This window comes from Leiobunum rupestre, chromosome 2 (assembly GCF_980474605.1).
Source record: "Leiobunum rupestre chromosome 2, qqLeiRupe1.1.hap1, whole genome shotgun sequence".
Taxonomy (NCBI): Eukaryota; Metazoa; Arthropoda; class Arachnida; order Opiliones; family Sclerosomatidae; genus Leiobunum; species Leiobunum rupestre.
Genome location: NC_143385.1, coordinates 89,577,531 through 89,649,619, shown reverse-complemented (window position 1 = coordinate 89,649,619; position 72,089 = coordinate 89,577,531). Strand labels below are relative to the sequence as shown.

The window sequence follows — 72,089 nt, the reverse complement described above, 5'->3', positions numbered from 1 at the left end:
AATAAATTACTTTCTAATGGAAGTAAATAAATTACTTTCTAATGGAAGTAAATAAATTACTTTCTAATGGAAGTAAATAAATTACTTTCTAATGGAAGTAAATAAATTACTTTCTAATGGAAGTAAATAAATTACTTTCTAATGGAAGTAAATAAATTACTTTCTAATGGAAGTAAATAAATTACTTTCTAATGGAAGTAAATAAATTACTTTCTAATGGAAGTAAATAAATTACTTTCTAATGGAAGTAAATAAATTACTTTCTAATGGAAGTAAATAAATTACTTTCTAATGGAAGTAAATAAATTACTTTCTAATGGAAGTAAATAAATTACTTTCTAATGGAAGTAAATAAATTACTTTCTAATGGAAGTAAATAAATTACTTTCTAATGGAAGTAAATAAATTACTTTCTAATGGAAGTAAATAAATTACTTTCTAATGGAAGTAAATAAATTACTTTCTAATGGAAGTAAATAAATTACTTTCTAATGGAAGTAAATAAATTACTTTCTAATGGAAGTAAATAAATTACTTTCTAATGGAAGTAAATAAATTACTTTCTAATGGAAGTAAATAAATTACTTTCTAATGGAAGTAAATAAATTACTTTCTAATGGAAGTAAATAAATTACTTTCTAATGGAAGTAAATAAATTACTTTCTAATGGAAGTAAATAAATTACTTTCTAATGGAAGTAAATAAATTACTTTCTAATGGAAGTAAATAAATTACTTTCTAATGGAAGTAAATAAATTACTTTCTAATGGAAGTAAATAAATTACTTTCTAATGGAAGTAAATAAATTACTTTCTAATGGAAGTAAATAAATTACTTTCTAATGGAAGTAAATAAATTACTTTCTAATGGAAGTAAATAAATTACTTTCTAATGGAAGTAAATAAATTACTTTCTAATGGAAGTAAATAAATTACTTTCTAATGGAAGTAAATAAATTACTTTCTAATGGAAGTAAATAAATTACTTTCTAATGGAAGTAAATAAATTACTTTCTAATGGAAGTAAATAAATTACTTTCTAATGGAAGTAAATAAATTACTTTCTAATGGAAGTAAATAAATTACTTTCTAATGGAAGTAAATAAATTACTTTCTAATGGAAGTAAATAAATTACTTTCTAATGGAAGTAAATAAATTACTTTCTAATGGAAGTAAATAAATTACTTTCTAATGGAAGTAAATAAATTACTTTCTAATGGAAGTAAATAAATTACTTTCTAATGGAAGTAAATAAATTACTTTCTAATGGAAGTAAATAAATTACTTTCTAATGGAAGTAAATAAATTACTTTCTAATGGAAGTAAATAAATTACTTTCTAATGGAAGTAAATAAATTACTTTCTAATGGAAGTAAATAAATTACTTTCTAATGGAAGTAAATAAATTACTTTCTAATGGAAGTAAATAAATTACTTTCTAATGGAAGTAAATAAATTACTTTCTAATGGAAGTAAATAAATTACTTTCTAATGGAAGTAAATAAATTACTTTCTAATGGAAGTAAATAAATTACTTTCTAATGGAAGTAAATAAATTACTTTCTAATGGAAGTAAATAAATTACTTTCTAATGGAAGTAAATAAATTACTTTCTAATGGAAGTAAATAAATTACTTTCTAATGGAAGTAAATAAATTACTTTCTAATGGAAGTAAATAAATTACTTTCTAATGGAAGTAAATAAATTACTTTCTAATGGAAGTAAATAAATTACTTTCTAATGGAAGTAAATAAATTACTTTCTAATGGAAGTAAATAAATTACTTTCTAATGGAAGTAAATAAATTACTTTCTAATGGAAGTAAATAAATTACTTTCTAATGGAAGTAAATAAATTACTTTCTAATGGAAGTAAATAAATTACTTTCTAATGGAAGTAAATAAATTACTTTCTAATGGAAGTAAATAAATTACTTTCTAATGGAAGTAAATAAATTACTTTCTAATGGAAGTAAATAAATTACTTTCTAATGGAAGTAAATAAATTACTTTCTAATGGAAGTAAATAAATTACTTTCTAATGGAAGTAAATAAATTACTTTCTAATGGAAGTAAATAAATTACTTCCTTATTAAAAAAAATAGTATTGTATGAAATAAGTGACTTTCTAATTGTAGTAAAATACGTAATTTTTAATTAAAGAAAATAACCTATTTCGAAATTACTAAAATTAATCAAAATCTGGAGCTCACTAGTCAATTTGGCTAATGAAAAATTTACCTACATATTCATAAAAAAAGCGAATATGGCGTATCATAAATTCATCATTCATCAATCCAATTTCATTAAAAAATCACATAATGTAGACCTAACTCAAGTGATAATAAACTCCTATTTTAATTCTGTCGAGTAAAGAAAAATGTTTCCTGTCCTTGTTTTTATACCCCCACTAGTCGGTGACTATTAAAATAAATTGAAGTAGGAGGTTCACTAGTCAGGGTGACTACTAAAAAAATTTCCATATGTCCAACCCTGGTTCAGTTATCTCTTGTGGTTTTTCCTATATTTTCCTTTAATTCGCTACAGAATTTCCTAATTGTTCTATAAAATTTTCGAGGCATTTTCCTGGTGACCCTGCATTTATACAAAATCAAAAATGAAACTAAAACTGAAACTTCGTTCTGGTCACGTGAGACTTATAATAATACTCTTATTAATTTTTATTTAATTGGTAATATCATAAGTAACATAAAACCCCTAAGTATGACACTTGTAGCCATGCTCATGAATTTTTATTACTACATCCTTTCTTCACCAACGATAAATCAGAAAAACGACTAGCAACTCTGTAACCCGGAAGTTTAATGCTCTTTGGGATTTGATTTTTTTATTGGGCATCGAAAAGAAGTCAGAGTTCAAATTTAGCCAATCATATAGCGCTTCAAAATATTTTGAGGTACGAAATGTAAAAAATAAAATGGCTGTTATGGCAGTCGGCTTATTAGGCCTAACTCTATCGGAAAATTATACCTAAATACTAAATATTATTAGGGTAATTTTCGAAGTTTGTACTGAAAAAAAATTTATTGCGTAATTAGCAAAATTGTAAAAGTTATTCCAGAAGCTTGAAAAAGGTTAATTCTTACATTTTAATTCATCAATTAATTTTTATTTTGATCACAGCGGACAAAACCAGGCATTCATCCAGGTACAAAATACAAGTATATTCAAATTATAAAAGTAAAAATTTGGGAGAAATTGTAATAAAATATTCGTAAACTAAATAAGAACTTTTTACATTAAATACGTAACAAGCTGAAGGTTTTTTAACGTCTACAGTATTTGGTGCATAATATTGATAAATATCAATCAGATGGATCTTCTCAATATACTACACTAGTGAGCCACAAATTTCGAGTTGTTGGTGAAATTACGAGGGGTAGGTCACTTCCATTTTCGGTGCGTCTTTATCATAGTAAAATGATTAAATCAGGGTAATCAAGATTAAAAAATCTAATCACGATTTAAACGAGATTTAATCATTGTAAACATGATCTAATCTTTTTAATCAGGATTTAATAATTTAAACGAGATTTAATCATTCTAAACCTGATCTAATCTTTTTAATCAGGATTTAATAATTTAAACGAGATTTAATCATTCGAATCATGATCTAATCTTTTTAATCAGGATTTAATAATTTAAACTGGATTTAATCATTATAATCATGATCTAATCTTTTTAATCAGGATTTAATAATTTAAACGGGATTTAATCATTCTAATCATGATCTAATCTTTTTATTTAGATTTTATCATTTTAATCACGATTTAAGAAATATAATCGGTCGAATCGATAATTTATCATTAAAATCAAAACTAGAGTACGATTTAATCATACTAATCACGATATAATTTTTAATCAGATTTAATCATTTAATCATGATTAAATCAGATTTAAACATTCTTATCATGATTAAACGTGATTTAATCAACTTAATCGTGATTAAATTGAATTTAATCAAAATAATCACGATTAAATCGAATTTAATCTTTTGAGGGGTGCGTCGTTAATCAAGGAAGTGACCTCGTGAATTTCTAATATAATACCATTTGCCCGATATGAAGATTTAATATTGTTGAGGGAAATACATACAATTTCTTTAATTTCTTCCGTTGTTAAAGTTTCCGTGGCGAAAACGAAATTAGTGCGGCTTAAGCCTAAAAATGACTGTTTTCAAAACCGCGGGAATCACGTTCCCGGAAGTTGGGTTACATTAGTTCATTCCGCCGCTTCCGAGTGGCGCTATTTCGAAAAAAATTTGACGTCACTGTGAAGAAAGGATGTAGTAGATTATTTTCCTAATGTCATACTTAGGGGTGTTAAGTTACTTATGGTAATATCTAAATCCTAAATCTGTATTAAGGATATTTATATTTTTGCCAATAAAAAACGTTTCCATAATATTTAATTGTAACGGGATTTCAGATTTCAAAATGAATGAACGAAATTGTGTGCGATGGATTATAAGAAATATGTTCAGAAAAGGCAGACTTGGAAATTTCTTTTTTAATTACATCAGTCTTTTAATCGTGTAGATAGACGTCTAGTTTTTCCAATATAAACCTCCCCAGGAAGCGAACAGACCTCGTTTATGTTTTATACGCGACTCCAAATTTTATTTATCTTGAAATTGTATTACCAATTTTAGTTGATATTCCACATTTGTTTTAAATAACATATTTCAATGGCGTGCGCTTCTGGTGTATTAAAACATTGATAGCTCTGTATACATAGGGACGACGATTTTTGGCTCATGGAACAGGCCCCCAAGAGGTCCTATAATTCCTATAAAATTCCATGTTTTCAAAAATGTCCGATAGCGAAATCCCCATAAAGGTCTATGAAATCCTATAATTATTATATTTTGCCCATTTCAAATCCCGCCAATCAGTTAAATTGCTAGATTTAGCTATAGGATCAAGTCATTCTAGTCTCTCCTTTTGTTCTTGTTAATACAGTTAGCTTCTAGTATATTTTTGTGATAAAATGGTTAAGTGTTTCCTATTTTTTAAGAGAAAATCAAATATTCACTTCATTAATTATAGATTTTGTTTTTAAATGCATAAAGTTAGTAAATGAAATAGCATATATAGTTCTATGAAGTCCAATAATTTTGAAAAAATAATCCTATAAAATCCCATATTTTTAGAAATATAATCCTATTTTTCCTATAAAAATTTAAGATTTCATGTCACGGGGTTTCTAATTGTCTTTGTTTGTCTAGTGTACGATTAAACGTTTTTGTTTTTCTTTATTTAAATAAAGATCGCATAATTTGTGTTCTTGGATGTTCCTTCTGAGTAGAGTTTGGCGTTTGTATAAAAATTAACCACTTATTTTATTTTTGTCCTTAGACTTCAATTATCCAAAAATATAATTTTTTTTGCATGTTAATTCGTTGTTCATCCATGGATAATATCCATAAATAAACGGTTAACTAAAATATTTACGATTAATCAAAATTTTGTCAGTTAATTCATCTGTCACGCAGAGCTCTACTTCTGAGAAACAGGAAATCTGATCAATTTCTACAAATTATTTGAATGACTCTAAATTGGCGGGAATCTAACGATTTTTGTATATTAATTAACACTGATGGTTTTCGTCACGAGCTTCAATGAACAATTCGTCAAATTGTGAGGCCGTTGTTACATATAGGTGAAATTTTAGCATTAGTTTAAATTGGAATTTGAAGTAGTTTTAATTGGAATTTGAAGTAGTTTTAATTTGAATTTGAAGTAGTTTTAATTTGAATTTTATTTGCTGTTACTTTTAATTAATTGGAATTGGAATTAGTTTTTAACTTTAAGTGTTAATTCTATTTACTGTTACTTTTCATTTTCCTTTAGTAAGTGGTTACCATTATATTTTATCTTCTTTCTTTTTCAGCCACAATATCTAAGATGGAATACTACGAAATCAAGAGGGCTGCTCTGGGACGGAGCGCAAAATTAGGCGATCTTTACAATGTGTACGAAGGCCGATTTTTGAATCATTCCATATTATTGCAACCCGAAATGGTTGAGCAGCACAAAACAATAACAAATATGAATTACGAGTTCAAATCATCGTTCACTTTGGACGAGACGCTCTCGAAGAGGCTAAAAGGCCTGGACATTCCAGCTGACCAAACGTTGGGATTACAATTTGGGGTGCACGACGACAACCTCAAGGGATACGATGATTTAATCAAATGGGAAAAGCAAACTAACAGAGCAATCAGAGGAACATTCGTCTATTCAATTTTCATCAAACAAGAAAACGTTGATATAAAGTCGAAATGCTTTAGCGACGCGTTCATAAAGGAAGCTCAAGGTGGATATTTAACTAAAAGCACCCACGTTGTCACGGGAGTAACTTGGGGCGGCCGCATTATCATTTCCTTTGACTGTAAAATTCCGTTTGAACATGAGCGAGAAAGAACCACGACTCAACTCAAGAGATTCTTAGAGGAGTTTGAAAACCACGTAGCGAATCTAGGTCCTTTGAGAGCTAAATTAGAAGAATATGCGAACATGGATATTTCTATCAAAATTAACGGGGACGTTGAATTTGATTCGCAAATTGAGTGCAACTCTCTTGGGGATTTAATAGATTTTAAATTTCCAGAGTTGGTGAAATACGTATCGACTTCACCTCCGCGTGCCATCTACTACAACATGTTCTCAATTATTAAGATTCCTTCCATCCGTTTAAGCAGATTATTAACCAAAACTATATACCCTTTACTCTCAAGTAAATTACTAAGTATAGAAAATTATTTTTCTGAATTGAGTAAAGCGGACTGTGCCATAAAAGATTTTCTGAGAGATATCGAAAAGAATAGAGATACTAGATTCATTAATAATTTCTCTCACATTGAGAAAATTGTTTCTTACGAAAAGGACTTTCCGGGTAAACTCTTGGAGCAAAAAGATCGTTTAAAAAACATGATTTCCAATGACAGATCACAAAACAATATGGACAGTTTTAAAGCCTTGGAAAAGATCAAAGATAGATTACCCGTAAAACAAGTTAAAGCGATCCTGGATGAATTTAGCGGGCAAAGAATTGGTCTTCGATGTTATTCAGAACTCAGAGATCACAACTGCCCTTTGATACGCGATGAAAAAGAATTGGACGAAATGAAACGTCACTTCGAAGATGTTTTTGTACTTCATTACGTTCCCGAAAATGAAAATTTATTTAAAACACATGAATGGGAGAAAAATTACAATTGGTTTTTTGAAATACTCGATCAAAAAGCATCCAATGACACCATGGGTGTTTTTACAATGGAACATAAAGAGAATATGTGGATCTCTTCATGGTTTTCCCGTCAACCCAAAGTACGTATCGCTCATTATCACAAGGAAAAAGAGGGAGATAGTGACTGCTTGTCTAAAAGAGATGAGCCTGAATTGTCCGAAAACATGACCGTAACATGCACGACTAAACCTGAAAGCATTTCGGATATTATCCAGAAAGACGCTGCGTTACTTCAAGTTGCTTGCCCATCTTCGTTGTTTGGCAAATGCCAACTGACTGGAACCCACGTCTTCCACTGCGATAATTGTTATAAAGAACTGTACTACTGTTTCGACCAAAACATTTATTGCGAAAGTTGCGGGAAAGCACCAGCGACCAGCTTCGCTTTTAAATGCAGCCACCCGACACACGGAGAAGATTTCTTTCGGTTCGAAAGGGGAGACGACTTGTTGGGCATGCTCGAAAAACTGAAAAAACGCGAAGATTTGAACATTTTAATTCTGGGAGAAACGGGCGTTGGCAAATCCACGTTCATCAACGCTTTCGCCAACTACTTGAACTACGACACTCTGGAGGAAGCCGAAAAGTCGGAACTGATCGGACTCATTCCGACCTCAATCACGCTCTCCGACGAAAATTTCGATGTTATCGAAGTTAAATTTGGCGAAGAAGACCAAAACGAAGGCAACGAAGATTTCGCATCCAAAACCCAAAGCTGCAAGGCCTATTGTTTTCCCATGGCCAATAAGATGATCCGCCTTATTGACACGCCTGGGTTACGGGATACCAAAGATATCGACGAAGACGCCACAACGTTCGATAATATTATCAGCTTTATTTCTAACTTCACCAACATCCACGGAATTCTTCTGCTAATGAAGCCGAACAACTCTCGCTTAAATATATTTTGCATTCAAGAACTTTTAAAACACTTGCACAAAAGTGCCACCGAAAATATCACATTCGTCTTCACGAACTCCAAGAGCACCTTCTACAAGCCAGGAGACACTTTCTCGCCTTTGAAGAAACTGCTGGGGCAACTTAAAGACGTTTGTATCCCGCTGAACCAGGAGACCGTTTACTGCTTGGACAACGAGGCCTTCCGCTTCCTGGTCGCGCTTCGAAACGATGTCCAATTTCTGGAAGGTGACCGCGCAGAGTATTCTTTCAGTTGGGAAAAGTCGGCTTCCGAGTGCGACCGTTTGCTGAAGCGCATTGACAAGTTGAAACCTCATTGCGTTAAGGACACTCTGTCGATTAACGAGGCGAGAAGACTGATCGTTTCGTTGGTGCAGCCGCTAGGAGACATCGTTATGGTCATACAAGAAAACCTGTTCTACTTGAATTGTCAAATTGAATCTATTCGGTCCAGCAAGAACAATCGCCAACGGCTACAGAATACTCTTTACGTTAAAATGGTCGACCAACAATTCATTCCATTAACAAACCCCAGAACCGTTTGCCAGTCTGAAAAGTGCGTCATTATGGAAGGAGAAAATGAAATCTATCAGATATGCCACGATCCGTGTTACCTCAGTGATATCACCCCAGACATCGTAAATAATAAGGCGCTTCAAAACTGCGTAGTTTTCAAAGGTGATCTCTGTATCACTTGCGGCTGTTCTTGGAAGGATCACATCCACCAACGATACGTAATAAAAAAGTCGTACGTCAAGAAACTGGACCAATCGAAGGCCAGCGAAATGCGAGACTGGAAAGTCCGCCAAGAGAAAGCCGAAGAAGTGAAACTGGAGTTAGAAGTGCAGAAATCGAAATATCAGGATGAATTGGATTTTGTGATCAAAGCCAGCGCCATGTTCACGCACTTTATCACGTCCAATTCCATCACTCATCAGTCGGATTCCATCATGGACTACCTCGACTTTTTGATCAGCAAGGAAAAGACCAATTCGGCAGCGCCTTTCGAGTTGGATTTGGAAAAAGTTAAAACCGCTTATTCTAATCAGCTGCGATTAAACCAACAGAATTCGGAAGAATGCAACGCTCAAGCTGTAGAAGTACACGTCAGTATGCTGTACTCTCTCCCCCTTTTTGGCGAAAGGTTCAAGGTCATCTCGGAGCAGCACGAGAGGGCCGTTGCTCTGGAGATCGCGTCGCATTCGGAACGTGTCTACGTCCCAAAGAGTGGACCGAGAAGGTTCCATTTCCCCAAATGACCTTGCCATTTCATTTCGTTACTTTTACATTTTCTAATGAATAATTCTTAAAATAATGTTATTTTCGTTTTCCCCTAAGAACTTTAATGTTGTATTGTTCTATAGGTTTAACAATGTCCATATTTCATTAAATGTATCTTTTATGTACCGAATAAATTGTATTTCGTATTTGTAAACTTCGTATTCTATTTTAGAAACCCCCTGGTATAGCAATAAACACCACATGAGACAGTTAACTAAAGTACTGGTCAGACTATGCAATTTTATCAGTGCCAAATTAGTAGTTAATATTCAATTATAAAATTACGTGGTTTACACTTCACTAAACAACCTTTTATATTCAATTTTTGTGGGTCGCAATAGCATGACACTTGCTCACACGAGGGCTCACGATTTGGGTTTTTCCAATGGGATTATGCTGATTTTATATTGTTTTCTACTATAATATTAAATTTATAAATTAGTTGTAGTTTGTCAAAATGATTTATGTGTGTTATTTTGATAAAAGCAATACTATACAGGGTGTTCACTAAAAAACTAAAAATAATAATTAACCGAAAAACATTTTTTTTATTTCGAATTTCTATGGAACATTCCTCGTGTAGCGGGACATTTACTAGTTTGTAATTGAATGACCTAGAACCATGTCTTCAAGGTCATTTAAAACTTTCGAGAAGCATTGGGTTTACGGATTTGGTTCCAATTACAAAGTTGTTGCTCGTCATATTGTTAGTTCAAATAACTCTGATTTGACCAATCAGAATCAGCGTAGAGCGCTAACCGATGGACCGTGACTTCTCTTAACAAATGGACTATACTCGGTTTTGTCCTTTTTTGACCGCTAATACTGGACAAACTGTAGGAGCTAGGGAAAAATGACCATGGGCCATTTTTCTCCTTTGTTCAAGCCTAACAACATGTTCCAATTTGAAAAATATCGGTCGAAAGCCAAATCCCATAGAAGTTAGATAATTTAACTCAAAACCAGGGTTGGCAGGTTTTGAAAAAGTTTTTTATTTAAATAAAAATCATAACAATATTGTTTTTGGTTATCCAATTTTGCTGTTAACAGAAACGAAAAACTGATGATTTTAAAAATAAACCACGCGGTTTATTTTAATCTTGGCACAGAACATTGGAAATTTTTCTACTATTGTTTTTATTTAAAACGCATTTACAGAAGTCATAAAATTAAAAAAAATTTCAATTTGGAAATTAACTTATTATGAAGATGACATAAAAAATTTTTAAGAGCACATTTCTCAATAGGCGGTTAAGTAACATCTTTAAGCAAATCGCCAAGAAATAATATTTCTGAGAACAAGGTCCTGGAAGTTACGGATTTTAAAATGCTGGTTGAAATAATGGAAACTTTTCACTCTTTAACCGGACGTTGTGTTTTTGTTAAGTTTTTTTATGACCCTACACTAATTATTACGTTTACCCTCAGCACGTAATGAAAAGGAGGAACCTCTAACCAGTGGGTAGTGAACATGCACACCCGCGTAGAAGAAGTAGGTCTGACTTTTCACCCAGTGACACAAACTGATTGAACGAGGCGAAAATGGTAAGGACTCCACCATCCCACTAAGGTTTGATCGTATGTCCCAATTTCAGATATTTCTCAAAAATAACAACTTCTTTAAAACGTTAACCATTTAATGCAAAATTTGCAAGTACCGTTTGCCTAGAGAACATTAAAAATTTTTTGAAATACGTGGTTTTAAGTTCGGAGATTTTGCCCAAGTTTAAAAAATTCGAATTACAAAAATCATTACTTAAAAAGGAGTTTTATTAATTCACCACGAAGGCATTAGTCGCTTGTATTATATTAATAAAAACACGCTCACAAATTAAGTCGTGGAATAAGCGTATAGTTGAAGTGGCCCTGGTTTGCCCAGCAATTCCAAGATTGATCCCACAGACGACGCCTTCGGTTCTTCGACTTCCCAACAACGGAATGGACAGGGATAGTTCGATCAGATACTGGCGCGTTGGTGTTATCAGCGAGTGGAACCTATTTTGCCAGAAAGGGGTGGAAATTTACACTCCGTAAATTTGTTTACCTTACTTTCAACAGCGAAAACTCGGTCGTTGAATAACCAGAAATGATTGTCCCTGGGTTTTCTACGAGAGCTGTTGAATTAAGAGAAACCACTTCGGTCACGGAATGCTTCTGGGTGACTACTTGCCAGTACACCATTCCACCGGTAAGAGCCAACAGCGCTAAACATGCGGCTACAATCGCAACAACTAACGCTTTCGTTAATGGACAGGATTTTCCCGATGAAAACGAGAGTTGCTGGCGACTATGATCCTCGCGGTATTTGAGACTCGTCCTGAGCATGTGGTTGTGAATCAGATGAGAGAGGTCGTAGTCGAGGGAATCCGAGAAACGAACCGATTTCTTGGTCTCTACGAAACGGAAAATCAAGTCATGGTATCAAAAATATTGAAAGGCTAATCAATTCTTGCATATTTTAAAGACTATGTTTCTACTGCTTTCAATTCTTCTTGAAGACTTTTACACGCGCTTTGTTTACACCTTGTTAAGAAGATGCAGACGAACTTTCGCTACCAAGTACACTTAGACCAAAGCGACATATCACCCAAAAGTTTATCAGTCAGGGTTGGACATAAAGGCACTAGTCACGGCCTTTGACTACTAAAATAAATGCTCTGACTACCAAAATTAATTGAAATCTGGGGGCTCACTAGTCAATTTGACTGGTGAAAAATTTACGTAAATATCCATAAGTAAATGGCGAATATGGCGTATCAAAAATTCATCAATCCCATTTTATTTAAAAAAAATTGTAATCGGCCAAATTAAGTCATGTAACTCAAGTGATAATTAACTCCTATTTTTAATTCTGACGGGTAAAACAAAATGTTGGCTGTCTTTGTTTTTATACCCCCCCTAGTCAGTGACTAAAATAAATTAAGCTCACTAGTCGGGCAGACTGCTATTACCCCGTAATTCTTACACTAATAAATAGGTAGCATTTTAGCAATACTTATATTAAGACTTACTGTCAAGGTTATCACTGTCGTTCGTGGAAGTATAACCGAGTAGCAGCTGATGTCCTCCGAAACAGAGGGTACTTTCAGGTCACCGTCAACTATATTGATCGTTTTCACGTTGTCGCTTGTCGTTATTACGGGCGTTGAATAGTTCATTGATGATACCTCCGTTATATATCCGATGTCTTGTTTACCATTCTACGACATTGCGAAGTTATAAGTGAAAATAAATAAAATAACACTCGAGAAACTTACCTCAACGTTTAATGTATGTTGCATCGTGGACACCAAGACAGTCATCGCTGAGACGTATTTTATTGATATTATTTCAAAATATTATTTATAGAAATGATATCCAACTATCGAATTATCCGAATGGTTAACGGTAAAAATTTGTGCATATATATAGAGGTAAAGAAAAAACTATAATTTATAAAACCTTTCAGAAAAAAATCCATAAAAACGGCAGATAATAAGAACCATCAACTCCAAAAAATAATTTCAGTTCATTAGTTGAAAATATATCATGATAATACACCTGTTATCTAGAAGTTACTTGAAATCTGATCCCCGCTGCTTTTTCAAAAGTGGTTGTCTAGACGATCTCGACCTTAAAAATGTGGTCTTTCGGCTCCCGAACTTGGTCTTCCCCTGGTCTCGACAAGTCTCTGAGGGGAAACGGAAGATAGGATAAGATTGGTCCTTGTGATTATCTCAGACTATTCCATCGATATAAAGTAATATCGTTGATCGGAGTTTAGTTCTATCCCAAAGATCCTATATAGCTTCGCAAAGGGAGATATCAAACACTACGCTAGAGCAATGGTAAAATCGAATGGTTGGTTTCCCTTCGCTATGCCAGTGGGTCAGAATTTATAGCCCGGTGTACCTAGTAACAGAGACCATACCACCGGAAGTATATCATCATAGTGTGTGATGATCTAGAGTTATTTAGCGACTTGCACAGAAATATAAATTATACAATAAGTGATGATATTTTTGGGATTAACTAGAGTTAATAAATAATAAATAAAATAAGCCTAGGCATATTCATTTAGTTGTGAAGAAAAGTAGGAACGTGGGAAAGGTCGTAAATAACCGCTCCTGGCCGGCTGGGTTTTTACTCGAGAATTACCCCTCCCCGTTTCAACAATAGAACTTTGGACAGAGGTCAGCCACGTTTAGCAGCCAGAAACTCTGCTCGTCACAGTCGTGAAACTTAAGTTTAGCATAGCTAAAACCAGTCAACCGTACAATGTAGATACGCTCTCCGTGGAAGTCTGCCGATCAAGTCGTCCGCACACTCCGCTGGACCAACTGGACCTCGCCGTCATTGGACGCCGGAGCCGATGCTCAATGAGCCAACGTAGATAAGTACAATCGTTTCGGGGATCATTGAGCCATTCGTTGGCACCGAACTTCGTCGTTCGTCACACTTAATTGAGGAGTTCGTCTCCGTACCAACCGCGCAAAGTGCTAAATAGTGGGGTACCCCCGTGTTGTAATTTAACCACCAGAAATCGTGCGTTTTATTAATCGTCACTACCGAGCCATTTATTAAGTTACTTATTTTGTTTACGAAATTGTATTAGTGTTTACTAGTTTTAATTAATATTGTAATCTAAAGTGTTTAATTAGTATTTAAGTTAGCTGCATAATAATGATAGGGAAATTGGCCACCTAGCTTAGTAGGGTTTAATCTTAATTGTGTGTAAATAATTAACGTGTGTTAAATATTAAATATCTTATCTTAGTTCTGAATCTCTTGCGTTCTAATTTCCCTTAATAACTATTCATTTCACTAGAACTAACTATTAACGTTATTGACTACGCTGGTTAGAGGGTAGTATTGGCCTTCTTACCAGTAAAACGTTACAAGTGCCCTACGCCAGCGTCCGCCTAGCCCGGACAGGTGACAAATCCAGCATGGGTAGTAGTACCCTACTACTGATGGTCGCACCTTTGACGCAAGCCACTCAACCCAGCAGAAGGTGCAGCAAAGGGTGGACCAATTCCCACTTCGCACACAGCATTGGGATTAAGAGTGGATGCTGTAGCAACTCCAGCCGACACCCCACCTACGTAGGTAAATAGTCAAACCCTTTGGAGAGAGCTCCTAAAGGGGAACGACGAGCACACAGCAGCCCAAGTAACCCGGCACAGCTGGCACCGGAGATCCCGGTGTGACTCCAAAAGGCCGGGAAACAGGACCACCGTGCCCTCATACGGAGGCCCGCCGCCCCACAGCAGGCTACCCAATCCGCCGAGGCGGCCAGTTGGCACGGACCCTCTCCGTTAGCCTGAGCCGAAGCTCAGTATCCAGCCCAAACCTGACCGAAGTCGGAGGTGGAGATAGGACCATTTGATCAGAGCTAACATCTCCCAGTGCGCCACCGCCCTTATGGGTTACAAGAGCCGGACCCCGACTCCCCGGTAAAGCCACCAGTTATTGCACACTCTAACCCATTTAGGGCCCCTTCGCTATGCCAGCGCCTCAGTGGCAGGGAGAAGAAATATTTATTTCACGAAAATTATAACGTGTTTCTCGTTAGTTTTACTCCATTCCACTAGATAGCCATGGCAACGAAAAATGTTTTTGACAACATAAAATTGAAGTTTTCCCTTTAAAAATAACATGGTATTCTGACAAATTTAAAAATTTTGAAAATGGTAAAATAGTAAATGAAAATCTCCACGAGTTATGGCTTTAAACATTTAATTTTTTAAAGTTACTAAATTGAACTCGAAAATGTGCAGAGCCAAACAGAAGTTATTGCTGCTCTCAGATATTTACAGAAACACAGCTTCAGCGCAGATGTGTTGAAAACAGTTGGACCTACCAATAAATACATGAAAAACATTCAGCAATGGTTGACATCCACAATGTTAGCAACAGACACCATGGTATTGAACCGAAAAACCCAAATAAAATCATTTTTTTCAGCGTCAATGACGAGCGGTTTTCTCTGACTTGAAAATGTTTCCTGACATATTTAAATACAGTCAAGTGCGTTGATGAACAGCAAATCCTAGCAAATGAGACATACCAGGCTATCAAATTTACAACTCGATCTACCATCGCTTGCATAAAATATTTATGGGAGAATGGATTAAGGGACGTCATTTCAAGATTTTTCAGGAGGGGGCAGAACTTGATTGTCCGGAGGGTTGGGAAAACAGGTTTTTTCAAAGGGCAAAAACGAGTCAAATTTAATATTTTTTGGATTTTTAATTGATATAGCTATTGCATAATTGCAATAATAACATACAACCATAAAAAATGAATTCATGAAATTAAACAGGACGTTTGTAGTGTAGTTATATGCAAATTTATTCGTGAACTTTTTTAGTTCGTAAAAATTCAGGCGGGAGGGGGGAAATGCCCCTTCCAAATTACGTCCCTGCATGGATTTCAGTTTATTTTAGCCATGGGCTAATTATATGCTAGATGTTAGAGCAGTTGTTTTTAGTATTGCGAACAGTAGTACAAATGTAGCAGCCGATAATTAGATTTTTCCCAATCCAAGCCTACAGAGATGACTTTGTTGATTCGAGAATTGATATACGACCTCTTGAAACAAATCCAATGTAGAGATTTTTGAAGATTGTCAAAACAAAAAAGATGCTCTTTCAGTTTACCCAGATAACCAACGCTCTTCCTTGAAATTAGAAAGGTTGGAACATGGCAGGATATTTTCTAAAGGAATTAGAAAAAAGAAAGTGTTTGTACACCTACATTGATACCATTTCACATTCATATGGTAGTTCGCCTCTTCTCGAATTGATCCAAGAATTAGGCCGAGCGTGGCCTGCGTTATTGTTGGTCGTCTCGACCATTGTTCTTTTGTAGAACACACTTTTCCTCACATAAAACGTATTCAAGAAATGTACTCTGAAATTGAGTCACTTGTTTAACCCAAACTTGAAATGTGTCCTGTATTTGCTTGCTTTAATGAAAATCATGTAAAAATAATTGACAAACTAATCTGTAAAAATTAAAAAATAATACCGGCTGATCTATATAACATAACTCGTATTTATTCAGCAAAGTTGAAAAAGTTCAAGAACTTGCTCACAAAACGGTTTCTAGGAAAATACACCAATTTAATTAAGTGCTCATACATTTAAGTAACTATTACAGAGTTTCAACAAACCCATTTCTATAGGAGTTTACGCGAAGGTCCGCAACGTTCAGGAGATTGGTAGACGTTCGCGTAAACGCCTAGAAATGGGTTGGCTGAAACTCAATTATCCACAGCAATACATGTACCTGATTATATACGGGTATTTAAGATATTGCACAATCGCATAGCGTTTATAGCCACATCTTGCGGTAACACTTAATTTTAGTTTTGCTTCTTTTAAAGCAAGTGTCGGCTCTAGGTGCAGTAGCTCTTTTTTCAACAGATGTCGATAGCATCGAAATCGAAACCGGATGCTGAAGCTACATTTTGACCCAAAAGGCGGGACATAAAAGTATGCTTCGCGTTGATTGGCTCGTTTGTAAATTTGTCAATTACTTTACAGTAATTGTTTACAATATATTTTATATGGGATATATAATTTAGGTTAACGTTCACTAAGTAGAGTAAAAGTGGTCTAAATATAATGGCTCTCTGACGACGTTATTGTTTCGCTATTTTGAATTTTAGCTTCCGTTCCCATTAATAGATGGCTCCACGCTCTCCAAGAAAGTAATTTTTTTCGAAGATTCGGATAGATTCATGGCCATCTCTAATAACAGGGGCCTTTTAATAATATAGGTGGCAATGATAGAGCCGACAGTTACTTTAAATATAAATATCATTTAGCAAATTCTTCGCTAGATAGCATCCTCCACGACACCTTTATATCAAATATAATAGCTAATTTAATATCAATACAAGTTGGGAAGCTTGCCAAACTATACCTCTCCTCGGAAGAATTTGCCCTTGGGTTTTTTAACTACTGGACACGGTACTCAATGATATTTCGCCATCAAAAGCGTCCTAAAAAAAATGTTATCCCGATGCTATCCCAACCGGTAGATTATTTTTTATTTTAATTATAAATATTACAAATTTTATTGCATTCAACAAATTTCCGATATCAATAGAACAAAAAACCAATTTTAGACCCAAAACGTTATTAAATTGGAATAGTTTCGAATCTGATTTAACTCGAATCGGAATAGTTTCGAAACTGATTTAACTCGAATCGGAATAGTTTCGAAACTGATTTAACTCGAATCGGAATAGTTTCGAAACTGATTTAACTTGAATCGGAATAGTTTCGAAACTGATTTAACTCGAATCGGAATAGTTTCGAAACTGATTTAACTCGAATCGGAATAGTTTCGAAACTGATTTAACTCGAATCGGAATAGTTTCGAAACTGATTTCACTCGGATCTGTTGGAAGGGAGACATTCCAGGCATTATAGGAAAATCCTCAAAATTTGGTTTTTTGTAATTTCGAAAAATAGCTCCCCCCCACCCCCTTTGTTCCCCTTTCGCGACCTGTCTTAATGTACTTTTTCTGGAGATTTCAATAGTGCAAAAATTATTCCCCGCAAATCATTATTTAAAAATATAGGGTTACTTAATCCGTCCCCCCCTCCCTGGGATCCAAAGACTCTATACATTGTCGCCTGACGGCGCCGCGCACTCACTTTCGCTAGAGCGCTGGGGGTGCGCAGCGCCACCCCAACCAAATACTCTCTATCACGATGGGCATCTGTAAAGCGACCTAGAGGATAGTACCTAGCCTTACACACCAAGTATTGTCGGGCGTTATACTTTTCACTTGGGTGGACCGGCGCCCACCCAGCCTTGTTCTTTATATCATCATGGGTGCATGTGGCGGACCTATTGTTTAAAATAGCCATCAGTTTCGAGATAAGTCATTTTCGAGTGTATTCCAGTACCGCACATTGAGCTTTCGAGAGAAGTCAGTTTCGACGCTAATCAGTTTCATGGTTATTCATATTCGAGACTATTCAGATTCGATGCTAGGACACTTTTTACAATCTTTCGGTCTTATTCACATTCGAGACTAATCATTTTCGAGACTATTCAGCGGCCTCATAAAAACTGCGTGCGCTCATGACGACCACCCAACGAAGCCGATAAAAATAAATGCAAATTAAAAATCGTATTCATGAATTATTCCTCACATTATCAACAAACAAGAAAAATAACCAATACAAAAATATATTATAGTAACCCAACTAAGTAACAAGTTAATTACAATCTAAAAACCCACAGTAATAAACATTGTATTCACAGAAATATGCAATAAAAATATATAATAATAACCCAATCAAACAACTATGTAATACTTAGAAATCCAGAAAATGTCAATCCATATACCCACAGTAATGAAAATTGTACTAGAAATAACCAAAAACACCTTACCGTTAACAATTCCCGGCTTATAACGCACACAAAAAAACCTTAACTGAATAGTGAAGGCTAAACAACAGCGCATATCTCAAAATATAAAACCAGCGTTAGCACATTAATGAAAATGTATCACACATTGAAAACGACGTAATAAAAATAAAGTAAGCAAAACGAAACAAGTTGGCAAGCCAAAATATACCTCTCCTCGGAAGAATGACCCTAGTGGTATTAATTTCTCGACACGACCCCCAAAGATATCTCCGCAATTCAGAGTTATTTACGAAAAACGTATTCTCGGTTCAAACCCTGCCCGGTATAAAATTTTAATTTTAATTTAAATAATTGAGACGAAACAATCGAGTTTAATTTATTCAGAATATTATAAATTAAGTAGTTACAACAGCGAGTTAGACTTACTAAAACAATGCACAATTGAATTTAACCCTTTTTACAGTACATGTTTATCAGTTGAATATAATACTAAGCAAATTTCAATGAAAAAAATATCTACAGATGGTATTTGTATTTTTCTCGCTTACGAAATACTTGCCGCATCTTTAACGCTCATTTTATTTCAACTTCCAGTTGACGTTGTGACACATACCGCACGAAAAAGACCAATGCCGTCCAATTTCCAATATCATATAATGACTCGCACACCCAAGAAATCATTGACTGCGTTAGAAATCGTAGATATCCAAATATCCACACCAAATATATTTACAAGAAGCAAAAACCTTACCATCAACAAAGCACAGTGAGCCACTTGACTAACCGCCAGCTCTTAAAGCAATTAACGTCAAATTATCTCCTTTGAATTAACACAACTATATATAGGTCGTTAAGAATACCCGTAAATAAATAACAAAAAAACTAACAAAGTGGACCACCCACAGGGTCTACCCTTTAACCCTCTAATCTCGGCTGACTGCGCTAAAACAAGATTTAACCTTTAAAAAAAACCAGATTAGGCCTTCATAAATTCATTAATAAAAAAAGACTTTATTACCTATTATGCTTACGATGCCTGTCTTAATTTCAGTGAATCTAAGCAGCTATCGGTGGTTCTGTGGTAGAGCGCTCGACTGCCAAGCCGAATGGTCTGGGTTCGAAACCTGGGTGGCGCATTCGTTTTTAATCAATAGAGAAACGCTAAATTAGAATTTCTTCGATGCAATAATTTCAATTTCAATTCTATTTCAATTAAACCAAAATTTCGTACTCTATTAAATACGCTTCCGATAAAGCTGAAGGTCTAATTTTCAATAAGGCGTAACAAGTGTCGGTGGTTCTGTGGTAGAACGTCCGCCTGTCAATCAGGAGGTCTCGGGTTCAAATCCCGCCCGATGCGATCGCAAATTGATTCTAAGACGAATACCGTGTACAACTGGGGGAAACCCTGCCATTGGACGTTGAGAGGTAGCATTACACTCAGCACTCGGTCCGTCCCAAAGTCATTAAGAAGAAGTTGGAGAGAAAACGCCCATATAAACACAACAGACTCAACATGCACAACCATCAGAACACAAACACAACAAATTCAACACTCACAACCTACGCATAAACATTACAAAAACGTAATACACCAAACCGTCACGACGGTGAGCGAAAAAACACCATCCAAACCAAACCGCAAATGTATCCGTTAACGCTCACCGTCACACGGTGGTCTTGCCAACCCTTTGAGAAACTGCGTACGCAGTGATTACACTTTGCACCGAAAATGTGAACGCGTTCGCAGGCCTGACAGACAGACCCACAGACCCACAGACAGACACGGTGGTTGTATAACCCCTCCTAGGTGACTTTGTCCCCTCGGAGAGGTAAAAAGCGAGTAGTATACCACTCGGAATTATATCCATAAATCACCCTTAACGATTCAAAAGTACCGATAGACAAAAAACTAACTAAGTGGACCACCCACGGGTTCTACCCTTTAACTCTCTTATCTCTGCTGACTGCGCTAAAACTAGATTTGACCTTTAAAATTTCATACGTAAAAAATGTAAGACTTTAAAAAAATTAATATACTCTTCCGCTTAAGCTGAGTTTCTAATTTTCAATGATTCGTAACGTGTATCGGTGGTTCTGTGGTCGAACACTCGCCTGTCATACAGGAGGGCTCGGGTTCAAAACCTGCCCGATGTGTTCGCGAAATGATAATATGACGTACACCGTGAGCGTTTGGTGGAAACCCTGCCATTTGGGCGTTGAGACGTTTATCGTAACCCTCAGCACTCGGTCCGTCCCAACAGTCAATAAGAAGAAGTTAGAGAGAAAACGCCCATACATACAAAATACAAACACAACACGCTTAACAACCACAACCACCATAACACGAACTCAATATTCCCCCGTTACGCATAAACATTACAATAACCATATTTCCAATGAATCTGAAATGAAACCGTCACGACGGTGATCGTTAACGAAAAAAAAAACAACCAAACCGCACCAACCGCAAATTTATCCGTTAACGCTCACTGCCAGACGGTGGTTTTGCCAACCTTTAAACTGCAAAAACGGTTTTTCGACTTTGCCCCGGTAACGCGTTCGCAGCCCACAGACAGACAGACACACAGACACACACAGACAGACACGATGATTTTACAAGCCCTCCTAATGGACATAGTCCCCTCGGAGAGGTAAAAACAAGTTGGCAAGCCAAAATATACCTCTCCTCGGAAGAATTGTCCCTAGCGGTATTAATTTCTCGAGATGACCCTTAAAGATAGATCTCCGCAATTCAAAGTTATTTACTAAAAACGTAATCCAGGTTCAATCCCGCCTGGTATAAAATTTTAATTATAATTAAAATAATTGAGACGAAACAACCGAGTATAATTTATTCAGAATATTATAAATTAAGTAGTTACAACAGCGAGTTAGACTTACTAACCCTATTTAATGTATACGTTTATCAGTTACATATAATACGAAGCCAATTTTAATGAAAGAAATATCTACAGAGGGTGTTTGTATTTTTCTCGCTTACGAAATACTTGCCGCATCTTTAACGCTTATTTTATTTCAAATTAAACATCTTAATCAGTCGAGAAAACGTGTAAAATAAATTACGAAGTAATGACGACCCAGTTAAAAACCAGACCAACATAAGTGTAAGCGCACGATGTATCCAACTCGATAAAAATATACGACTGAAAAAACGAAATAAAATACAAATAAAACGAAAGATATTTAAATTTAAAAAAACTGATCCTAACAAAACGTGAAAATACCCTCCACGTCACGCACATTCGAAATACGCAGAAGTAACGTTATACTATATCCAGTTTAAATATTAGAGTATCAAACAAGTTGGCAAGCCAAAATATACTTCTCCTCGGAAGTATGGTCCCTAGTGGTATTAATTTCTCGATACGACCCCCAAAGATATCTCCGCAATTCAGAGTTATTTACGAAAAACGTATTCTCGGTTCAAACCCTGCCCGGTATAAAATTTTAATTTTAATTTAAATAATTGAGACGAAACAATCGAGTTTAATTTATTCAGAATATTATAAATTAAGTAGTTACAACAGCGAGTTAGATTCACTAAAACAATGCACAATTGAATTTAACCCTTTTTACAGTACATGTTTATCAGTTGAATATAATACTAAGCAAATTTTAATGAAAGAAACATCTACAGATGGTATTTGTATTTTTCTCGCTTACGAAATACTTGCCGCATCTTTAACGCTCATTTTATTTCAACTTCCAGTTGACGTTGTGACACATACCGCATGAAAAAGACCAATGCCGTCCAATTTCCAATATCATATAATGACTCGCACACCCAAGAAATCATTGACTGCGTTAGAAATCGTAGATATCCAAATATCCACACCAAATATATTTACAAGAAGCAAAAACCTTACCATCAACAAAGCACAGAGAGCCACTTGACTAACCGCCAGCTCTTAAAGCAATTAACGTTAAATTATCTCCTTTGAATTAACACAACTATATATAAAAAAAACTAACAAAGTGGACCATCCACAGGGTCTACCCTTTAACCCTCTAATCTCGGCTGACTGCGCTAAAACAAGATTTAACCTTTAAAAAAAACCTGGGTGGTGCATTGGTTTTTAATCAATAGAGAAAACGCTAAATTAGAATTTCTTCGATGCAATAATTTCAATTTCAATTCCATTTAAATTAAACCAAAATTTCGTACTCTATTAAATACGCTTCCGATAAAGCTGAAGGTCTAATTTTCAAAGAAGCGTAGCAATTGTCGGTGGTTGTGTGGTAGAACGTCCGCCTGTCAAGCAGGGGGTCTCGGGTTCATATCCCTCCCAATGCGGGCGCAAATTGATACTAAGACGAGTACCGTAAACAATTTGTGGAAACCCTGCCATTGGACGTTGAGAGGTTGCCAAAACACTCAGCACTCGGTCCGTCCCAAAAGTCAATAGCAAACGTAGCGACGGTGGGCGTTAATATAATTTATGAATATTTAATTAAATATAATATTAATATAATTTATAAATATTTAATTAAACATAAGATTAATTTAATTTATAAATATTTAATTAAATATAAGATTAATATAATTTATAAATATTTACTTAAATATAAGATTAATATAATTTATAAATATTTAATTAAATATAAGATTAATATAATTTATAAATATTTAATTAAATATAAGATTAATATAATTCATAAATATTTAATTAAATATAAGATTAATATAATTTATAAATATTTAATTAATATTAGATTAATATAATTTATAAATATTTAATTAAGTATAAGATTAATATAATTTATAAATATTTAATTAAATATAAGATTAATATAATTTATAAATATTTAATTAAATATAAGATTAATATAATTTATAAATATTTAATTAAATATAAGATTAATATAATTTATAAATATTTAATTAATATTAGATTAATATAATTTATAAATATTTAATTAAGTATAAGATTAATACAATTTATAAATATTTAATTAAATATAAGATTAATATAATTTATAAATATTTAATTAAATATAAGATTAATATAATTTATAAATATTTAATTAAATATAAGATTAATATAATTTATAAATATTTAATTAAATATAAGATTAATATAATTTATAAATATTTAATTAAATATAAGATTAATATAATTTATAAATATTTAATTAAATATAAGATTAATATAATTTATAAATATTTAATTAAATATAAGATTAATATAATTTATAAATATTTAATTAAATATAAGATTAATATAATTTATAAATATTTAATTAAATATAAGATTAATATAATTTATAAATATTTAATTAAATATAAGATTAATATAATTTATAAATATTTAAAATGATATAGAAAAACACCGTAAATTAACAAGCGTTGGTGGCTGAGTGGTCAGAGTACATCTCTTGCACGAGGCAGACCCGGGTGCGATTCCCGGCCGGCGCCAATAAATCGCAAATTGATACTAAGACGAATACCGTGTACAAATGGTGGAAACCCTGCCATTGGACGTTGAGAGGTTGCATAACACTCAGCACTCGGTCAGTCCCAAATTCATTCAGAAGAAGTTGGAGAGAAAACGCCCATACAAACACAACAAACACAACAGACTCAACATCCGCAACCATCAAAACACAAACACAACAAACTCAACAGCCACAACCGTTATAACACGAACTCAACATTCACAACCTACACATAAACATTACAATAACTAAATATCCAATCGAACTAAGTTAAAACTATCGGTGGTTCTGTGGTAGAACGTCCGCCTGTCAAGCAGGGGTCTAGGGTTCAAATCCCGCCCGATGCGGTCGCAAATTGATACTAAGACGAGTACCGTAAACAATTGGTGGAAACCCTGCCATTGGAAGTTGAGAGGTTGCCATAACACTCAGCACTCGGTCCGTCCCAAAAGTCCATAACAAACGTAGCGACGGTGGGCGTTAACGAAAAAAAAATGATTATTTAATTAAATTTAATTAATATAATTTATGAATATTTAATTAAATATAATATTAATATAATTTATAAATATTTAATCAAACATAAGATTAATTTAATTTATAAATATTTACTTAAATATTCAATCCGTTAACGCTCACCGTCACGCGGTGGTTTTGCCAACCCTGCGAGAAACTGCGAACGCCGTGCGCCAAGAAACTGCGTACGCAGTGATTACCCTTTGCCCCGAAAATGCGTACGCGTTCGCAGGCCTGACAGACATACCCACAGACCCACAGACAGACAGACACGGTGATTGTTTAACCTCTCCGAGGGGACTTGGTCCCCTCGGAGAGGTAACAATTGGATAAAATAAGCAGAAAACCAACGAAAGGACCTATATAGCAAGTTTTCACCTCTCCGATGGGACTATGTCCCCTAGGAGGGGTTATACAATCACCGTGTCTGTGTGTGTGTGTGTGTGTCTGTGTGTGTGTAATGTGTACGCGTTCGCAATTTTGGTGCCAAGCGTAATCACGGCGTACGAAGTTTCTTTGATTCTAAAGTGTGGCAAAACTGCCGTGATGGTGAGCGTTAACGGATGTTAGTTGCGTTTTGGGTTTTTTGGTATTTTGTTCGTCAACGCTCACTGCCGCGACAGATGAGACTTAGTAGGCATTTTCGTTATGTTGCTATTGTAATGTATCTCGTGCATTTGTGACGTGTTGTGTTTTTGTGATGTTTGTGTTGCGATTGTAATGTTCATGTATACGTATAGTGCATTTGTGAAATGTCGTGTAGTGATGTTGATGTATATTGTGCATTTGTGACGTGTTGTGTTTTTGTGATGTTTGTGTTGCGATTGTATTGTTCATGTATATAGTGCATTTGTGAAATGTCGTGTAGTGATGTTGATGTATATTGTGCATTTGTGACGTTGTGTTTTTGTGATGTTTGTGTTTCGTATGTATTCTACTTTCCAACGTCTATGTATTGACTTTTCAACGTCCATAAGGCAGGGTTTCCACCAAATGTTCACGGTATACGTCCTATTATCAATTTGCGATTTATTGTCGCCGGCCGGGATCGAACCCGGGTCTGCTGCGCGAAGAGATTTACTCTAACACCTCAGTTGAACTTCGGTGTTTTTCAAAAATAGCTTTGGCGAATGTTTTTATGCTGTTATAAAGTTATTAGCGTTAATTTATTTTACAACATTTTATACATTGTTAAAATATATTAAACTTACAATTAATTAATTATTTTATCTTAATTTTAATCAAGGAATTGAACCCGGGTCCTTCGGAAACGGACATCCTACCGTTGAGCCATTGACTCTCAAGTGACTATAAAGAAAATACAACATGCCATAGGCAAACTTTTGAAGGAAAAATAGCGATTAAAAAAAGGCCGGTAAAAGTTCAAATCTAAATTTGATTTTTATATTTGGATGTGGATCTAATAAAATGTTAGGCCTGGGAAAGGACTTATTTTACCTCTGTTGACCTTTGTTTAATGATCCAGATAACGATTTGTTTTATTTTCCATTTTTTGATATGATTGTTTTTTTTTCAGCTATTCTATTAAATTGTAAAGCGAATTTATTATTTATTATTTTTTAAACGTATTTAATTTTTCCGCGAAATAACTGATTTTTGCAGAAACATTCTATTTGGCTACTTCGTTATTTTTCCAGTTATCTAATCGACTTAAAATTTGTGATATAATTTTATTTTAGCGGCGAAGCGAATTATTAATGGTAAGATGTTTTTATTGAAGTTGGCTTGATTTTCAAGTATTTGAATTAATGTGCTGCTTGATTGCGGTGAAGAGTCACGCTGCGGCGATGATGGAGGAACTGAGCTTTGGCGTCGTTGAGCGTGGTAACGACCAGAAAAGTTGTTTGTGTGTGCTCGAAAGGTATCTTAGACTGGACGATCTCCATGGACTTGTTTCTGGGCTTGAAGATCTCGTCGGCCTTGCGAGCAGAATGGATAGATATCGACTACCAGCCAACGTTGTATCATCTTGTATTTCTCGATCAGTATCTTGGTTCCTGGTATCATGTTTAATTAGTGTTGTAAGTCGGAAAATTTTCCGCGGAAAATGTTCTGCTCGGAAAATTTTCCGGAAAATTACTGAGACCCTTTTTCCGGAAAATATTTCGTATTTTTCCGCAAAAAAATTAGTTAACGATTTTCACTCGAAAATCTGCCTTGTGGCCCCGTCAAAAATGTCCCTCTGTACTCTCGAGCGACAGGGGCTAAACTAGGAAGCCCTGATTCTTACAATAATAATTGATATTTTAGGCTCCTATATAAAATGATGCTATTTTACCGCGTCTAGTAATTCGGAAATAAATTATGGGACGAGTCTTGATTTGATCTTTATACAGGTCCGTTGGAAGGATAGGGAACTGAGAGGCAGTTAAAAATAGATCCTGAAAAATTTCGATGTAGCCTTAGCTGCCGTCCTCGAAAATTACCGTGCCCCATACGGAAATAAAAGAAACTGTTCTAAATTGGGTCAGTTTGTGCGTTAGCCGGGAGTAGTGGCTCACTCCAGTAATCCCAGGCGTCCGGGAGGCAGAGTTTGTGGAAGGCCGTGTGAGGACGACCACTAATCCCCCAACGGGTGGTTGTCATACTTCCGCCACGGGTGTCCCAACCCTATCCCCAAGTATCCCCCCGTTGGCGTGGCCGTAACACATATCTCGCACCTGATTAATCAAATGGACGAGCGGACTGTATTGTCCCACCCGTCACAATAATAAATAATAAAAAAAAAGTTTGTGCGTTAGTGATGACTTCTTACTAACGAAGTAGTTGATTGGTCAGTTTGTGCGTTAGTGATGACTTCTTACTAACGAAGTAGTTGATTGGTCAGTTTGTGCGTTAGTGATGACTTCTTACTAACGAAGTAGTTGATTGGTGAGTTTGAAAATTTTGGTAAAAGTGACATAATTACCAAAAGTGTGTCAATCTGGCCTATGTTTTAATGAATGTTACGAGCGAAGTAAAAGTTATGAGGGGAGAACGAAGGGTATGCCAAGATATTTTTGTGGATTATAAATAAAATATTTAATTTTGACATCTATATTTTATTTCATTTAGTAAGTAACTGGTTCGACGCTATCGCTACGGTGTACACGGTAGATCGGTTTTAGCCTCGCTCCACGTTTTATACGGAGTAGTGTTGCACCATTGAATTACCGACTCATAATATTACCACGATATTTAGAGAATCACCATAACTAACAAACATAATTAATTAGCAGCAATGGGATAAAGATCTCGTAAATTTATCGTGGTAAAATATATAACCCTAACATTATATTTTTAGACTTTTGGCCTGTTGGCTCATTTCTGTTTTTGTTGTGGATATTTGGATATCTACGATTTCTAACGCAGTCAATGATTTCCTGGGTGCGCGAGTCATTATATGATATTGGAAATTGGATGGTATTGGTCTTTTTCATGCGGTATGTGTCACCTAGGAGCAACAAACACAAGGAGAACGCAGCTAGCCTTTAAACACGCTAACGAAGGGTTGTGTACGAATTTCATTGGACGAGCGTCACGAGCCTTTACGCTGAACGTTTTATGGGCGGAGGGGAAGACAATTTCCGAATTTTCCCCTTCCGACGGCAGCAGGCGCTAAAGCGTCTAGCCAATGAAAAACGTACACAAGAAAATCCACGACTTTTGACGGGTTGCGTTCTCCTTGTGTTTGTTGCTCCTAGGTGTCACAACGTCAACTGGAAGTCTACGAGTGTTGAAATAAAATGAGCGTTAAAGATGCAGCAAGTATTTTGTAAGCGAGAAAAATGCAAATACCATCTGTAGATATTTCTTTCATTAAAATTTGCTTCGTATTATATTCAACTGATAAACATGTACTGTAAAAAGGGTTAAATTCAATTGTGCATTGTTTTAGTAAGTCTAACTCGCTGTTGTAACTATTTAATTTATAATATTCTGAATAAATTAAACTCGGTTGTTTCGTCTCAATAATTAAAATTAAAATTAAAACTTTATACCGGGCAGGGATTGAACCGAGAATACGTTTTTCGTAAATAACTCTGAATTGCGGAGACATCTTTGGGGGTCGTGTCGAGATATTATTACCACTAGGGACCATTCTTCCGAGGAGAGGTATATTTTGGCTTGCTAACTTGTTCATATTTATATTTCATTACTTTATGATTCCGTTGAGATATTGAACGACGAAACCACTTCCAGGTTAAATGTTACCGCTATATAGGTAACAGTTTCGTCGAAATCTGGGGAGCTCGGTTGCTGAAAACATTTTTCTCCCGATATTAATTAAGAAACCAAATTTTTGTTGAATAGTGTTTTATCGTCTACGGATGTAATCAGGGGCGTACAAAAGGGGTCTGATATGGGGGAAAATAGCTGATTAACCAAGTCTACCCAGAATGTTTCCAAGTTACAAACTAGACCTCAGTCTGTCTACTATCCAAAACTTTGGGGGAGATCCCCTTCATCCCCCTAAAAGACGCCCCTGGAAATAATGATTATAATAAAATAACTTATTTTAAGGCGATTACAATTTTTTTCCTGTGTTAACTCAATCAGGCTGCCCACAAAGTTGAAATTTCTGGTTTCAGCGATTTTTTAATATTAGCCCTAAACAAGTTGGCGAGCCAAAATATACCTCTCCTCGGAAGAATTGTCCCTAGTGGTATTAATTTCTCGAGATAACCCTTAAAGATATATCTCCGCAATTTAGAGTTATTTGTTAAAAATATTAACCCATTTCTATCCCGCCCGGTATAAAATTTTTATTATAATTAAAATAATTGAGACGAAACGACCAATTTTAATTTATTCAGAATATCATAAGTTAAGTAGTTACAACAGTAAGTTAGACGTACTATAACAATGCACAATTGAATTAAACCCTTTTACAGAACAAGTTTATCAGTTAAATATAATACGAAGCAAATTTTAATGAAATAAATATCTACAGAGGCTTTTTGGAATTACTCGCTTACGAAATACTTGCCGCATCTTTAACGCTCATTTTATTTCAACACTCGCCCTTGATGAAGATACCGTAGATATCTGGTAGTGGACGACTCGTTCACTTCCTGTTGACGTTGTGACGCATACCACATGAAAAAGACCAATGCCGTCCAATTTCCAATATCATATAATGACTCGCACACCCAAGAAATCATTGACTGCGTTAGAAATCGTAGATATCCAAATATCCACACCAAATGTATTTACAAGAAGCAAAAACCTTACCATCAACAAAGCACAGAGAGCCACTTGACTAACCGCCAGCTTTTAAAGCAATTAACGTTAAATTATCTCCTTTGAATTAACAGAACTATATATAGGTCGTTAAGAAAGTGGACCACCCACAGGGTCTACCCTTTAACCCTCTAATCTCGGCTGACTGCGCTAAAACAAGATTTAACCTTTAAAAAATACCAGATTAGGCCTTCATAAATTCATTAATAAAAAAAGACTTTATTACCTATTATGCTTACGATGCCTGTCTTAATTTCAGTGAATCTAAGCAGCTATCGGTGGTTCTGTGGTAGAGCGCTCGACTGCCAAGCCGAATGGTCTGGGTTCGAAACCTGGGTGGCGCATTTGTTTTTAATCAATAGAGAAACGCTAAATTAGAATTTCTTCGATGCAATAATTTCAATTTCAATTCTATTTCAATTAAACCAAAATTTCGTACTCTATTAAATACGCTTCCGATAAAGCTGAAGGTCTAATTTTCAATAAGGCGTAACAAGTGTCGGTGGTTCTGTGGTAGAACGTCCGCCTGTCAATCAGGAGGTCTCGGGTTCAAATCCCGCCCGATGCGATCGCAAATTGATACTAAGACGAATACCGTGTACAACTGGTGGAAACCCTGCCATTGGACGTTGAGAGGTAGCATTACACTCAGCACTCGGTCCGTCCCAAAGTCATTAAGAAGAAGTTGGAGAGAAAACGCCCATATAAACACAACAGACTCAACATGCACATCCATCAGAACACAAACACAACAAATTCAACACTCACAACCTACGCATAAACATTACAAAAACCGTAATACACCAAACCGTCACGACGGTGAGCGAAAAAACACCATCCAAACCAAACCGCAAATGCATCCGTTAACGCTCACCGTCACACGGTGGTTTTGCCAACCCTTTGAGAAACTGCGTACGCAGTGATTACACTTTGCACCGAAAATGCGAACGCGTTCGCAGTCCTGACAGACAGACACACCCACAGACCCACCCACAGACCCACCCACAGACCCACAGACAGACACGGTCGTTGTATAACCCCTCCTAGGGGACTTTGTCCCCTCGGAGAGGTAAAAAGAGTGTACAATGAAGATGGCATCAACGGTCACCGTCGAGCTGAGGAACTGGCTGCTTAGTCGAAGTACAAACCTTTTTTTTTCCTAGGGGAAAAAGGGGATATAAGACTTTACGAAGGTACTTTTTGAACTCTATAGAAAGTGTAGGCAGTGTCCACTCAAGTGTCGCTTGCAAACCAAACGTTCCAATTACGATGTCAACTGCGTTATAGAAATGCATCATTCAATTTTGCGGGGTAATTGGTTTTAACTTAACCTAAATTGTTTTTTACATAGAATCCCTAAGATAAGCGACATTGCTCATGTGGTCGAAGGTGGTGCCTTGGGTATTAGCTCGATTTAAAAAAATATATATATATTTGTTTCTATTGAATATAAAATAGCGGTTTTCGGGATCATAATATGATGTAAAAAATCGAGCATAACCTCATGTTTTAAATAGATATTTGCGGTTTTTAAAAGTATTTGGATGAAGATATCTTACAAATGACCTAATTCGCTTTACGTCATTATTTACTTTTTTAAGGAATAGTCGACTGACGGAATTTGAGTTATTATGCCCACTCTTTATAAATTGTTAATTTGTGTTTTGTATACGGTTAGTCGGGTTATTTTTAGTAGTGAATTCACTTTTTGGAATGCTAAAAACGCGTTTTTTGCCCGTTGATTGGCGGATTTTTAGCAGTGCTTTTAGTGTAGGCAGCTGTTTTTTAATACTACTTTTCTAATCTTATTTTTTTATGGTGAAAGTAGGGCACTATCAAACGCGAGTTTTGACCACAAACGTCGTGTGTTCCGTCATCTAACCTTAAGCCTGATATCACTTAAACCATTACCTTTACACTGTTTTGGACGGTGCTATTAGAGTGTAAAATCAATTATAATAGAGCAAGATAAATATATACAGAAAATTTGGCACTGCTTTAATATTCTCAAGTTCTCAACACCATAGCAGAGTCATAGCCCTAGCGCCAGTTCGGTTTGCATTTTTGATCAACTGCCTTAATAACATCTGAATTTAAATTAAGATTATCTGGGGTACGTTCAGCAGCGCTCATCGGACTCACCGATTAGTAATCGCTGACATCGCTTTCCTACAGTACGCTTTTTCGCGTTTCCGATTTGACGTCACGGTGGTCATCGGGTTCAAGAGCCGGTTTATCCAATGACTGACGTCATTACGGACGTAAAACTACTATAAATGCAACGCTATTTAAAAAAAAACACCGATGACTGAATAAAAGCGTTCAGCAACTTACGGCGACGTCTTTATGACGAAAAAGCTCATCGGTGCAAAATATAAATCCATCGGGTTTTTTCCCGTTGACTGTTACTGAACGTACCCAATATATTGATTTTTCACAAGTTCTTTATCGGTTCCGATAACGCCAAATCTAGCTGTAAATTTTGTAAAATCCATTGAGTTGGGAATATTAATCTAGAGATCCAATCAAATATGCTCCCCGCGAAACAAGTTTTTGAAAATTACGAATGTGCCGTCTCCTATAAAATGACGAGAAAACGTTATCATGTTACCAGTGGCGCCATCCATTATTTTTGAAGAAAAAAAAAATTTTGCCGGAAAATGCGTCTTATTTGGGCGAACCATTGAGAGATAGACGGCGCCACGGGTAGAATGATAAAGTTTTCTCGTCATTTGGGAGCAGACGGCAGTATTCTGATTTTTTAAAAACTGGTTTCGCGAAATACTGAAATCCGACGTTTTGATTGGACCTCTAGATTAATATTCCCAACTCAATGGTAAAATCTTGATATCTATAAATAAATAACTAAAGACATCCGTGTATAGTCATAATTGAATTTATTACGCGTATTCTTTTACAAGGAGCGCAGAGCCCAATATCATTGTACATCTTTATTCATTTTGCTCTCAAAGGAATGTTCATCGCTTCGTATTAATTTACTATCACTACCATGAAGATGATTTTATATATGTTTTAAATTTAAGATCCTAATTGAGTTAAGCTTCGTTGTCCGTGATATCCGGGCGCAACGACCAAGAAGTATTGCCTGTTTCTCGAGAAGACGCCCATGTTCGGCCTGCGTCCATGACCTAATCGAGAATGCAGACCCGACGGTTGCTTTTGACTCGGGCTCTCGACGTTGACTGCTCCCGAATTAGTTTCGACCTGTTTTTTAAAACAATAACTGTTATAAAAAATCACACGCTACATTTCAGTAGAGACAAAAATTAAAATTAGGCTTAACGGGGATTTTTTTGCGTCGACGTTCATTGAAAAGGCGTCTTTGGTCTAGTGTAAACAAGGCTTACCATAATAAGTTGTGAATTGAATGGCGAAATATTCTATTAGTAAAGTAAAATGTGGGGTGGCGGAGTGGTGAGCAATTTCGCCTCACAGCAAGAGGAGCCGGGTTCGATCCCAGCTTGTGGCACTGGGTGAAAACTCGGAACAACTCCTTTTGCATTGAGTTTGCAAGCTCTCTCCCCACTGGTTAAAGGGATTTTACCCGATATCTTATGTTTCCCCTTCTCATAAAAACTTGTAGAGGTTAACGGTAATAGTAAGTGTAGGGAGTTGTTGCAGTAACACACACTAGGATAACGGCGCTAGCCTTTAAATAAGCTAACGCAGTGTCGTGTACAAATTTCATTGGACGAGCCTTTACGCTGAACGTTTTACGGAAAGAGGGAAGACAAATTCCGAATGTCCCCCTTCCGACGGCATGAGGCGCTTAAGCGTCTAACCAATGAAATCTGTACGCAAGAAAATGCACGACTTCTTACGGGTTGCGTTCTCCTTGTGTAAGGTGCTGTATGTGTTGCTCCTATATTTGACACCACCCTCCTACGCATTATAACCCGGTCACCTGTTAAAAGGCATTAAAAGTCGCTCGCTGACTTGGGCCTAAGGTGGTGCCTTTGGTATTTGCCTAGCTGATTATTATTGTTAAACTAAATTGTTTAACAACTTTAATTTTGTGGGAACCTTAGGATGGGGAAGCAAGGTAGCTGAAACACTGAGGTCCCAGTTGTAATATCATCTGTAGGTGGTTTATTTTCTTCTGTTCTCGGACTAAAAGTGTACTAATTTTACCTTAAAACGTTTTATTCGCGTGTTACGGTGATGATATTTACGGATTATTCAGAATTTATCTACTAAAATGGTTATAGGCAAACATTTTGGGAAAACGATTATAGACTAGAGCTCGAGGAAACGGATAAATTAACCGCCAAAATTTCAATGAATCATAAAAAATTCGATGAACTGTTTATTTATGGATGTTATTCGCGACTATTATACGTTTTAATATGCAACAAATAAGATTTTTTTCGGACAATTTTCGGATATGGATACAAAGGAAATGTACGGAAAATTTCCTATCCGAACGCCGAGCCCTATTTTAGACCGAATAGAAGAATTATCCACCACATCATCGGAATAAAATGACATCATCTGGTTACTCTTCTTAGCCTACTCTGAAATCCCAGACGGACGAAGAGAAACTCTCACCTAATATATATTGCGCTCAAAAGAATGTGCTTGAGCGGGTGTTTTAAAATCATATTAAAACCAAATCTAACGGAAGTATTATTTTTATCTCATGAAAATAACTAAGCCTAACATACTGAAAACACTACACCAGTGTTCTGAAATTTGGTTTCTGAATTTTTAACCTTTAATATCTTTTAAGTGCAGTTAAGGTGATAATATAATTAATATAATTAATATAATTCTAATAAAATAATTCTACAAAAAGTAGAAAGAGTTCAAGTAAAATATGGTAAAAAACGGTTATTCGCGGAATGATCTTTAGTTTTATGGGTGTAAGTAACGCAATTCCAAAAATAAATAATATTATGTACAAACAAACTGGTACTGTGGTCTATATAAATAAATATCCCTCCAGTAAAATTCGCAAACCAAATCACAGGCTAATAACGTACAGCGACACCCTGAAATATAGTTCTAAGTTCTATTTAATGTTGCAAATATCTTTTTGCGCGTGGACTCGCGTGACGTTTGCTAGTATCCTAGAGCACTCGAATTTAACATTTCTGTTTCAAAAGGCTTCAATATAAACGTGTTAGCCTAAAATGGACAAAATACTTGTTTCGAGCAGACTTTTGAAACTTTATTTTCTTTAAAAAATGTCTAAGCCTAAAGACTCTTAAACGCGCCTCCCCAATCGACCGCCATTACCTCTACGGGGAGGGTGATGAAAAAACCGGTTTTGGGGGGATGAAATTTCTGTGGTAGAGGGCTTGCTCGTTGGTTGTCTGTACGATCATGGCGGCGCCCAGTAAAAATTTCGAAAAAGAGTGTATAACTTTGAAGCATTTTAAAATTAAAACTCAATATTCATAAGCACGCGAAGCCACGAAGTTGAAACGCGACCATTTCTTGAGCCATAACTTTCAATTTGCGCAACTTTTTTACAAGAAATATTACGTAATAAAGATCGAAATTTATTTGATGAGAACTTAACGAAAGGTATTGCGTCATTACCATACCTAAATGGTCTCGTTCTCATTCTGTGAGTCTGAGGTCGATTTGAGACCATGCTTACAGAAAATACTCAGGGTGTTCATCTATGGTCATCTCTTGGTAAATATTATGTAAACCACAATTCAATCCGGATCGCTGTTCCCAGTCCCAGACTTTTTGTATGTAGTAACATAAATGTTTAATATTCTTACATGAGTGTGACACTTCCTATTCTTTACATGCAAATGTTTTACTGAGAGCTATTCACAAGACAGACTGCATTACGGGCTTCGTCGCCGTTTTGCGTCCGCTGGCTCCCACGTCACACATAGCCTTTGACAACACTTCGCTAGGGGGAGATTTTCTTCTGGTGATGACGTCAATTCGTTACTAGCTCTCAGTAAAATATTCTTCAAAGTGACAAACTTATAGAATAATATTATAGACTTTTGGTAATAATATTAATTTTTAGCGATACTATAGTGTTGCGACTAACGAAAGACACTTACATTTTTCGTCGGAGAAAGTTCATTTCCTGGTTGGTCGTTCTGGACGCCTTCGAGCTCTTGAGCTTCCAAATTGGATCCTTCTTTCGCGCTTTCGCCATTGAGAATTTCGCTGGCTTGAGGATTTTCAGCCGTCTCCTCGCTGGAATGGTAACCAATTTTATTGATGAAATCCGTGAAGGCCGAGGGTGGCGTCGTCGAGGATCCGGACGAGGCGCAGTAACTGATGAGGGTGGCGTAAGTACAAGAGCGTCGGCAGCACTCGTCCACTACGCCCGGAATGTTGATGAAGTACGGCTCCTGGTTCCTCCTTTCCATGGCTGCCTCACTCTCCACCTCTTCGACCTCCATCGAGGGTGGCTTAGTCACCTTGGCCATCTCTCCTTGATACGGACGACTCTTAGACTTCATCAGGTACACTATATCCCGTTTAGTTAATAGCAAAGGCTTGGCTGAAACAGAATGTAAGGACTATGACTCCCATCAGGAACTGATGGCTGGTGAGGAAACATTGTTTAATTATATCGCCACTAGACCGATTAAATATGTTACGGAACAGGGCCGTCGAGAGCGGGCTCAGGCTAGCGGGCTCGGGCCCCGTTAAAATATAAGGGTGTATACAGGGTGTTTCAAATGGTGATGCTAAAATTTCAAGGAGTTAAAGGGGGTGAGTTGAGAAGTATGCCTGTTTTTTCCCCCATTTTCCTACGATGAGTTAAAAGAGCGCCAGAGAGCTTCAAACTAGCCCCTGGTTGTAACAAGCGCAAAACCAAGCAGCTGGTAAATGCGAACATTAAGGTTTGGGTTCGTGTGATAGGTAAAAAAGGACTTTGTAAACAAATCGAGGTAACCAGCGTAAAAAAGTAAACTTAAACAGTTGCTGCTTGTTTTTGCGCTTGTTACAGCCTACTTCTAGGAGCTAGTAGGCCACACTTTGAAGCTCTCTGGCGCTCTTTGAACTCATCGTAGGAAAATGGGGAAAAAACAGGTATACTTCTAAACTCACCCCCTCCTTAAACTTTTTGCATAACCTGTTGAAACACCCTGTATATTAACCCGGAAGAGTTTTTTTAATATATTTTAGACCCTTAATATACCATTTAAAAACCACTGTTTTTTTAAGAGTGTAGGAGCTGGCACAAAATATGTCACTTTGAATGGGTTACCTACCAGATCGCCGAACTGGTGTGTGAAAGCCCCCTCGGTCTGAGCAAGCCATTTCTAGAGTGTCCGCTAGCCTTGATCCACAAACCCGAATGCCATTTGTTGGCTGAAACCGGACGCAGAGAAGTAAGGCAACAACACACGAAGACGCGATCCTCCAAATGATCATGTTCATGGTAGATCAAGGACGAAAATCTGCTGTGACTGAAAAATAAAGTAGCGCTTCAATAATAATAATAATAATAATCAGCTAGCCTAATACCCAAGGCATCAGCTTAGGCCTTGTAAAACTATGACCATTTTCGGTGTAAATAATTAGTGTGTAATAATTTTTATGTATTTTCAAAATGTTCCTTGTATAAAATTTTCGTTGTATTATAAGTTATTTTAAATATTATAGGGTTTTTTAAGTGCAGGCGGTGGGAATAATCTGGAAGGTTTTTGTAGTGTATTGCCTGCTAGGGCTGAGTTGAGGAAACGAGCTTGACGTAGTTGGAAATACCACGGGATTATACCCACCGCGGACCGAAGTTTTCTTAGAGCTTAGACCAAGAAACACAGGGACGTCTCGCTCATAGCATACCCAACGCTTTATTTTTCGGCGGGGCTTTGTTGCGGCTGCGGTAGGGAGAGGGGGTTAGATGATACAGATAGTCAATAGGCGCCATCCATGAGATATAAAAATAACGTTTTTTAAAAAACTTGAAAAAAAATAATCAGCTAAGCGTTACATATTTTTAAATTATTATAATTTTTTTTTATATTTTTGGGACACAAATATTAAAAAAAAATACCAGAAATTTCGTTTTTTGGAGCCACGCTGTTGCAGGCCACGTACTGACAGATTGTAGGGCTGTGCACGTGACTCAAATAGCCAATAAAAATTGACTCACCTTCGCTACTAGCGACACCGCGCGAGATAAATAGGAAATAGGCAGCCGCAACGAAGCTTCGGGCATGAAATATCTACCGTGTGACGTCCCTGTGTTTCTTGGTCTAAGCTTAGAGTAAGACCAAAATATAACTGGCATAATCGACATTCTTCTTATCGTCCGCAACCAAGTTAGGTTGAAATTTGTATAATCAAATCCAGTTTTCTAAGTCCAAATAAATTGTTTTCTTGTTATCCTTGATACATGTATTTCGTGTTATTTTTCAACAAGCTAGATAACATGTTTCAGTCCGTGTTATAAAGTTAATGAAGCTCTTCCAGTCAGATCTAGAGATAAGACCAAGACCTCCAACAACCAATTTCTACAGGCCCCAGTCATCAAGCGACTTTTAATGTATTTAATTCAGATGGCAGGGTTACAATGCGTAGGAGGGGGTGGAAAGCCCTTCATGTCACGCGAGCCAACTACACTAACTATTACTCTTAACATCAATAACGTATTATGGAAAGGGAAAACTGAAGAAGTTGGGCAAAACCCCTTTAACCAGTAGTGAGAGAACTTGAAAACTCAACGCGGAAGGAGTGGTTCCGAATTTTCACCCTGTGCCACAAGCTGGGATCGAACCCGAATAGAAAGTTTAAATCTCTTTTGAAATAAAATCCTGGATATTGTCATAATAACAAGTAAGCGTACCATCAAGGTATTTTCTTCCATGAAACCTTATATGACGTCAATTACTTCACTTCCAACTCCGAAAAAAGGGTCATCAACTTTATAGATGGTATAAACGAAAGTGAGTGAGGTGGATTTTGAAAACGCCCAGAATTCCTCGCGCGTTCCTGACTTCGACCAAATTTATAGTTTCGCTCGTGCCTACGCAATCTCGAGATTTTGTTTCAATGATAACTTTTTCCATAGCTCAAGGAATATAATTATTTTTAATTTACAGTCCACTAAATGCATCCAGATTCCGCTTATACTACTAGAAAGAGCGAGATGTTGATGAACTATTTTATTGAAAATAGAACTGCCTATGTACATAGCATTGGTTGCTTACGCACAGGGTACCGTTTAGTTATCAAATAACATTATTAAATTTTGTTTAAATTATTATATTATTTAAGACAAGAAAAGTTATAATTTGAAATAAAATTGTTAATTCATCTAAGTGTATTTGATGAGAATAAATGAAAATTGAGCAAATTAATCGAGTCACGCCAGACTGATGTTGCGACTTCAACCATTAATATTCTTGGTAATTTGAGACAGGCGGAGGGGCGTGGTTAAACTTCCGGGAAACACGAGGCAAACAGGAAGCTGCCCACATACTCTCCGTTCACCTGAATACATTCTTGGAATAAATAAATACGTTCTTGATTGAATCCACCTATGCTCCTACGCTTGGATAAAGGTATAGTCGTGTACTCTAAGTTTTATACGCTCCTGGTATTACACGGAAGAGTGCCTTTTTACCCAATTTAGAGGAAACAGTCTCAAATTCGAATGCGTCCCTTCATTTAATGTTGCTTGACGTCCCTTTCCATTTGGCTTCGCTCGTGCCTTTCGGCTATTGCGTGGAAACAAATCGCGTTTGACGCGCAGGTAGATTCGATAACAAACGTCTCGCCGAGATCAAGGCCCCTGCGAAACTAAAGTGCCAGATATAACTGCGTGGGACATTGCCAATAAAAATTGAGTGGTAAATCAGCTTGATAATACAGATTGCCACCTAAGCCTTTGTCTCTTACATAAAATAGAATTTTCGGGCCACTAATCCACGGATGATTTTCGCCAAAGAATAAAGCAAATCGAAATAAAAAATCCTGAACGTTGGAATTCAACGGAAGCCCGAGCGTGAAAGAAGTCTGCTGAATAGCGACCGCCATGCAATAATTCGTGAAGAATTTCACTATATGTTGCAATGGACTGCTCACATATAGGGCACTCTGAATGATTGTTTGTTTTACTGATATCGGCAGATTTCCGAGGGTAGCCAGAGTTCCTACACAGTACTGATGAGCCCCAAAAGGCGAAACCGGTCTGCTGTTGGAATCTCTGGCTAAAATTTTGACTTTTGATACACCAGTATCCTTATTGCATGCATTTCTAAACTGTTTAAGAAATTTAATCATAATAATAGGGGTTTATTGTACAGGTAATACAAAGTGCATACACCTTTTGAACCCTGTGTCTAATAAACTCCTATTATTAGAGGTGTTTTTTGTACTTTTCAGTAAAATTTAAAAAATAAAGTTAAGAATTGCGTGGAAATTCGGAACCGGACTTTACATCATTACTGAATTAAATATATAAAATTTACGTTAAATATATTAATTAACGTTACATGTATTAATTAACGTTACATGTATTAATTAACGTTAAATATATTAATTAATGTTAAATATATTAATTAACGTTAAAAATTTTAATAAACGTTACATGTATTAATTAACGTTAAATATATTAATTAACGTTAAATATATTAATACACGTTAAATATAATAATTAACGTTACATGTATTAATTAACGTTAAATATATTAATTAACGTTAAATATATTAATTAACTTTAAATATATTAATTAACGTTACATGTATTAATTAACGTTAAATATATTAATTAACGTTAAATATATTAATAAACGTTAAATATATTAATAAACGTTAAATATATTAATTAACGTTAAATATATTAATTAACGTTAAATATATTAATTAACGTTACATGTATTAATTAACGTTAAATATATTAATTAACGTTAAATATATTAATTAACGTTACATGTATTAATTAACGTTAAATATATTAATTAACGTTAAATATATTAATTAACTTTAAATATATTAATTAACGTTACATGTATTAATTAACGTTAAATATATTAATTAACGTTACATGTATTAATTAACGTTAAATATATTAATTAACGTTAAATATATTAATTAACGTTAAATATATTAATTAACGTTACATGTATTAATTAACGTTAAATATATTAATTAACGTTACATGTATTAATTAACGTTACATGTATTAATTAACGTTAAATGTATTAATTAACGTTACATGTATTAATTAACGTTAAATGTATTAATTTGAATAATATTTCCTAAATTCCTATCCATCGGCTCCCATTTTAGATATTTATCAGCTAGGCTAATACCCAAGGCACAACCTTAGGCCTAAGTCATCAAGCGAATTTTGAAGCCATTAATTCAGGTGGCCGGGTTACAATGCCTAGGAGGGTGGTGGCAAGCCCTACATTTACTACCAAACGTTACGATTATTCCAACAATTATTTAATATTTTTTGTTTCATATTCATAGAACCAAAATAATGCATTTATTTGTGCCTAAGGAAAGGATTTTGTTTTGCTAATCTCTCTTTGGAAGGCTTGAGGTTTCTGCATTCTTCGTTGCTTTTTTCTTGACACCAAGAATTAATTAACCTTAACTGAGAGAATATACAGACGCAGATATCGCCTATCCTTTCGTGATTTACCGACGAGAGTTTCCACCTACAGGGAGAATGAGAGCCTGCAGTGGGGTATCTGATGGTCCGCAGGGCCCGCCTTCCCCCTATAACTGTCATCCCCGTTAACTGTCTTCCCCGTTAACTACCTTCCCCCTTAACTGCCTTCCCCCTTAACTGCTTTCCCTTTAACTGACTTCCCCCTTAACTGTCTTCCTCGCTAACTTTCTGCCCCTTTAACTGCCTTCCCCCTTAACTGTCTTTCCCGCACAGCCAGAGATCGGCTGGCTCTGGGATCTAAAGAGTCCGAGAGCTATTTTTGGGTGCGAGCTCCACTCTTCGGGAAAAAAGAGAAGAGCGCGAGCTCCACTCCTCCGGAAAAAAGAGAAGAGCGCGAGCGCGAGCTCCATTCTTCGGGAAAAAAGAGAAGAGCGCGAGCTCCACTCCTCCGGAAAAAAGAGAAGAGCGCGAGCGCGAGCTCCATTCTTCGGGAAAAAAGAGAAGAGCGCGAGCTCCACTCCTCCGGAAAAAAGAGAAGAGCGCGAGCGCGAGCTCCACTCTTCGGGAAAAAAGAGAAGAGCGCGAGCTCCACTCCTCCGGAAAAAAGAGAAGAGCGCGAGCGCGAGCTCCATTCTTCGGGAAAAAAGAGAAGAGCGCGAGCTCCACTCCTCCGGAAAAAAGAGAAGAGCGCGAGCTCCACTCCTCCGGAAAAAAGAGAAGAGCGCGAGCGCGAGCTCCACTCTTCGGGAAAAAAGAGAAGAGCGCGAGCTCCACTCCTCCGGAAAAAAGAGAAGAGCGCGAGCTCCACTCCTCCGGAAAAAAGAGAAGAGCGCGAGCGCGAGCTCCACTCTTCGGGAAAAAAGAGAAGAGCGCGAGCTCCACTCCTCCGGAAAAAAGAGAAGAGCGCGAGCTCCACTCCTCCGGAAAAAAGAGAAGAGCGCGAGCGCGAGCTCCACTCTTCGGGAAAAAAGAGAAGAGCGCGAGCTCCACTCCTCTGGAAAAAAGAGAAGAGCGCGAGCGCGAGCTCCATTCTTCGGGAAAAAAGAGAAGAGCGCGAGCTCCACTCCTCCGGAAAAAAGAGAAGAGCGCGAGCGCGAGCTCCATTCTTCGGGAAAAAAGAGAAGAGCGCGAGCTCCACTCCTCCGGAAAAAAGAGAAGAGCGCGAGCTCCACTCCTCCGGAAAAAAGAGAAGAGCGCGAGCGCGAGCTCCACTCTTCGGGAAAAAAGAGAAGAGCGCGAGCTCCACTCCTCCGGAAAAAAGAGAAGAGCGCGAGCGCGAGCTCCATTCTTCGGGAAAAAAGAGAAGAGCGCGAGCTCCACTCCTCCGGAAAAAAGAGAAGAGCGCGAGCGCGAGCTCCATTCTTCGGGAAAAAAGAGAAGAGCGCGAGCTCCACTCCTCCGGAAAAAAGAGAAGAGCGCGAGCGCGAGCTCCATTCTTCGGGAAAAAAGAGAAGAGCGCGAGCTCCACTCCTCCGGAAAAAAGAGAAGAGCGCGAGCTCCACTCCTCCGGAAAAAAGAGAAGAGCGCGAGCGCGAGCTCCACTCTTCGGGAAAAAAGAGAAGAGCGCGAGCTCCACTCCTCCGGAAAAAAGAGAAGAGCGCGAGCGCGAGCTCCATTCTTCGGGAAAAAAGAGAAGAGCGCGAGCTCCACTCCTCCGGAAAAAAGAGAAGAGCGCGAGCGCGAGCTCCATTCTTCGGGAAAAAAGAGAAGAGCGCGAGCTCCACTCCTCCGGAAAAAAGAGAAGAGCGCGAGCGCGAGCTCCATTCTTCGGGAAAAAAGAGAAGAGCGCGAGCTCCACTCCTCCGGAAAAAAGAGAAGAGCGCGAGCGCGAGCTCCACTCTTCGGGAAAAAAGAGAAGAGCGCGAGCTCCACTCCTCCGGAAAAAAGAGAAGAGCGCGAGCGCGAGCTCCATTCTTCGGGAAAAAAGAGAAGAGCGCGAGCTCCACTCCTCCGGAAAAAAGAGAAGAGCGCGAGCTCCACTCCTCCGGAAAAAAGAGAAGAGCGCGAGCGCGAGCTCCACTCTTCGGGAAAAAAGAGAAGAGCGCGAGCTCCACTCCTCCGGAAAAAAGAGAAGAGCGCGAGCTCCACTCCTCCGGAAAAAAGAGAAGAGCGCGAGCGCGAGCTCCACTCTTCGGGAAAAAAGAGAAGAGCGCGAGCTCCACTCCTCCGGAAAAAAGAGAAGAGCGCGAGCTCCACTCCTCCGGAAAAAAGAGAAGAGCGCGAGCGCGAGCTCCACTCTTCGGGAAAAAAGAGAAGAGCGCGAGCTCCACTCCTCTGGAAAAAAGAGAAGAGCGCGAGCGCGAGCTCCATTCTTCGGGAAAAAAGAGAAGAGCGCGAGCTCCACTCCTCCGGAAAAAAGAGAAGAGCGCGAGCGCGAGCTCCATTCTTCGGGAAAAAAGAGAAGAGCGCGAGCTCCACTCCTCCGGAAAAAAGAGAAGAGCGCGAGCGCGAGCTCCATTCTTCGGGAAAAAAGAGAAGAGCGTGAGCTCCACTCCTCCGGAAAAAAGAGAAGAGCGCGAGCGCGAGCTCCATTCTTCGGGAAAAAAGAGAAGAGCGCGAGCTCCACTCCTCCGGAAAAAAGAGAAGAGCGCGAGCGCGAGCTCCACTCTTCGGGAAAAAAGAGAAGAGCGCGAGCTCCACTCCTCCGGAAAAAAGAGAAGAGCGCGAGCGCGAGCTCCATTCTTCGGGAAAAAAGAGAAGAGCGCGAGCTCCACTCCTCCGGAAAAAAGAGAAGAGCGCGAGCGCGAGCTCCATTCTTCGGGAAAAAAGAGAAGAGCGCGAGCTCCACTCCTCCGGAAAAAAGAGAAGAGCGCGAGCGCGAGCTCCACTCTTCGGGAAAAAAGAGAAGAGCGCGAGCTCCACTCCTCCGGAAAAAAGAGAAGAGCGCGAGCTCCACTCCTCCGGAAAAAAGAGAAGAGCGCGAGCGCGAGCTCCACTCTTCGGGAAAAAAGAGAAGAGCGCGAGCTCCACTCCTCCGGAAAAAAGAGAAGAGCGCGAGCTCCACTCCTCCGGAAAAAAGAGAAGAGCGCGAGCGCGAGCTCCATTCTTCGGGAAAAAAGAGAAGAGCGCGAGCTCCACTCCTCCGGAAAAAAGAGAAGAGCGCGAGCGCGAGCTCCATTCTTCGGGAAAAAAGAGAAGAGCGCGAGCTCCACTCCTCCGGAAAAAAGAGAAGAGCGCGAGCGCGAGCTCCATTCTTCGGGAAAAAAGAGAAGAGCGCGAGCTCCACTCCTCCGGAAAAAAGAGAAGAGCGCGAGCGCGAGCTCCACTCTTCGGGAAAAAAGAGAAGAGCGCGAGCTCCACTCCTCCGGAAAAAAGAGAAGAGCGCGAGCTCCACTCCTCCGGAAAAAAGAGAAGAGCGCGAGCGCGAGCTCCACTCTTCGGGAAAAAAGAGAAGAGCGCGAGCTCCACTCCTCTGGAAAAAAGAGAAGAGCGCGAGCGCGAGCTCCATTCTTCGGGAAAAAAGAGAAGAGCGCGAGCTCCACTCCTCCGGAAAAAAGAGAAGAGCGCGAGCGCGAGCTCCATTCTTCGGGAAAAAAGAGAAGAGCGCGAGCTCCACTCCTCCGGAAAAAAGAGAAGAGCGCGAGCGCGAGCTCCATTCTTCGGGAAAAAAGAGAAGAGCGTGAGCTCCACTCCTCCGGAAAAAAGAGAAGAGCGCGAGCGCGAGCTCCATTCTTCGGGAAAAAAGAGAAGAGCGCGAGCTCCACTCCTCCGGAAAAAAGAGAAGAGCGCGAGCGCGAGCTCCACTCTTCGGGAAAAAAGAGAAGAGCGCGAGCTCCACTCCTCCGGAAAAAAGAGAAGAGCGCGAGCGCGAGCTCCATTCTTCGGGAAAAAAGAGAAGAGCGCGAGCTCCACTCCTCCGGAAAAAAGAGAAGAGCGCGAGCGCGAGCTCCATTCTTCGGGAAAAAAGAGAAGAGCGCGAGCTCCACTCCTCCGGAAAAAAGAGAAGAGCGCGAGCGCGAGCTCCACTCTTCGGGAAAAAAGAGAAGAGCGCGAGCTCCACTCCTCCGGAAAAAAGAGAAGAGCGCGAGCTCCACTCCTCCGGAAAAAAGAGAAGAGCGCGAGCGCGAGCTCCACTCTTCGGGAAAAAAGAGAAGAGCGCGAGCTCCACTCCTCCGGAAAAAAGAGAAGAGCGCGAGCGCGAGCTCCATTCTTCGGGAAAAAAGAGAAGAGCGCGAGCTCCACTCCTCCGGAAAAAAGAGAAGAGCGCGAGCGCGAGCTCCATTCTTCGGGAAAAAAGAGAAGAGCGCGAGCTCCACTCCTCCGGAAAAAAGAGAAGAGCGCGAGCGCGAGCTCCATTCTTCGGGAAAAAAGAGAAGAGCGTGAGCTCCACTCCTCCGGAAAAAAGAGAAGAGTGCGAGCGCGAGCTCCATTCTTCGGGAAAAAAGAGAAGAGCGCGAGCGCGAGCTCCACTCCTCCGGAAAAAAGAGAAGAGTGCGAGCGCGAGCTCCATTCTTCGGGAAAAAAGAGAAGAGCGCGAGCGTGAGCTCCACTCCTCCGGAAAAAAGAGAAGAGCGCGAGCGCGAGCTCCACTCCTCCGGAAAAAAGAGAAGAGTGCGAGCGCGAGCTCCATTCTTCGGGAAAAAAGAGAAGAGCGCGAGCGCGAGCTCCATTCTTCGGGAAAAAAGAGAAGAGCGCGAGCGTGAGCTCCACTCCTCCGGAAAAAAGAGAAGAGCGCGAGCGCGAGCTCCACTCCTCCGGAAAAAAGAGAAGAGTGCGAGCGCGAGCTCCACTCCTCCGGAAAAAAGAGAAGAGTGCGAGCGCGAGCTCCATTCTTCGGGAAAAAAGAGAAGAGCGCGAGCGCGAGCTCCACTCCTCCGGAAAAAAGAGAAGAGTGCGAGCGCGAGCTCCATTCTTCGGGAAAAAAGAGAAGAGCGCGAGCGTGAGCTCCACTCCTCCGGAAAAAAGAGAAGAGCGCGAGCGCGAGCTCCACTCCTCCGGAAAAAAGAGAAGAGTGCGAGCGCGAGCTCCATTCTTCGGGAAAAAAGAGAAGAGCGCGAGCGCGAGCTCCACTCCTCCGGAAAAAAGAGAAGAGTGCGAGCGCGAGCTCCATTCTTCGGGAAAAAAGAGAAGAGCGCGAGCGCGAGCTCCACTCCTCCGGAAAAAAGAGAAGAGTGCGAGCGCGAGCTCCATTCTTCGGGAAAAAAGAGAAGAGCGCGAGCGCGAGCTCCACTCCTCCGGAAAAAAGAGAAGAGTGCGAGCGCGAGCTCCATTCTTCGGGAAAAAAGAGAAGAGCGCGAGCGCGAGCTCCACTCCTCCGGAAAAAAGAGAAGAGCGCGAGCGCGAGCTCCACTCCTCCGGAAAAAAGAGAAGAGCGCGAGCGTGAGCTCCACTCCTCCGGAAAAAAGAGAAGAGTGCGAGCGCGAGCTCCACTCCTCCGGAAAAAAGAGGAGAGTGCTTTTTCTGAATGTGAATTTCCCAGAATCTATCGGTCTCTGAGAGAGGGCGCTTCTCATTACGAGCAGACCGCGAGCTCGAGCTCTTCCTCTTAAAAGAGCGCGAGCGCGGGCTCCCCCTCTTGTACTAAAAGAGAAGAGCGCTCTCACTGGGAAAGAGAAGAGCGCGAGCTCGGAAATTTAGTTTTTGCCTATCTCTGCGTACAGCATGGACTAAAATAAGAGGTAAGGTTTTGCTATACGTAAAACACGAGGCGAACACGGTACTAGCTTCATATTCTCAGCTTACGTTAAATAATTCTTGGTGACACTATTAAGTATGCTGCAGCGTTATAGAAACGATTTTTGTAGGCTTAATCCTTTCTCGGAAACTTTTTATCCCGATCAGCGTTCTTCTCGAAATTTGTTTTCTTTCGTCTCGAGAATTAGAAGCTACGGGCTTTATATGCGGGATGCGTTTACGCGTACGTGTGTCACACGCTAAGCGCATTTTCCTGGTAATTATTATTCTAAGTGGCCTGCCAGTGTTTCCACATGGAAATCCCTTTTTCGGGGAAAACTGACACCAGGAGCTCCTAAATATTTTGTAGCGCGGAAACGGGGAAAATCAGATCATCGCGGAATTTTAGAGGGGAGCTTCATAAAAATGTACTACATTAAATATTTATCGATTTTAGTATTTATTAAACCTTGACTCCGGGATAAACTTTATACTTTCTTCTAGCCCTCTTCACTTTAAAATTGTTTTTTTTTTCATTTCTGCTACTAATTCCTATTGCCAATTATAGACCAGAGATAATTTAGATTAAAATTTATCTCTGATTAAAGCACGCAGTTCACATGATTTAAACTAGAGTTGTTAATTTTCCGGTAAAAATTTCCAGGAATAGACCGTTGTATAAAATCGGGGTGCTGTGCTTTCCTCCTTTTGAGTTCGTAGGAGGTGAAGGTTTGGCCGGTTTTTCGTGTGAGAGAAACATATTTATCTGGCAAACCCGTAAGAAATTGAAAGCAGTCGATTTTTAGGAGTAGCGTAGTTGCTAGCCTAGGCTTCACTAATTTACGGCTTTCCGCGCCGTTTGTCTTATTTTAAATGATTTTTGTAATAATGTATGATGTCAAATAAGCAAAATACTAGTCCCAAATCCACGGGCTTAAAAATAAACTTGGATCATGAAAATATTCTTAACCCCAAACATATTTAAAAACCAATGTTCCCTCCTACAACTCCTAAAAGGTACGTCTCTAAAATATTCATATAAAGACAGGACATAAGCCGAATTCTCTTAAACCAAAGAATACCAAATGTTAGTCCTGCTGAACTAGCTCTATAGTCTGTATGAAAAGTTTGGCCCGATTTGGGCCGATTTTATAGAACGCTCTATTGTACAGAAATATTTCGAGTGGTTTAAACATTGCGCAGATTTATTTTTTTAAATTTCGATGGATTCGCGTACATTAAAATGAGTTTTATGTAATTTTGGTTGAGCTAGTATGTCTATTGAGTCCCACCTAGCATTATGGCCCAAAACACGAAGGTGTTCGCTAAGGGGATAATTATTGTACGGGTTGTTTATATTTTTGTGCTCTTTAAGCCTTTGATGAAATGGGCGACGGCATTGCCCAATGTAATAATCGCCACATTCACAGGAGATTTTATAAATGATGGCCTTGTTGAGGAGGGCAGTTGGTTCTTTGTTATTACATAATAAAGCTGACAATTTGGGTGGTGGGAGATAAATAGGATCGAGACCTACTGATTTAAGATTTTTGGCTAGTTTTTGAGAGAAGCCAGGATAAAAGGGGATACATGCTGGGATGAAAGATTTTTTACGTTCTGAAACTACAGGAGCTAGAGTTGTTTGGAAACTGACGGTATTAGATAATTTTTTGGATATTTTTATTATTATGTGATCTATTTGGGATTCCGAAAAAGAATGATTTAAAGCTGTGGATTTATCTAATTTTAATTCGGAGGAAAGGAAGGAAGAATTGGAGGAAATGGTGAAAGCGCGGTGAATTAATGTTGATAGAGCACTTATTTTTTGGGAAGGATGGTGGCATGGCCATGGGTTCACTTTTAAGCCCATTATTATGTAATTCCTTTATGGAAAATTTTGAATTACTTGCCCTCAGTTCTGCCCCCAAAAAACCTAAATGTTTTTTCCGATTTTATGACGATACCTTTTGCGTTTGGCCCCATAGCTTAGCTTGTCTTTCTGAATTCCACAATCATTTAAACTCAATCAATCCAGCCATTCAATTTACCATAGAAACTGAACAAGACAGCAAACTGCCCTTCCTTGACATTTTTATACATAACAACCAGGCCACCCTCCAATTAGAAACATCAGTTTATCGTAAGCCTTGCAATGCCTTATCTTATTTACACTTGAAATCTTGCCACCATCCTTCCCAAAAAATAAGTGCTCTATCAACATTAATTCACCGCGCTTTCACCATTTCCTCCAATTCTTCCTTCCTTTCCTCCGAATTAAAATTAGATAAATCCACAGCTTTAAATCATTCTTTTTCGGAATCCCAAATAGATCACATAATAATAAAAATATCCAAAAAATTATCTAATACCGTCAGTTTCCAAACAACTCTAGCTCCTGTAGTTTCAGAACGTAAAAAATCTTTCATCCCAGCATGTATCCCCTTTTATCCTGGCTTCTCTCAAAAAATAGCCAAAAATCTTAAATCAGTAGGTATCGATCCTATTTATCTCCCACCACCCAAATTGTCAGCTTTATTATGTAATAACAAAGAACCAACTGCCCTCCTCAACAAGGCCATCATTTATAAAATCTCCTGTGAATGTGGCGATTATTACATTGGGCAATGCCGTCGCCCATTTCATCAAAGGCTTAAAGAGCACAAAAATATAAACAACCCGTACAATAATTATCCCCTTAGCGAACACCTTCGTATTTGGGCCATAATGCTAGGTGGGACTCAATAGACATACTAGCTCAACCAAAATTACATAAGTTAAGTTAGAAGAAACCACCTATGGACTATGAGAAGGATGATAAAATACGCGAAAAAGTAGATAAGTCCATAATTAAAAGGGATAATATAGCTAAATCCTAAACAAATTTGAAGAAAATTAAAAACTTACTAATAACTCGTACCGATAGGTCTTCGAGCAACGCGAAACTCGGATCAAATAGATCTTCGAGTAATAAACTAAATTAAAAATAAATAAAATAGCCAGAAATTCCAACGGTAGACCGGTTTCGTTCTATTTGGAACTCATCAGTACTGTGCGGGAAATCTGGCTGGCGACTATCAAATCGAAAAGAGAAACTAAGCCTAAACATTAAAAATTTCAAAACGCGTTGCGTAGAGCAACGGAAAGCCGAAAAGGGGGGAGTGTGGTGGAGAATAGTATCTACGATAAGTTAAGTTAGAAGAAACCACCTATGGACTATAAGAAGGATGATAAAATACGCGAAAAAGTAGATAAGTCCATAATTAAAAGGGATAATATAGCTAAATCCTAAACAAATTTGAAGAAAATTAAAAACTTACTAATAACTCGTACCGATAGGTCTTCGAGCAACGCGAAACTCGGATCAAATAGATCTTCGAGTAATAAACTAAATTAAAAATAAATAAATAAATTTGTTTAGGATTTAGCTATATTATCCCTTTTAATTATGGACTTATCTACTTTTTCGCGTATTTTATCAAAATTACATAAAACTCATTTTAATGTACGCGAATCCATCGAAATTTTAAAAAATAAATCTGCGCAATGTTTAAACCGTGACGATGGTCCCTTTAACTTATCCACGTTTTCTCCATTTTTTAAATGTTTTTATGGCCCTCACCCTCTCCCACACAACAAACCAATTCCTCCTCTTGCAGAATCCCCCATTCCGACAATAGTAGCCTCGCGCGCGAACGAAGATATCGAGCCCGTTGCTCATATAACCCTTCGACGGTCGACTCGCCTTCGAGAAAAAACGCTCGCGGCTAAAGAACAGTAGCCACTATAAAGCGCATAAAAAATTTTTCTTCCCAAAGTTTTACCATTATTCTGTCAGACTTGTAAAAATCCCTGAAGAAGGAGGAACAGTTCCTCCGAAACGTTGGATTTTTAAATAAATAAATTGTTAATTTTAAAACCGTTTTAAGTCTCTTTTCATTTAGACTCTAGAGGTTTAGTTTTACTTTTGGATTCGACAAAATGAGACTAGAATGCCGTGAAATTTAAATTTGCGAACAATGTTAGGCTAATCATGGAATTACAACCGTTTTTTCCGGAAAAATACGGAAAGTTTTCCGAGCGGGAAATTTCCTACTTACAACTCTAACTTGAACAGTAACCCAGGATTCGGTATGTTTAGTTAAAATAATTTTAAAACTACTATACTACTGTTGTATAATTAATTAAGCTTATTTATTTACAATAGTGGTTTTAAAAATATTTTATTTTACTTCAATCGTCATCTAAAAGTCCGACCTCGCTCAGCAAGTTTATTTTAAATATTTTGACTGATCATTCTATATTAGGATTAAAAATACGCGGGGATAACGAATTTTGAAATGGGCAAAAAAGCGGAGAAAACACCTTTAAAAGGTGGTTCTTTTCGCTACTAAAAATATTTAAAAAAAAGTAACCCGAGTAGAAACACTGGATCTGCCCCAACTTTATTTATTTTTAATTTCCAAGAAGAAGAAAATGATGTTCGCTTCTATTATTACCGACACTTTAAGTTGTAATTTTGGCGCGTTGAATAAGCCATATTACTGTTATTAAATAGTTAATTTCGTCTTTCCAGGGAGGCATTTTTCACATCTTTTTCGCTATGAATATTTAAATAGTTAATTTTTTAGAAGATAATTTCTAGAGAAAATAGCGCGCGAAAATATATAAAAAATTAAGTGATTTATTTATTATACGAGAAGTCAATAATACAACTCTTATGAGAGAAATACCCATCTTAATCATTAAAATCCCTTGGCAGGCTCGACGCCAAATAGAGGATATATACACCTTAAAGCAAGTGTCGGCTCTAGGTGCATTAGCTCTTTTTTCAACAGATGTCGCTAGCGTCGAAATCAAAACAAGATGCTGAAGCTACATTTTGGCCCAAAAGGCGGGACATAAAAGTATGCTTCGCGTTGATTGGCTCGTTTGTAAATTTGTCAATAACTTCAATTATAGTAATTGTTTACAATATATTTTATATGGGATATATAATTTAGGTTAACGTTCACTAAGTAGAGTAAAAGCGGTCTAAATATAATACTCTATAATGGCTCTCTGACGACTTTATTGTTTCGCTATTTTGAATTTTAGCTTCCGTTCCCATTAATAGATGGCTCCACGCTCTCCACGAAAGTCATTTTTTTCGAAGATTCGGATAGATCCATGGCCATCTCTAATAACAGGGGCCGTTTAATAATACAGGTGGCAATGATAGAGCCGACAGTTGCTTTAAAGGCTATTTGCCTAGTGATAAACCAGATTTTCCAGATGAAATAGTATTGGAAAATCAATATATGACGGTCTTTTTTTTCAAGCCTTTTTTGAAAAATCAACAGGAGCCTGCGAATACCATTAGCAAGATACGTGGATTAATAATTTTCTTTTAAGAGATATATATGATATTCTTCTGATTATTCATAATCATTTTAGTTAATTTAAAACAGGGTAGGTGGTTTTTTTGATTTTTTAAAAAAAATCAAAAAAAATCTGATTTTTTTATTTTTAATTAATTTCTAGGTTTTTGTCACTTTTTAAAAGCAATATATAAGCTTATTGATATAATTATTATTTTTGTATCAATAATATTCAATAGTAGACAGATTTATCATGTCAAAAAATATTTATTCCAATAAATAAGTATATTTGTATCACTGGAGTAACCTTGAGAAGTAAAACTAAACAGTGTGAAAATAAGGCACTACCACAGGCCAATCGCCAGTTTAAAAATTAGCTGGGCCAGTTTAAAAATTAAATGCCTGGGGTGTTAGTGGCCCTGGTGACCACTTAATTAATTCAAAGTTTTTCCCTTCAAGATTTATAGTTCTTTATTTAACACTCCAAAATTTTGAAATTCCCATAATAACTAACCTACTAAGCCTATGCTCTAGCACATATTGTCAAGAGTAGATAATTTGACCATACATTATGGAAGCCTGATTTTGAAGGTTGAAAATGGTAAGTGGCCAGTGGCCAGTTTTTTAATTAAACTATCTAGGCTCTACTGGCCACAGGTCCAGTTTAAAACAATTCTTTATTTCTCAGCCTGGGAGAAAAGTGTTATCGGTGTGATAGGTAATAGTGTAATATATTGACAAAATTGGTCTAAAATTTTATTATTTCAATAGTTAAACTTTCATTTATGGAAATTTAATACCTTTTAAACAATCTTTTATAGAAACAGATTTAAATCAACGATTTAAAAAAAATCATTTGATTAAAATCGCGATTTAAATCGCTGATTTAAATCAACTTGATTTAAATCAAACAACTATTGACGCCGTTAGAAATCTAATTCACGAGGTATTAAATGATAATAAGCATTATTATTTAGTAATTATCAAAAGAGATATTCGGAATTATGATCAACTTTATAATTACGTTATACACTCTTAAAAAAGGGTGATTTAATGGTATATTAAGGGTGTAATATCTGTAAAAAAACACTCTTTAATGTTAATTTAAACGATCTAAAGGGATTTTTATTGTCCCAAATTAAAAACTTGAAAAGGTGTATAAAGGGTGTTATATTACCCCGTAAATTGAGTGATTTAACATCTCGTAAGGGTGTAGCTCCCTTAAGGCAGTAGTTTAGTACCCTAAAAGGAGTATTTTAACACTTTAAAGGGAGTATTGTAGCACCCTGAAGGGAGTCGTTTGGTGCCCTAAAAGGAGTAGTCTTGTACCCTGAAGGGAATAGGTTTATACCACAAACTGTATAACAAAGTAACCAAAACGGAGGACCTAAGCCTCCCAAACAGTGTAAATAAACACCCTAGCAGGAAAACTGCTTTTTAATGTGTAGAATAACATCCTTTATAAACCTGTTAAGGTGTTAAATATGGGACAAGAAAATACACCTTTTGTTTTAAGAGTGTATATTAATTTAAAAATATGCTTAAAATACGTGACAAAATAATAAATTAACCAATTTCGTTTGATCATTTTCAATTACTATTATCATAAATATGTAAAACATAACTTTGGAGAGATGAAGCCATTTTAATAAACATCTCAGGCTCCCGCTGATCAAAACTATTACATTGGGGGTAAAGAAAAGTCCAAACGTCTGGATTCAATTCCTTTATAATTAATTTAATGCTGGGAGATTAAGTTTGCGAGTAAACTAATTTTAAATACTAATAATAAGCGGGATTTAATTAATGTTCCCAATTTGTGGGCTAACTTAAATTTTAATGTAATAATTTGACTTCGTAACAAAAAACTATTTTATTTTTACGAAAAAATGTTCTGCTCTGAAAGAGCTCCAAATGCGAAGTGAGGATGGAGTTCTTTTTTCTCTGTCCTCAAGAATACAAATTTAAAATCTCAACGGAACTTTTTGTCTATTCCCAACTGCCTTTCCTAAACTCCTTAAACTATGACATGCCTGAAGCAAAAAGCTTTCGGTCATAAAAGGAGAGATGACTTTCTCCGAAACCATTATCCAAGCGAGATAACCAACGCGCGGTGTATCAATCGTCCCGCGAAAGGTACGCCACTTTGACTTAATACAATAGTACCATGCCCGGACGGCCCGAGAAGTCGCGAAGCCTCTCCCGATATTCCCGAAACCCTTTCTTCAATTTCGCCAAGCACCTGTCAATAGTTTTACGACCAATTTATCATTTGGACAAGTTGGGGGTTCTTCTCATTTTGTTATACCTACATTTTATACAATTTTAAAGAAGTAATATCTTTTTCTTCTAAAAAAAGATTTAATTATTAAATGTTTGAATTTTACCTTTATTTTAATTTTAATTTTAAGAAATTTTAGTTAATATTTAGTACACTTTTTAACACTCCCCCCGAAATACTGCAATAGTATTTCAATAGTTCAGTTGCGCTATTTAATTGTTTTTATCATTTTTGATTTCAAGCGCGTAGAGCAATTGTACTGGCCTGATTATCTCGCTACGGTTCGCCATTCTTAATTGACATTTCCGCACCTTTTTGTCGCGGCCGTAAAAGATTTTAGTGACTACACCGAGTTTCCATACCTGTTTAGGTAGTTTAATCTCATGAACAAGCATGACGTCACCAATTTCAATTAATCTATTTTCCTTTACGGTCGCGGCGTGATGGGCCGATCTTAGCTCCATCAAGTACTCGTGTCGAAATCGTTTCCAAAGGTTTTGAATTAATTGTTGTCGGTATTTTAAACGTTTAGTTAATTCGACACGAGTAGCTGGTAATTTGTCATTTGGAAATTTCTGAGAAGGGAGGCAGGTAATTCTTTTCCCAATCAAGAATTCAGCAGGTGTGAGAGGGATGGGTTCGTTTATATCGTTATAGACGTAGGTTAAGGGTCTGGAGTTGATCACTGCCTCAGTTTAGGCTAGTGTCGTCTCCATTTCCTCGTATGTTAATGAGGCTCTACTTAATACTTTTTTTAAAGTGGTTTTGGTAGAGCGTACTAATCGCTCCCACCAACCCCCCCACCAAGCTGCACGTTCGGCTATAAATTTCCACGTAATGCCATTCACTCCAAAATGTTGTTTTAGTTCTGCGCTATCTAAGCATTTCCAAATTAATTTTAAGTCCTTGTTCGCTTTGTGAAATGTTTTTGCATTGTCGGTATAGACTACCGATGGAATGCCCCTTCTCGCTACTACTCTACGGAATGCCAAGAGAAACTCTTCCGTTCTTAACGATGATACTAATTCTAAATGAATAGCCCTAGTGACTGCGCATGTCACGAGGAAAATGTAGGCTTTTTCTGGCGGGCCATTAGTTTTGCGTATGAATAATGGTCCCGCGAAATCTATTCCAATAATTTCAAACGGTTTCGATTCTCTCATTCGATCCGCAGGAAGAGGAGCTACTGGTGCTACGCGAGGCTTTGCTTTTATTTTTCTGCACTTTATGCAACTGCTAATTACGTTTTTTGCTAATTGCCTACCAGAAACAATCCAGAATTTTTCTCTGGTTTGCGTAATAGTTTCTTGCACTCCTCCGTGCAGTGTTTTCAGGTGGCTTCTCATTAAGATTAATTCGGAGAAGCGATTGGTTTTTGCCATAATTATAGGATGCTTTTCGCCATAAGTTAGCTCTGATTCTGTCAAACGGCCTCCTACTCTTAATACTCCTTCTTCGTCGAGCTGAGGGTGCAAAGTTGCAATCTTTGATGTAGCTAAAATTGTCTTTTTTAATTGTAAATCACTAATTTCTCTTTTAAAATCTTCTAATTGTGTTGCTTTAATCCAAATAGTCTCAGCTTTATTTAATTCCGCAGCTGTCGGTGGCATAATTTTATGACCCCATTTTGTGTGTAAAATATTGGCGTTTTGTCCATCGGTTACTACTTCCTTATTTTTACCGAAAGCTCGCAATACGTATACCGTGATTCTAATCGCCTTGTCTAATGAATAATATATGTTCAAATCTAGAATGTTGACTATACTGATTTTAGTTTCGCATTCTTCTACCAGGACTACCTTTTTTCTCTCCACCCCGACTTCGACGGGTACTCTCCTTTCTTCGAATCTTTTCTCGGGCCACTGCGATTTCGGCTTTTTTAGCCAAACGGGCCCCTCCCAAAATAGCTTACACGCTGAGAGTTCTTCGGCGCTTGTTCCCCTTGAGGGCAAATCTGCTGGATTTTCGGCTCCCGAGCAGTGGCTCCAATTTTGAGGGTCGGTTATCTTTTGAATTTCGGCGGTTCGATTGGAAACGAAAGGCTTCCATTCTTTAGATGAGCCCTTTATCCAATGCATAGCAATTGATGAATCGGTCCATAAAAAGGCGGCGATGCCGGTTTTATAGAAATTGTCCCTTACGTAATTAATGAGTCTCGCTCCTAGCAAGCATCCTAACAGCTCCAGCCTTGGCAATGTAATTGGTTTGATGGGAGCCACCTTTGCCTTGGAAACCACGAAAGATACTCCAATAATTCCAGATTTTGTTACGTAACGAACGTAAACAATGGATGCGTATGCCTTAGTGCTCGCATCGGAGAAACTGTGTAATTCAAATTCGCTAATTTCGTCTTCTGGGCAATGGAAAATGCAACGCGGCAATTTAATTCTTCTAATTTGGGGTAGTTCTCTTCTCCATTTGGTAAATAACTCTCCCACGTCTGGAGGAAGTTCGTCGTCCCATTTTAACCCACGTTCCCATAACATTTGAAATATAATTTTAGCTCTAATTGTAATCGGAGATAGCATTCCCATCGGATCGAAAATCTGCGCTACTACACTTAAAACTTGCCTTTTAGTATTTTTCATTTCCGACATCATCGCGATCAAATTTGATAGATCGAAAGAAAACAGATCCGCTTTCGCGTTCCATCTCAAGCCCAGTACCTTTAAATTTTCGCGGTTGGTACCGCTTTCAAATAATGTAATTTCACCCGCTTCTTGTCTTTTATTTCCCCAAATTTTTCTCAATTCGTCCGAGTTGGTTTCCCACTTTCGGAATCTCATGCTGGCTTTATTCATGATTTCGGTAACTCCAGCGGAGAGTTCAAACGCTTTTTTTACGTCGCTGGCTCCGCTCACCAAATCGTCATAATATAGATCTCTATTTAGAGCGCTTACCGCTGAACTGTGGCTTCCCTCGTATTGCTTTATGTGATATTTGATCGTGGCTGCTAATAAATAGGGGCTCGCTGTAACTCCGAAAGGAACTCTTGCCATTCGCAATATTTGGTAATCCTCCTCTTTAATTTTTCCATTTAAATCCTCCTTTACCCAAAGAAATTTCACCGAGTCCCGTTCTTCTTCCACTAGACCGACTTGTAAGAAAGCCTTTTCAATATCTGCCATAATGGCTACTTGGTGGTTTCGGAATCTTAGTAATAAAAGCAATAAGTCTGGGTTTAGATTGGGGCCAGAACTCATACAGTTGTTAAGCGACGGAGATCCGTATTGACTCGCTGATCCGTCCATTACTACGCGTAATTTTGTAGTTGCGCTAATTTCTCTCTTCACACCTTGGTGCGGTAAATAGAACGCTCCAGGTGTATCTTCCTTTTCTCTCGGGACAACTTCCACGATACCAAGAGCTAATTGATCGTCAATTATCTTTTTGTACTCCGATAAATATTTAGGATCTTTATGGAATTTCTTCAGAAGAGGTTTGAATCTTTTTAAGGCGAGGGTTAGATTGTTAGGCAGAACAGTTTTATCCACGTTCCATGGGAATTTTACGTAATACCTTCCCTCCCTGAATTCGATTTCTTCATTGAATTTTTTGATTACTTCTTCGTGGGTTGGCGCTAAATTTTGTTCCTCGCTTTTAATCCCTAATGATTCCAATTCCCAGAAACTTTTCATAATTTTATTAATCTCTCCTTCTTCTACTCCAGTAATCATTGCCGTGACGCTAAAATTTTGCGCACTTGAGTTTTTACCCCTTTGTGGACCCTGAATCACCCATCCAAACAAGGTATCCAGAGCTACAAATCTTCCGTACCTTTCTATACCTTTTACTACGTTCCAATAGTAATCTTCTCCAACTAATACGCTAATACTGGAAATATTTTTATTGGCTAAACTTGGTTCGTCTGCCATTTCTCGGCCCTTCTCTTTCATAATTTCTTCCATTTTTCCGCAATGTTTGGTAGTCGTTAAATTACACAAGAAAGGTACTTCCATAGCTATAATTTCAATTTTTAATCCTGGATAACGTTTGTTCTGAAGGGTTACTCTAACTACGCGCCTCCGCATTTCCTTCGGAAATTCGTTGCCAAAGTTATTTACTGTCAATCCTAATTCTTCAACTACGGGCAAATTCATTCTTCTAGAGTATTCTTCTTTTACGAAGCTAACTTCACTACCCGCGTCGAAAAGACATCTTACTTCTTCTTCCAATACTTCTGAAGTTACGGGGTTTTCAATCTTAATCATAGCGGTTTGAAGTAGAGTTTTCCGCGCGCTGATCAGGCCTTGCCCGGTGGATGTCGAGTTTACGTCTACCTTTTCCTTGGGGGCCGTTTCATCAGATTCTTTTTTCGTTTTGTTCGCTTCGTTTAATTCGCATATAGCAAAGTTATGTTTCACTCCACATGCTCGGCATGCCATTATTCTTGCATGGCAGCTTTTGCTATCGTGCCCTAATCTCAAACATTTAAAACATCTTCGATTTTCTCTAATGAATTTTCTTTTTTGCTCTAATGTTAATTTTACGCAATGAAAAGTAGCGTGTACGGTATTATCGCAGAATATACAGTATATTTTACTGGCCGTGGCCCTTTCTACATTAGTAGCTAGGGAGTAAGCCGAGGGAGTATAAGTTTTATTTTTATCTATTTTTCCAGGAAACCGCTTTGACCTATCTTGGGAAGAGGCTCCTTCTCGTTTATCGTTTTCCGTGGGCGCGCTTAATAATTTTGATCTTTCTCGACTTTGCAAATCCTTCCTCAGGAACTCGATTAAATTATGGACGTCCCAATCTTGGTCGGTATCGCGTTCTTTACTAAATTCTAGGCGAATATCTTCGGGTAAACTTCGCAGCAGGGCAGGGCATAAAAAACTACCATTGGAGTGAATGTTTTGTCCTAATGATTTTAAACTTCTAATATTAAGTTCGACTGTGTCGAATAATTTTCGCAAGGCCTTGAGATCGCTAGACTTTCGAACGGGCTCTATGCTTAAAAGCTTATTCATGTGGGTGTGAATGACTAAATCCCTACGACCGAATCGATTTTTTAATATTGATACAACTTCGTCGTAAGTGTCATCCGAAGCGTATATGCCAGAAATTACTGATTTTGCCTCCCCCTCTAAATACATTTCCAAATAACTAAATTTGTCTACCTTGTCCAGGTCCTGCGAGTCCACAGCGACGGTGAATTGGTTCCAAAAACTATGAAATTTGGTGATATCTCCATCGAACTTCTGTATAGCAAGCTTAGGCAGTTTGGTATGAGATTTCCTCGAAACACTACCCGCAGAGTTATTATTGTTAATATGCCCGTGAATACTAGCTCCCGACGCTTCCGATAATATGTCCGTTACGCTGGACGATCCTCCTCGCGCGGCTTTAATTCTTCTACCGATCTTTAATTTGCTCGCGAATATTTCCTCCTTGTAACGCTCTTTATTCAACGTCTCGGTTTCCAATGTTTTCTCGTCGTCCGTCAATGCCTCAGCATCCCTTTCCGATAGGCGATGATCCTCTTCCTTTTTAATTAATATGGATAGCGCATCTTCTAATGTCTCGATGTCTATCAAATCATCGCTTAAATAATCCGCAACTACCTTCAAATAATTTGTAATTGTCGTTCTCATGGTTTTCCTTATAGCTTTAGCTCTTAGATATCTTTCATTTTTTCCTTTGGCGTTTTCCGCGGCCTTCGCTGTGGCATCAGCTATGGCTCTGGCTACATCTGTTTCCGCCTCCATCTTCTTAATATTAATATTCGATATCTTTTTTCTTGTAATACTACCGCTGTCTGTTCATTCACAACTCAACCAGTCCCGGGTTTCGGCACCATAAAGAAAAGTCCAAACGTCTGGATTCAATTCCTTTATAATTAATTTAATGCTGGGAGATTAAGTTTGCGAGTAAACTAATTTTAAATACTAATAATAAGCGGGATTTAATTAATGTTCCCAATTTGTGGGCTAACTTAAATTTTAATGTAATAATTTGACTTCGTAACAAAAAACTATTTTATTTTTACGAAAAAATGTTCTGCTCTGAAAGAGCTCCAAATGCGAAGTGAGGATGGAGTTCTTTTTTCTCTGTCCTCAAGAATACAAATTTAAAATCTCAACGGAACTTTTTGTCTATTCCCAACTGCCTTTCCTAAACTCCTTAAACTATGACATGCCTGAAGCAAAAAGCTTTCGGTCATAAAAGGAGAGATGACTTTCTCCGAAACCATTATCCAAGCGAGATAACCAACGCGCGGTGTATCAATCGTCCCGCGAAAGGTACGCCACTTTGACTTAATACAATAGTACCATGCCCGGACGGCCCGAGAAGTCGCGAAGCCTCTCCCGATATTCCCGAAACCCTTTCTTCAATTTCGCCAAGCACCTGTCAATAGTTTTACGACCAATTTATCATTTGGACAAGTTGGGGGTTCTTCTCATTTTGTTATACCTACATTTTATACAATTTTAAAGAAGTAATATCTTTTTCTTCTAAAAAAAGATTTAATTATTAAATGTTTGAATTTTACCTTTATTTTAATTTTAATTTTAAGAAATTTTAGTTAATATTTAGTACACTTTTTAACAGGGGGAAAAATGGTTTTCATACAGGGTGTCTTTATTTGATCGGCCCAGGTATTTTTCTCAAAATCTATTCTTTCTAGAAATGTAAAATTTTCAGTATGTGCCAATCCCATTAAAGGTTTTAGAGTATGCTCTACAACTTGCTTATTGACACATTTCGTCTACCACGTAGCGTTCAAAAACTAACACTTCTAAAACCATGAAAAATTTCACTAATTTTCAGAAATTTACAAACAACAACGATCTCTCGCGAGAGAGTAAATACTGAAAATTTCACATTTCTAGAAAGTATAGTTTTTGAGAAAAATGCCTGGGCCGATCTAAATATTCAGAGTTTAATTTTTAAATTTTACATCGTAAGTCGCGGTAAATTTTGAGCCATGATGCAATTTAAAAGTAAACCGAACCTGCTAAGGCACATGTTTCACATTATCGGTTTAAATAGATAACTTCCACTTTAGAAGAGGAAAACGAAATTGTGTTTCAACGTAACGAAAGGCGAGAAATTTGAAACATATTTGAAATCTTACCTGACTACGATTGACAGATCCCCAGTTCTTGAAATGTCTTCCTCTCAGAATTCCGAGGAAGAAACTAAGGCCGAATAGAAGAAAGTTTTCTCCTTTTATACCAACGAAAGACCCTATTAAACTCGGTTCAATATTTAATATGGAATAGTATATTTAGAAATAATTTCGTTCGCACGTGTGGCCAAATTTTCCGAGTTATTGGGGGAGTATTTTAAATATTAAAGTTAAGTTTCCGAGCGCTTACACTTTAATTAGAATAAATGCGACGATCGGACATGATACGACCAAATCGAGGAACTCGAAATTCCCAGCTGAATATGTCACAATCTCGCGACGAATCTTAGAAACATTTTTAATAGAACGGCCGAATCGAAGTTTAATTGGGAATTTATATTTTCCGCTCGCGCAATCTCAACTTCAACCTCTCTGAACGAAAAGACGCCGGACACGTTCGACGCCGTCAGCCAACGTCTGAGAAAAGGGACAACCCTGAAGAGCGGGGCTCGTTCCTGTCCCAAACCTGAGAAGGAGAATTGCCTCAAGTGATTCCGGATCTCGTGTTTGAAGAGAGATAGCTTTCGAGCGTGAGGTTATCCTCTCGCTGAATAGAGGCCATTGTCGACTTTGAACCGAGAAAGCTTCCAACAGTAGAAGGTAATTAGTAATTCCAATCAAGTATTGGATACTTTCGCCATACGACTACCGGACAAACTTCGCATTTGTAACTCTGCCCCTCCAGAGGGCGGTCTCGTTTAAAGTAAAGATTTGATTTGGCTGCAATGGGGACATTTCGGTTAATTCAAGGTCTTTCACCAAAAGAATGGAATTGGAATGTTTTTTTTTAATTTAGGGCAAATTAAAAGGAGACACCGGCATTTTAATTTAACCAGTTTCACTCGATTAGATCGAGAGGCACGAGATTGTAGAATCCGCTGCATTAACTTCCATAACACCGGCGTTTGAATTCGACCTGTTTCACGCGCTTGTTTCCAGAATATGATTGGTCGTATCTTCTACCACGTGCTAAATTCTGGCCGAATTTTTTCAAACGCTGTTGTGGTCCTTTAAATAAAAGAAACGTTTCAAATTTATTACGTTTCCATTGAAAAAATAAATAAATTAATTGATCGAATCTGCTATTGAGGTGTATAACTGATTGGCTAGCGCGCTGCTGTGCAATTTTCTAATTTCGAAGATCGTCAATTTTAAGGTCGAGATAACCATTTTATAATTTATAGTAGTTATATTTTATTATACAATTTTATTATTTTGTCGTTTTAAAGTTCATAATCGCCATTTGGGCACCACTGGGCTAGGGTCATTTCTACAACAATGTTTATTACCTATCATTAACACCAAATCCCATTCGACCGAATTCATCTTTACGATATATGAGACATAAAGCCCAGACATTTTAAGGGTTAGCTTTTCTTAAGCTTTCTTTGTAAAATAAGAAAAACGTTGTACAAACATTTCCAACGGTAAATTTATATTTGCGATTTGGGTACATTTGTTCGGATTTCATTCGTTCGAACGGTGGTACAAATGTCCGAATGCCGGAAAACAGGATCGTATGTTCGAAAAATTTATCACAACTTTTGTTGGTGATTTAGTCGTTCAATTTATGTTAACTTTACTGGCGAATTTCATTTGTTCGAATAATCGTTTTTCCGTTTTTTCGAACATTAGGAATTGTTTTTTTTTTAAATATTGTTAATATAAGAAAATAGTAACATTAACGTGAACCTAACCTACCCTAAAATATCCACAACATTCAACGCAATTCCCACTTACTATATCGGCCAAAGGAAAAATGGACATAATAGGATAAATACTAATTTAGCGACAGAATTCGGACAAGTGATGCTACCGATTCGGACGAATGAAACAAACAAGTTGTCCAATTCGAACATTTGAAACATTGTTTATTTCGGTGGTTCGGACGAATGAAATTCGAACATTTGTTCCACCGGTCGGACGATGGAAAGTCGAAAAAATGTACCTACCCCAAATTTGCAGAGGTATTGAATAATAAAAAATAATTAGTGTTTTAATAAAATAAAATCGTTAAATATATAGAGCTTGGACTAAAAGACCGGCTTGTCTATCGTGTCTTTTTGTAATGCAATTGCTATTGAGTTGTCTCCTCAAATTTCAATTTTAATTTTTGGCGGACAGTCAATAAAGAATTGAAATACTTTCAATACAGCAGGAGACCAAAAGAAAACTACAGGAAATTTTATCAAGCGTATTCTATATTCAAATTTAAAAATCGAATTAACCTAACCTTAAAGCTAACCTAACAAAAGCGTTCACACTATCTCTTGAAACCAGTTTCGATAGCTAGCTTCTCACAATTTCATTGATCAAAACTGGCATGCAAACCGACTTAAACTGGGATTTAAACTCAAGTTTGACCGTGATTATCTAATACTTAAACTAGCTTAATTTAACCTTATACTTTGCCTAGCCTTAAGCCTAACGTAAAACTAAGCTAAAGTCTAATTTATAGTAAAATAAACACTTACGTAACATAAGCTTAAGCCTAGCCTAACATTAAACCTAAACTATATTAACTAAAACTTAACCTAGCATTAAACCTAAACTAATTTAGCTAAGACTTAACTTTAAACCTAAAAACCAAACCTAACTAAAAACTAAACTAATCTAACTTAACAATGTTGTGCCGAAACTAGTCGGCCTGTTGTCTTGTTTAAAATAAAAACAGTTTTTACTTACGCATTTATCTCGTGATTTTTATTCTTTAATTATAATAAGCGTAAAGTGTTTCAAATGAATTTTATTAACTTAAGATAAATATAAACTTAAGACAAACCTCTACTGATCACACAATTCTATCCACTCTCAAAACCATTTAAAGTTTTTCTCAGAATTTGGGGTAAATTTCCAAAGTATAAATCATTTAAGATTGTAAATTTTGGATTTAATATTACTTACGGCAAAAACCACAGCTCATGCACTAATGTAGCTGGTCTTCCACCCAAATACTGTCAGTGGTCAATACCGCTTAGCTCATCGTCAATTAATCTCTGCAGAAACCGGGTATTAATTTTTAATAATATAATTAATTATTTGTATTCGGTTGATTAGATTTCCGAGGTATACATCTTCCCTATAAACGAAACCTGCCAATATGATTATTTTTGTTATATTAATAGGTATTCGGATAAATTTTCTCTATAATCGAAACCGGCGAGTAAGGTTTTTTTTGTATTCGGTCGTCTGGAATTTCCTATTTATACATTTTCTTTATAACTGAAACCTGCCAGTATGGTTTTTTTATATATTTGTATTCAGTTAACTAGGTTATATTTGTATTCGTTCTAATGGGATTTCTGGTGGATACATTTTTCCTCTAACGAAAACTCGCCAATCTGACTAATTTGGTTATATTTGTATTCGTTCTAATGGGATTTCCGATGAATACATTTTTCCTTTAACTAAAACCCGACAATCTGACTAATTTGGTTATATTTGTATTCGTTCTAATGGGATTTCCGATGGATACATTTTTCCTTTAACGAAAACCCGCCAATCTGACTAATTTGGTTATATTTGTATTCGTTCTAATGGGATTTCTGGTGGATACATTTTTCCTCTAACGAAAACTCGCCAATCTGACTAATTTGGTTATATTTGTATTCGTTCTAATGGGATTTCCGATGAATACATTTTTCCTTTAACTAAAACCCGCCAATCTGACTAATTTGGTTATATTTGTATTCGTTCTAATGGGATTTCCGGGTGATACATTTTTCCTTTAACGAAAACCCGCCAATCTGACTAATTTGGTTATATTTGTATTCGTTCTAATGGGATTTCCGATGAATACATTTTTCCTTTAACGAAAACCCGCCAATCTGACTAATTTGGTTATATTTGTATTCGTTCTAATGGGATTTCCGGGTGATACATTTTTCCTTTAACGAAAACCCGCCAATCTGACTAATTTGGTTATATTTGTATTCGTTCTAATGGGATTTCCGATGGATACATTTTTCCTTTAACGAAAACCCGCCAATCTGACTAATTTGGTTATATTTGTATTCGTTCTAATGGGATTTCTGATGGATACATTTTTCCTTTAACGAAAACCCGCCAATCTGACTAATTTGGTTATATTTGTATTCGTTCTAATGGGATTTCCGGGTGATACATTTTTCCTTTAACGAAAACCCGCCAATCTGACTAATTTGGTTATATTTGTATTCGTTCTAATGGGATTTCCGATGGATACATTTTTCCTTTAACGAAAACCCGCCAATCTGACTAATTTGGTTATATTTGTATTCGTTCTAATGGGATTTCCGATGAATACATTTTTCCTTTAACGAAAACCCGCCAATCTGACTAATTTGGTTATATTTGTATTCGTTCTAATGGGATTTCCGGGTGATACATTTTTCCTTTAACGAAAACCCGCCAATCTGACTAATTTGGTTATATTTGTATTCGTTCTAATGGGATTTCCGATGGATACATTTTTCCTTTAACGAAAACCCGCCAATCTGACTAATTTGGTTATATTTGTATTCGTTCTAATGGGATTTCCGATGGATACATTTTTCCTTTAACGAAAACCCGCCAATCTGACTAATTTGGTTATATTTGTATTCGTTCTAATGGGATTTCTGATGGATACATTTTTCCTTTAACGAAAACCCGCCAATCTGACTAATTTGGTTATATTTGTATTCGTTCTAATGGGATTTCCGGGTGATACATTTTTCCTTTAACGAAAACCCGCCAATCTGACTAATTTGGTTATATTTGTATTCGTTCTAATGGGATTTCCGATGGATACATTTTTCTTTTAACGAAAACCCGCCAATCTGACTAATTTGGTTATATTTGTATTCGTTCTAATGGGATTTCTGATGGATACATTTTTCCTTTAACGAAAACCCGCCAATCTGACTAATTTGGTTATATTTGTATTCGTTCTAATGGGATTTCCGATGGATACATTTTTCCTTTAACGAAAACCCGCCAATCTGACTAATTTGGTTATATTTGTATTCGTTCTAATGGGATTTCCGATGGATACATTTTTCCTTTAACGAAAACCCGCCAATCTGACTAATTTGGTTATATTTGTATTCGTTCTAATGGGATTTCTGATGGATACATTTTTCCTTTAACGAAAACCCGCCAATCTGACTAATTTGGTTATATTTGTATTCGTTCTAATGGGATTTCCGGGTGATACATTTTTCCTTTAACGAAAACCCGCCAATCTGACTAATTTGGTTATATTTGTATTCGTTCTAATGGGATTTCCGATGGATACATTTTTCCTTTAACGAAAACCCGCCAATCTGACTAATTTGGTTATATTTGTATTCGTTCTAATGGGATTTCCGGGTGATACATTTTTCCTTTAACGAAAACCCGCCAATCTGACTAATTTGGTTATATTTGTATTCGTTCTAATGGGATTTCCGGGTGATACATTTTTCCTTTAACGAAAACCCGCCAATCTGACTAATTTGGTTATATTTGTATTCGTTCTAATGGGATTTCCGATGGATACATTTTTCCTTTAACGAAAACCCGCAAATCTGACTAATTTGGTTATATTTGTATTCGTTCTAATGGGATTTCCGATGGATACATTTTTCCTTTAACGAAAACCCGCCAATCTGACTAATTTGGTTATATTTGTATTCGTTCTAATGGGATTTCTGATGGATACATTTTTCCTTTAACGAAAACCCGCCAATCTGACTAATTTGGTTATATTTGTATTCGTTCTAATGGGATTTCCGGGTGATACATTTTTCCTTTAACGAAAACCCGCCAATCTGACTAATTTGGTTATATTTGTATTCGTTCTAATGGGATTTCCGATGGATACATTTTTCCTTTAACGAAAACCCGCCAATCTGACTAATTTGGTTATATTTGTATTCGTTCTAATGGGATTTCCGGGTGATACATTTTTCCTTTAACGAAAACCCGCCAATCTGACTAATTTGGTTATATTTGTATTCGTTCTACTGGGATTTCCGGGTGATACATTTTTCCTTTAACGAAAACCCGCCAATCTGACTAATTTGGTTATATTTGTATTCGTTCTAATGGGATTTCCGGGTGATACATTTTTCCTTTAACGAAAACCCGCCAATCTGACTAATTTGGTTATATTTGTATTCGTTCTAATGGGATTTCCGGGTGATACATTTTTCCTTTAACGAAAACCCGCCAATCTGACTAATTTGGTTATATTTGTATTCGTTCTAATGGGATTTCCGATGGATACATTTTTCCTTTAACGAAAACCCGCCAATCTGACTAATTTGGTTATATTTGTATTCGTTCTAATGGGATTTCCGGGTGATACATTTTTCCTTTAACGAAAACCCGCCAATCTGACTAATTTGGTTATATTTGTATTCGTTCTACTGGGATTTCCGGGTGATACATTTTTCCTTTAACGAAAACCCGCCAATCTGACTAATTTGGTTATATTTGTATTCGTTCTAATGGGATTTCCGGGTGATACATTTTTCCTTTAACGAAAACCCGCCAATCTGACTAATTTGGTTATATTTGTATTCGTTCTAATGGGATTTCCGATGGATACATTTTTCCTTTAACGAAAACCCGCCAATCTGACTAATTTGGTTATATTTGTATTCGTTCTAATGGGATTTCCGATGGATACATTTTTCCTTTAACGAAAACCCGCCAATCTGACTAATTTGGTTATATTTGTATTCGTTCTAATGGGATTTCCGATGGATACATTTTTCCTTTAACGAAAACCCGCCAATCTGACTAATTTGGTTATATTTGTATTCGTTCTAATGGGATTTCTGATGGATACATTTTTCCTTTAACGAAAACCCGCCAATCTGACTAATTTGGTTATATTTGTATTCGTTCTAATGGGATTTCCGGGTGATACATTTTTCCTTTAACGAAAACCCGCCAATCTGACTAATTTGGTTATATTTGTATTCGTTCTAATGGGATTTCCGATGGATACATTTTTCTTTTAACGAAAACCCGCCAATCTGACTAATTTGGTTATATTTGTATTCGTTCTAATGGGATTTCTGATGGATACATTTTTCCTTTAACGAAAACCCGCCAATCTGACTAATTTGGTTATATTTGTATTCGTTCTAATGGGATTTCCGGGTGATACATTTTTCCTTTAACGAAAACCCGCCAATCTGACTAATTTGGTTATATTTGTATTCGTTCTAATGGGATTTCCGATGGATACATTTTTCCTTTAACGAAAACCCGCCAATCTGACTAATTTGGTTATATTTGTATTCGTTCTAATGGGATTTCCGATGGATACATTTTTCCTTTAACGAAAACCCGCCAATCTGACTAATTTGGTTATATTTGTATTCGTTCTAATGGGATTTCTGATGGATACATTTTTCCTTTAACGAAAACCCGCCAATCTGACTAATTTGGTTATATTTGTATTCGTTCTAATGGGATTTCTGATGGATACATTTTTCCTTTAACGAAAACCCGCCAATCTGACTAATTTGGTTATATTTGTATTCGTTCTACTGGGATTTCCGGGTGATACATTTTTCCTTTAACGAAAACCCGCCAATCTGACTAATTTGGTTATATTTGTATTCGTTCTAATGGGATTTCCGGGTGATACATTTTTCCTTTAACGAAAACCCGCCAATCTGACTAATTTGGTTATATTTGTATTCGTTCTAATGGGATTTCCGGGTGATACATTTTTCCTTTAACGAAAACCCGCCAATCTGACTAATTTGGTTATATTTGTATTCGTTCTAATGGGATTTCCGATGGATACATTTTTCCTTTAACGAAAACCCGCCAATCTGACTAATTTGGTTATATTTGTATTCGTTCTAATGGGATTTCCGGGTGATACATTTTTCCTTTAACGAAAACCCGCCAATCTGACTAATTTGGTTATATTTGTATTCGTTCTACTGGGATTTCCGGGTGATACATTTTTCCTTTAACGAAAACCCGCCAATCTGACTAATTTGGTTATATTTGTATTCGTTCTAATGGGATTTCCGGGTGATACATTTTTCCTTTAACGAAAACCCGCCAATCTGACTAATTTGGTTATATTTGTATTCGTTCTAATGGGATTTCCGATGGATACATTTTTCCTTTAACGAAAACCCGCCAATCTGACTAATTTGGTTATATTTGTATTCGTTCTAATGGGATTTCCGATGGATACATTTTTCCTTTAACGAAAACCCGCCAATCTGACTAATTTGGTTATATTTGTATTCGTTCTAATGGGATTTCCGATGGATACATTTTTCCTTTAACGAAAACCCGCCAATCTGACTAATTTGGTTATATTTGTATTCGTTCTAATGGGATTTCTGATGGATACATTTTTCCTTTAACGAAAACCCGCCAATCTGACTAATTTGGTTATATTTGTATTCGTTCTAATGGGATTTCCGGGTGATACATTTTTCCTTTAACGAAAACCCGCCAATCTGACTAATTTGGTTATATTTGTATTCGTTCTAATGGGATTTCCGATGGATACATTTTTCTTTTAACGAAAACCCGCCAATCTGACTAATTTGGTTATATTTGTATTCGTTCTAATGGGATTTCTGATGGATACATTTTTCCTTTAACGAAAACCCGCCAATCTGACTAATTTGGTTATATTTGTATTCGTTCTAATGGGATTTCCGGGTGATACATTTTTCCTTTAACGAAAACCCGCCAATCTGACTAATTTGGTTATATTTGTATTCGTTCTAATGGGATTTCCGATGGATACATTTTTCCTTTAACGAAAACCCGCCAATCTGACTAATTTGGTTATATTTGTATTCGTTCTAATGGGATTTCCGATGGATACATTTTTCCTTTAACGAAAACCCGCCAATCTGACTAATTTGGTTATATTTGTATTCGTTCTAATGGGATTTCTGATGGATACATTTTTCCTTTAACGAAAACCCGCCAATCTGACTAATTTGGTTATATTTGTATTCGTTCTAATGGGATTTCCGGGTGATACATTTTTCCTTTAACGAAAACCCGCCAATCTGACTAATTTGGTTATATTTGTATTCGTTCTAATGGGATTTCCGATGGATACATTTTTCCTTTAACGAAAACCCGCCAATCTGACTAATTTGGTTATATTTGTATTCGTTCTAATGGGATTTCCGGGTGATACATTTTTCCTTTAACGAAAACCCGCCAATCTGACTAATTTGGTTATATTTGTATTCGTTCTAATGGGATTTCCGGGTGATACATTTTTCCTTTAACGAAAACCCGCCAATCTGACTAATTTGGTTATATTTGTATTCGTTCTAATGGGATTTCCGATGGATACATTTTTCCTTTAACGAAAACCCGCCAATCTGACTAATTTGGTTATATTTGTATTCGTTCTAATGGGATTTCCGATGGATACATTTTTCCTTTAACGAAAACCCGCCAATCTGACTAATTTGGTTATATTTGTATTCGTTCTAATGGGATTTCTGATGGATACATTTTTCCTTTAACGAAAACCCGCCAATCTGACTAATTTGGTTATATTTGTATTCGTTCTAATGGGATTTCCGGGTGATACATTTTTCCTTTAACGAAAACCCGCCAATCTGACTAATTTGGTTATATTTGTATTCGTTCTAATGGGATTTCCGATGGATACATTTTTCCTTTAACGAAAACCCGCCAATCTGACTAATTTGGTTATATTTGTATTCGTTCTAATGGGATTTCCGGGTGATACATTTTTCCTTTAACGAAAACCCGCCAATCTGACTAATTTGGTTATATTTGTATTCGTTCTACTGGGATTTCCGGGTGATACATTTTTCCTTTAACGAAAACCCGCCAATCTGACTAATTTGGTTATATTTGTATTCGTTCTAATGGGATTTCCGGGTGATACATTTTTCCTTTAACGAAAACCCGCCAATCTGACTAATTTGGTTATATTTGTATTCGTTCTAATGGGATTTCCGGGTGATACATTTTTCCTTTAACGAAAACCCGCCAATCTGACTAATTTGGTTATATTTGTATTCGTTCTAATGGGATTTCCGATGGATACATTTTTCCTTTAACGAAAACCCGCCA

At 37.2% G+C, this 72,089-nt stretch overlaps 4 protein-coding genes across 5 annotated transcripts; 1 reads left to right on the top strand and 3 right to left on the bottom strand.

The window, feature by feature from the left end:
• Window positions 1–5,927: 5,927 nt before the first annotated feature.
• Window positions 5,928–9,449, top strand: LOC149960303 (uncharacterized). Its single transcript, XM_090167439.1, has one exon. It carries the CDS (start codon window positions 5,928–5,930, stop codon window positions 9,447–9,449), a length of 3,522 nt encoding a protein of 1,173 aa, XP_090023565.1.
• Window positions 9,450–11,227: 1,778 nt separating this feature from the next.
• On the bottom strand, window positions 11,228–12,851 carry LOC149960302 (uncharacterized). Of its 2 annotated transcripts, none has more exons than XM_090165219.1 (4): window positions 12,729–12,851; window positions 12,483–12,671; window positions 11,521–11,864; window positions 11,228–11,466 (listed from the first exon to the last, which is right to left on the bottom strand). In XM_090165219.1, the coding sequence occupies exons 3-4, from the start codon at window positions 11,794–11,796 to the stop codon at window positions 11,296–11,298; spliced, it is 447 nt and encodes a 148-aa protein (XP_090021345.1). In that variant the 5' UTR covers window positions 11,797–11,864; window positions 12,483–12,671; window positions 12,729–12,851; the 3' UTR covers window positions 11,228–11,295. Both variants share the same exon structure in this region, with proteins under 2 accessions (XP_090021345.1, XP_090021346.1).
• A 20,113-nt stretch (window positions 12,852–32,964) lies between these two features.
• On the bottom strand, window positions 32,965–62,063 carry LOC149960300 (uncharacterized). The gene is made up of 4 exons (XM_090165218.1): window positions 61,974–62,063; window positions 37,287–37,484; window positions 36,120–36,568; window positions 32,965–33,291 (listed from the first exon to the last, which is right to left on the bottom strand). The coding sequence occupies exons 2-4, from the start codon at window positions 37,453–37,455 to the stop codon at window positions 33,106–33,108; spliced, it is 804 nt and encodes a 267-aa protein (XP_090021344.1). The 5' UTR covers window positions 37,456–37,484; window positions 61,974–62,063; the 3' UTR covers window positions 32,965–33,105.
• LOC149960301 (uncharacterized) lies at window positions 55,591–60,603 on the bottom strand. Its single transcript, XM_090167437.1, has one exon. The coding sequence runs from the start codon at window positions 60,601–60,603 to the stop codon at window positions 55,591–55,593; it is 5,013 nt and encodes a 1,670-aa protein (XP_090023563.1).
• Window positions 62,064–72,089: the final 10,026 nt, after the last annotated feature.

Bases quoted from the DNA above. Each gene is read 5' to 3' on its own strand.
- LOC149960302 (XM_090165219.1), bottom strand. From the start codon at position 11,796: ATGCTCAGGACGAGTCTCAAATACCGCGAGGATCATAGTCGCCAGCAA. The intron at 11,467-11,520 runs GTAAGGTAAACA...CTGGCAAAATAG, and splicing joins CCGAGTTTTCGCTGTTGAAA to GTTCCACTCGCTGATAACAC.
- LOC149960300 (XM_090165218.1), bottom strand. From the start codon at position 37,455: ATGAACATGATCATTTGGAGGATCGCGTCTTCGTGTGTTGTTGCCTTA. The intron at 36,569-37,286 runs GTAGGTAACCCA...ATTCTGTTTCAG, and splicing joins CACACCAGTTCGGCGATCTG to CCAAGCCTTTGCTATTAACT. The intron at 33,292-36,119 runs GTAAGTGTCTTT...TTTAAAAAACAG, and splicing joins AACTTTCTCCGACGAAAAAT to GTCGAAACTAATTCGGGAGC.
- LOC149960303 (XM_090167439.1), top strand. From the start codon at position 5,928: ATGGAATACTACGAAATCAAGAGGGCTGCTCTGGGACGGAGCGCAAAA.
- LOC149960301 (XM_090167437.1), bottom strand. From the start codon at position 60,603: ATGGAGGCGGAAACAGATGTAGCCAGAGCCATAGCTGATGCCACAGCG.